This window comes from Paralichthys olivaceus, chromosome 12 (assembly GCF_024713975.1).
Source record: "Paralichthys olivaceus isolate ysfri-2021 chromosome 12, ASM2471397v2, whole genome shotgun sequence".
NCBI classification, from domain to species: Eukaryota; Metazoa; Chordata; class Actinopteri; order Pleuronectiformes; family Paralichthyidae; genus Paralichthys; species Paralichthys olivaceus.
In genome coordinates this window covers 10,281,255-10,351,232 of record NC_091104.1, presented here as the reverse complement: position 1 = coordinate 10,351,232, position 69,978 = coordinate 10,281,255, and the positions used below count along the sequence as shown (strand labels likewise).

The 69,978-nt window shown below is 40.2% G+C and overlaps 5 protein-coding genes across 56 annotated transcripts; 4 read left to right on the top strand and 1 right to left on the bottom strand.

The window, feature by feature from the left end:
• Positions 1-2,565: 2,565 nt before the first annotated feature.
• On the top strand, positions 2,566-7,229 carry col10a1a (collagen, type X, alpha 1a). The gene is made up of 3 exons (XM_020097862.2): positions 2,566-2,696; positions 3,039-3,183; positions 4,754-7,229. The coding sequence occupies exons 2-3, from the start codon at positions 3,054-3,056 to the stop codon at positions 6,586-6,588; spliced, it is 1,965 nt and encodes a 654-aa protein (XP_019953421.1). The 5' UTR covers positions 2,566-2,696; positions 3,039-3,053; the 3' UTR covers positions 6,589-7,229.
• Positions 7,230-10,540: 3,311 nt separating this feature from the next.
• On the bottom strand, positions 10,541-13,244 carry marcksb (myristoylated alanine-rich protein kinase C substrate b). Its single transcript, XM_020098206.2, has 2 exons — positions 13,014-13,244; positions 10,541-12,077 (listed from the first exon to the last, which is right to left on the bottom strand). The coding sequence occupies exons 1-2, from the start codon at positions 13,107-13,109 to the stop codon at positions 11,496-11,498; spliced, it is 678 nt and encodes a 225-aa protein (XP_019953765.1). The 5' UTR covers positions 13,110-13,244; the 3' UTR covers positions 10,541-11,495.
• A 4,208-nt stretch (positions 13,245-17,452) lies between these two features.
• Positions 17,453-37,939, top strand: fyna (FYN proto-oncogene, Src family tyrosine kinase a). 2 transcript variants are annotated; one of them, XM_069535654.1, is made up of 13 exons: positions 17,453-17,643; positions 18,912-19,021; positions 26,683-26,933; positions 29,317-29,413; positions 29,955-30,053; positions 30,293-30,396; positions 31,004-31,153; positions 31,293-31,457; positions 31,964-32,143; positions 32,558-32,634; positions 33,297-33,450; positions 35,113-35,244; positions 36,289-37,939. In XM_069535654.1, exons 3-13 carry the CDS (start codon positions 26,693-26,695, stop codon positions 36,495-36,497), a joined length of 1,608 nt encoding a protein of 535 aa, XP_069391755.1. In that variant the 5' UTR covers positions 17,453-17,643; positions 18,912-19,021; positions 26,683-26,692; the 3' UTR covers positions 36,498-37,939. The 2 variants fall into 2 exon arrangements, with proteins under 2 accessions (XP_069391755.1, XP_019953757.1); XM_020098198.2 differs by lacking the exon at positions 18,912-19,021 and having other exon boundaries at positions 17,454-17,643.
• Positions 37,940-38,091: 152 nt separating this feature from the next.
• Positions 38,092-42,536, top strand: LOC109636262 (E3 ubiquitin ligase TRAF3IP2-like). 2 transcript variants are annotated; one of them, XM_069535656.1, is made up of 10 exons: positions 38,092-38,683; positions 38,927-39,366; positions 39,468-39,601; positions 40,240-40,333; positions 40,529-40,725; positions 41,560-41,648; positions 41,739-41,807; positions 41,898-42,002; positions 42,084-42,158; positions 42,251-42,536. In XM_069535656.1, the coding sequence occupies exons 2-10, from the start codon at positions 38,954-38,956 to the stop codon at positions 42,419-42,421; spliced, it is 1,347 nt and encodes a 448-aa protein (XP_069391757.1). In that variant the 5' UTR covers positions 38,092-38,683; positions 38,927-38,953; the 3' UTR covers positions 42,422-42,536. The 2 variants fall into 2 exon arrangements, with proteins under 2 accessions (XP_069391757.1, XP_069391756.1); XM_069535655.1 differs by having other exon boundaries at positions 40,198-40,333.
• Positions 42,537-43,841: 1,305 nt separating this feature from the next.
• LOC109636263 (axoneme-associated protein mst101(2)) lies at positions 43,842-69,371 on the top strand. 50 transcript variants are annotated; one of them, XM_069536509.1, is made up of 60 exons: positions 43,842-44,297; positions 46,461-46,664; positions 46,763-46,846; positions 46,939-47,043; positions 47,125-47,280; positions 47,424-47,567; positions 47,697-47,840; positions 48,133-48,276; positions 48,404-48,523; positions 48,618-48,737; positions 48,851-48,895; positions 49,031-49,078; positions 49,160-49,186; positions 50,461-50,628; positions 50,707-51,605; positions 52,116-52,524; positions 53,997-54,143; positions 54,449-57,379; positions 57,692-57,787; positions 58,248-58,343; positions 58,868-58,909; positions 59,556-59,597; positions 59,722-59,769; positions 59,853-59,921; positions 60,030-60,077; positions 60,156-60,200; positions 60,278-60,319; positions 60,403-60,471; positions 60,593-60,640; positions 60,911-60,961; positions 61,071-61,103; positions 61,190-61,237; positions 61,324-61,383; positions 61,524-61,568; positions 61,695-61,745; positions 62,182-62,250; positions 62,359-62,406; positions 62,485-62,529; positions 62,607-62,648; positions 62,732-62,800; positions 62,922-62,969; positions 63,149-63,181; positions 63,268-63,315; positions 64,026-64,073; positions 64,164-64,208; positions 64,286-64,327; positions 64,411-64,479; positions 64,601-64,648; positions 64,828-64,860; positions 64,947-64,994; positions 65,081-65,140; positions 65,281-65,325; positions 65,452-65,502; positions 65,939-65,974; positions 66,177-66,212; positions 66,557-66,586; positions 66,704-66,745; positions 66,835-66,879; positions 66,953-66,988; positions 67,097-69,371. In XM_069536509.1, exons 1-60 carry the CDS (start codon positions 44,288-44,290, stop codon positions 67,180-67,182), a joined length of 8,040 nt encoding a protein of 2,679 aa, XP_069392610.1. In that variant the 5' UTR covers positions 43,842-44,287; the 3' UTR covers positions 67,183-69,371. The 50 variants fall into 50 exon arrangements, 38 of the variants coding, with proteins under 38 accessions (XP_069392610.1, XP_069392595.1, XP_069392587.1 ...); XM_069536494.1 differs by having other exon boundaries at positions 50,707-52,524; positions 54,449-55,728; positions 55,789-57,379; XM_069536486.1 differs by having other exon boundaries at positions 50,707-52,524; positions 54,452-57,379.
• Positions 69,372-69,978: the final 607 nt, after the last annotated feature.

Here is a 69,978-nt window from a genome sequence, read left to right as displayed (position 1 = left end):
AATATATAAAACTGGTGGCACCAGCATCGTGTGGTGTGGTGTTTACCAGTAATTCATCAAAACAGGAAGCATTGGCTGCTGGATACTCTGGATAAACATGATTGTATTATTCAACTGATAATGCAAAAGCAAAATGAAAATATGTCTTTAGCATTTATGATTATGACACAAATGTAATCCTTCTCATGTCTGAGTTACATGTTGTGCACATGCAATGTCTAAAGTGCCCATTTATCAAGGCGTTTGTGTGTGTGTGTGTGTGTGTGAAGGCATGCTCCTTGGCCCATTTAAACATTAAGTATAACTTCGCTGTAAAGTAAATTACCTGGCTGTCGTTGGTCAATTTACACATCATGAACTTTTACGTGAAAGAGAAAAACAGGATCATTTTACTTCTGGGGGAAATTCTGTGAATCTAACTTTTGGACTGCCTGAGCAGTGCCTGTTCTTAACAAACAAAAATTGTTAATGTGTTTTATAGTCAGTGTCTTTGCTGTGTGGCTGTCTCTGGTAAAATACAACTAATGAAATTATCAAAGTGTTCTGGCAGCGATTTTGAGTTTGATTCATTTACAGACCGCTGCTGTAGTTTATCTGAGGATGTAGAACAGTTGAACAGTTTTTGAGATATGCGTTCATATATACCGACAGACATTTGTGGAATTAGATATGATGTAGTTGTAAAAGTCCATGTTTCATTCTTTCCAAATATGCAACACTATGTTTCAGCAGTTTATGCCTAAACTGTGTTGGTGAACAGTGTTTTAAAATCTTGTTCTGTGTGCCCCTGCCCCTCGAAATATCTTTGCACGGCCCTGGTTCTCCTAAGTCACGTGTACCACACCTCTGGACCTTCACTGTAAATCATCGCTCCTGTCAGAATTTAAAACAGTTAGAAATTAAGATCACAAACGACATTATGTTTTTATATGACAGGAAGAGAGAAACTTAAACAAAGCTTGCCAAACATGATGAAGAGCTATAAGTAAGAGAAGGTAGCACTTTGGAAAATTACAGATAATTTGCTCTAATTTGAAAAAAAAAAGAAGATGGTGGGGGGGTTCACACACGCCTCATGTTGTAGCATCTTTAATCATACCCCTGGTGAGAGATGGCTGCCACGGTCACGTGTAGAGAAGACGCCTCATATAGAAACTTGGTTGAAGCCCTCAATTGTGCAACTCATCGCTGTCGTTTCTGCAAATATACACATGCTGTCAGCGGGATGCAAAGTATATATATCATACGAACACAGGAAGAGCATGTACCACAAATACTCCCATGTTCAGGATGACTCTGGGATGGGACACTGGGTACCCTACACATCGTTTATGGCCACTCGCGTGTTCGAGAACATGTGATTATTTGGGTGTATGCATTTCCTATGTGGCTGGCCTGAAATTGAGAAATTACAGTTGGAGGATCTCAAAGTAAGCAAGGCAAGGTGGAGGGTGAGGGCGAGGGAGGATAATACTGGAGGATAGAGCTGATTGAGGAAATACAACATTGTGACAGAAACCAGCTGTAATTGTGGAAAAAGGCCTGAAACCTCTGATGATGTATATACACACTGAGGGGGTCAAAAATATCAAGTGACCACAGCAGGCAGGGCCCTCTTCTTCTCAGCAGGAGCAGCAGCTTGTTTGCTCCATGGAGGGGGTGCTGTGCAACAGTAAAACCTGCCCTCTGGTGTCCCAACATGAGTACTGCACACGAGGGCCGTTGGACAGTAGGTTGCATTCACAAGGAGCAAGCAGCAAATGTCCTCTCCAGTGAATCCTTATTTAGTTTTATTAGTTAAATTACACAAACTTCAGAAAGAAGGTTTGTCCTGAAATAGGGAGTGAAATCAAGGCCACTTTGTCCTCTATAGGCCACATTGACACAAATAATAGCCAGGAAATAAATATAAGAAAAACTAAATTTGGCGTCTGCATTGCTTAAGAAATAAACATGATTATTTACTCTTAATCTAAGATGTCTAAAATCTCCGTCTGTCTCGTCATCCATACAACTGTGGACAAACTGTCCCCACCACTTCCCCTGTTTACCTTATCATGGCCAGCATGAAGGAGCCCAGACAGTCAGGACAGGTGAAGGCGAGCCTCCATGTAAATCTGCTCCTGTACATCCTCAATGCAGACTTTGTGTAGCAGCACAGGTTCCTCTACAATTCTGGTGTTCAGACTATTTTCAGAGCTCTCACATAAACATCCATTAATATAAACATGCCCCGAGCATATAAAGTTTTAATGTTCGACACTTGTAAATATAAATGGAACAAGGGTGGGAAAGAAATGTGTCGTCGGTTTTATGCAATCCTCCATTCATTCATTCGTTTATTTATTTTTTTGCCTCAAATGCGACTATTTTCAAAGTTCAGAAAGAAGAGCTGAAATAAGAGGTAATCATGTGTCTGGATATTCAAGACATGGAGGCATCCTGATGTGTCATGCCCTGCTTTGGGCAGATCTGTCTGCTAATTACAGCCTCGCACCGAGGAGGGAGGTACTTGCATGGTGGGGGCTCCTTTTTTTTGTAATGATGCGAGGGGCAGATATGGTATAAATACCCACATCTTTGTACTGGGAGGCAGCATATCCTCAGTTGTGCTCCTACCCTAAGGATATACAGCAGCACCAGAGGCTCACTGGTGCTGAAGACATTGTTTTTTTTCCTGCTTCCTTTGGATGCTGGTGTGTTTGTGTTTTCTCTTCCTCTTCTTCTCTGCTCTATCTCTGGTGGAGCTCAGGCAACATCCAGGCTTTGTGTAGGCCAGCACTGGTTCTTAGGGCTGGCGAGGGGGGAATTGGGGCAGACTTTAGCGTGCTTGAAGCTTTTCGAGGATCCAGGATGCTCTAACAAAATCCAAACTTTAGCTATATGTACTCTAGCTTGTCCTATCTTATTTGCTGCTTGTTGCATTTCTGTCAAGCTGTATAACATGTGCACTTAGCTGCAAAATTGTTTTAAAAAGAGTGAAAACTAAAGCTTCCTGTAGACACTTGTGCTGACTGCTCCTCTTCTTCTCCCTGCAGGTTTGACTTTGCAAGATGGACATGCGTGTAGCAAGCATCCTCCTCCTTGTGGTGACCCTGACGGCCGCCCATGGGGAGCGGTACGTGGTGAAGAAGATGGTGAAGGCCGCCCCTCAGTATCAGCCCTACTCTGTGAAGAGCCAAGGTAAGAAAAGCACAACTTCTTACATTCTACAGGCTCTTTTTATTTTTCACAAACTGAGCCTTGAAAGTCCGATTTCTTTCTTATTTTTCCTTGAGCAACATCTTGTCTTACCTCTGTGAGGGAATAAGCATCTTTGCTGTGGGCAGCAGCATGAGAAGCCAGACGAATGTTAGCCACAGCCAGTAGCACTTTACTCTAAAAACTCAACTCCAGCTGACTCTGAAACCTCCTTGTGCTCTGATTGGCTGCAACAGCATGCCTGCTGCTCCAATCACACAGTTCCTTTAGATCTGGAATCTGAACATCAGGATATTTACTCAGTGCAGAGCTTTGCAGTTGCATTCTGCTGGAAGTCCTAGGATTTGATGAAAACATCATTTCAGGATTTCTTTTTATTCTAATATTTCTTTTTCCTCTTATTCATCCAACACATTTACAACATTTTAAATTAAATAACTTTATTTTTACGATCATGAAGGTTATCACAATAGACACTATTTCTAAATAATGTCAAAGTTTTTTTATATTTTTGATAACTGTCTGTGTAAACTCTGGTACAGCATATCCATTGTGCTGGTTTAGATTATTGAAACTGAATATTTTAAGGAGCACATATGTATAAGACTACCACTACTTTGTATTTAATGCATTTTTATCAAATCTGGTATTTATTTTCTCTTATTTCAATCAGTTTAGTAGTAAATGTTGCCAGTTTTTGCTTCCATACACAGGCACATTTCAGCTATTTTTCTAATCTACATAGGCTTTGCTTTAAAATATCAATTTCTACGATATCCAGAGTCCTGCACAAATTTACTACATTAAAAAAAAAGAGTGTTGACTAAAATGCATCACAAAATATGAAAAGTTGCTGTTTTTCTGAAAAAATAAATTTTACTGCTATTTCTATTTGAGAAAGTAGCTGTTAGTGAATTATTTTTAGGTTGACACTGTCAATTACAGTCCAGTCACCCAGCAGTGTGGTTTGTTTGGGTGTGCCTGCTCCGCACAGAAGTAGAAACATCTGTTTGGCTTTATCCAAACAGCTACAGTTCGCCAAGGACTGAGCTTTTTACACATGTGACCACATTAAGGCAACAAATAAAAAAGACTCCGTCTCATTTAGAACCACTGTTTCACAAACAAGCCCCACGGGTCTCTGTGCAACTCTATGACCAGCACACATCAAATTTTTTTAAATTTTTTAAATAAGGAAATAAAAACACATTTTAAATACATATTACAAAAAGTAGGGACAATTCTTTGCATTTTCTAAGAAGACTTTGAATGTTTACGATTGAAAGCATCAGTGAATCTGTTCCATGTGGCCATTCCTCAAAAGTACAAGATTTGTTTGTTGGAATAAAACTTGATCCACCTCAGTGATAAAATACCACTAAGTTAAGACCAATAATCAAATTATTTTTATACTGCGTACACCATGTTTTTCTCATGAAGCCACAAACAAAAGCATAAACAATTGTATTTAATTTTAGTAACACAGCTGATGACTGCTGTTTTGTTTGTTTGTTTGGTAGTACTGATGATGCTCACACTTTCTTCTTCACAGTTGTGTCAGTGCCTGGTGAGCCTGGTCCTGCAGGTGAGCCCGGCCCTGAGGGACCTGCTGGTCCTCCTGGCCCCCCAGGTGAGAGTGCTGAAGGTCTTCCCGGACCCGAGGGACCTCCAGGGCCTCCTGGAGCTCCTGGCCGCTCAATTGCTGGAAAACCTGGATCCCCTGGTGGACCTGGCAAACCTGGCAGCCCTGGACAACATGGTGAGAAAGGTGACACTGGAGCCCATGGCCCCCAGGGACCTAGGGGAGCACCAGGTTCTCCTGGAAGCCCCGGCCCTGCTGGCCTTTCCGCTACTGGAAAGCCTGGACCTTCAGGTCTTCCTGGATCAATGGGACCTAGAGGAGAGTCTGGTCTGAAAGGACACCCAGGTATTCCTGGACTTCCAGGTGCAAAGGGAGATAGAGGGGTGGGAGCTCCTGGACCTCAGGGTGAGACAGGACCTGAAGGACCTATGGGCCCAACAGGTGAACCAGGTGCTGCTGGAGTTGGAAAGCCAGGAAGGACAGGTGCCCCCGGAGAGCCAGGAAAGTCAGGTAGCCCAGGTAGAGATGGTGCCAGTGGCCCCATGGGACCACAGGGACCAAAGGGACACACTGGTGCCCCAGGTGTAGGTATGGCAGGTAAACCAGGCGATAATGGTGCCCCAGGTATGCCCGGTCCAGTTGGCCCTAAAGGCCATCAAGGACCTGCTGGTGCCACTGGTGCCCCTGGAGTCCCAGGATATGGAAAGCCAGGTGCAAATGGAGAGAAGGGAGAGAGGGGAGCCACAGGTAGCACAGGAGCCACAGGTGCAAAGGGAGAGCAAGGTCATACAGGATATACTGGTGCCACTGGTGCCACTGGTTCTACTGGTCCTGTTGGACCTCAGGGTGAGAGAGGTTTCCCAGGTGAAGCTGGTGCTGGTGGCCCTAAAGGTGACACAGGTGCAACTGGAGCTCAGGGACCTAAGGGAAACAAGGGAGATCAGGGACAACAGGGTTTCCAAGGTAAGCAGGGTTACCCAGGTGCTGCTGGTCCTCCTGGACCCAGAGGAGGCCCTGGAGCGACAGGCAACAAAGGTGATTTAGGTGCCCCAGGTACCCCAGGTTCCCCCGGTATTCCAGGCCCTGCTGGACCCAAAGGTCTTCCTGGCCGTGCAGGTGAGCCAGGTGCTTCTGGTTCTGATGGTGCTCCAGGTGCCAGAGGCTCTGCTGGTCCTCAAGGTCCTGCTGGTGCCCCTGGCCTTAAGGGACACCCAGGTCTCCCTGGTGCCCCTGGCCCTTCTGGGTTGGCTGCTAAGGGTATCCCCGGACCTCAGGGTCCCCCTGGTCTGCCTGGTGATTCTGGTGCTGATGGAGAAGCTGGCCCAGCTGGACCTCCTGGTCCCCCAGGTCCCCCTGGTGAGGTTATGTTTGAGAAGGGCAAAGGCTATAGTGAGGTCATGGTCAAGTCCCCCATGTCTGCTTTCACTGCTTCTCTGGCTACCCCTTACCCTGCTGCTGGAAGCCCCATTAAGTTTGACCAGATAGTGTACAATGCTGAGAATCATTATGACCCTGAGACTGGCATTTTCACTTGCCAAATTCCTGGAGTTTACTATTTCGCCTACAGCATCCATGTCAATGGAGCCAATGCCCTGGTTGCTCTGTACAAGAATGGCCAGCCTGTTATGTTCACTTATGATGAGTACAACAAGGGCTTCCTGGACCAGATGTCCGGCAGTGCCGTCCTCTTGCTCGATGAGCAGGACACAGTTTACATCCAGATCCCCGATGATGAGGCCAATGGTGTCTTTGCGGCCGAAAATGTCCACTGCTCCTTCTCTGGGTTCCTCATTGCTTCAACGTGATACGTTAAAACAGTAGTTCCCAAAAGCCAACCAACTAAATTTGCAATCTATTTCTCAAATTAAAGTAAACTCCCTGTTAATTTTTCCTCAACCAAGCAGACAGGCAGTTCACCCTTCTTTGAGGAGTAGTTGCATCTCGACTTGAAAACTACAAGAAATGGGTGCTAAGAGGAAGGAAATCTAATTTATGAAAACAGGTGATCAGGGATGGGGGAAGCAATCCACAAAGGTACCAGTGAGCTTTTGTAATAGAGACAGCATGTGAAATGGAGGTGTTACAACTGTGTTGTGTCCTGACTTTTTCTTTTCCACTCTGTTTCTTTTATACTGACTTCAACTGGTGAGACTTAATTAAGTGTTTGTCTGTTTTTTTGTTTGTTTTTGTACAACCTTGTTTTTTGTTCGGATGACCAATAATCTTAAAAAGTACACAAATACTGTCTGTGCAACATGTTGTAACTGTTGTCCTTGTACGTGACTTGAATATTGTGAAATGGTAATGGTCAAATTGATCGTTATGATGAAATAAGTCAGTCAAATTCTGTCAGACAAACAGCATTTGTTTAACATCAGCGTTATATCCCTGAACATACATGTCATGTAAAGCATAATGACCAAAATAAAAGATGTCTTAACAAACATTTTGTCTCAGGAGCACTTTTTAAATGGGAAATGGGAAAAGACAAATTACTTGTTGCTACCAGCCTCTCATGCACTGGGTTACAGTGAGTTCCTGTTCCTGAGCACTTCAACAAGTTATAATAGTTTGTGGCCTCACATTATATTTGCAACTAATGACCAGTGACAGTATTTTGTTAAAGTTGCTGCAAAAATATAAATAAGATTATTGTAAACCATTAAGAATAGATGGTGAAATATCATCCCCAGAGCAACATAGGTGTTAGCATCCCTCTTTAATAAACTGATAGAAATAATGCTTCACTTACTCAACATATTCTGCAAATAGTAGAACTTACCTCTTTTCTACAGAAGTAAAAGCTGTCATGCTCAAAGTGAACAACATCTTAGAGCATCAGAATATTGAGATACCCAAAACAAACCAATAAAAATGGTCAAAAACCCCAAATAAACATTAACAGAAAGGGAGAAAAATAAAGTTTCTCATTTAAACCTGGGTATTGTGCAACTTTCAATGTATATTTCCAGAATTATTTGTCACTATTTTTATATTAAAAGTCAAATCACTCATCAGGCAAAAGCCACACACACCTTTCAGGTCATTGTATTATTACATTGTTTTGTCTCTATATATGTTGGCCTTGTGATAGACTGGCAATCTGGTAAACCCTGTCTCTCACTTAATGACAGCATGGGATTGACTCCAGCTCCAACTACAACACTCGAAGGATAAGCATCATAGATGATGAATGGCTGGATAGATATCCTTAACTGTTGTGTTATTGCATTTTAAAGCATTTTACAACGTGTCTCGTGTTTTTTCCTGTATCAAGGCACCGTATTATTGAAGTTCACAATATGTGTCATTGACACCAGGACAGCAGAAAGTCTTCACATTTTCTGCCACAGACTAAAGACACATCTCTTCTGACTATACCTTGGTGAAGAAGAGGATGTCTAATAACAAAAATAAATAAAACTATATATATATTTTGTTGCACTTATATGGTACTTATATAGAATCACTTTGTAGTTTAGCTTTAAGCAAATTGTACTAACTTGGTTCTTGTTGTCCTGGGTTTGTTCACTCATGGTTGATGCACTTATCTAAGTCGCTTTGGATAAAAGTATCAGCGAAATGTAATGTAATGTTTTATCATTCGGGGAACCTCATATTTATCATTTCATATACACCATATGCAACTAGTAGCAAATAATTGTAGTAGAATAAAAATCACAATATTGACCTTGAAAATGTTGTGAAGTAGAAACATAGAGCAGCATATAGTGGAAATACCATGACTAGATTTATTACAAACCTGCATAAAGTTATGAAACACAACTGAACTACAGGATGTGAAATCAGCTCATACTACAGGACCAACCTACGTTCACAGTGCACTTTAATAGTTTAAATTGTTGAACAAATAAATTATCAGTTGACATGGGGCCTTGGGAAATCCAGCACTGGTTCCAGTATGAGATGGACGAGGGTCATAATATCTGAATCTTCGCCCCACATGATGGCCACTGGTTGTTTGGCAGCTGAAGTTTACAAAAACTACTCTACCGTGCAAGTCTGGATGTTGGTGAGCTGAAAATAGTTGGCGTGTGGGAAGAGGGACAGGGATGGTCCTCTCGCTGGGCAGCAGCTGTTTGATCTGCCCTGGAAGGGAGAGGGAGGTGGTGGTTAGGTGAGGGGCCCCGGGGACAGAATGGAGAGGAAGATGGTTGAAGGAAACCACTGGGGACTTGCAGCTGAGGGGACTCAGAGATGTGGTTAGTGCAAAAGGTGGGACGAAGGGAGCACAGACGAGGAGCAGCCTCTGGTCAACTCCACAAGCCACACTCCAAAATTATCTGCTGCACTTAAGAGCATTTCACTTTGGTATATATTTGTTTTTTAGAGGGCTCAATCATCTGTGTTTATTTGAATGCTGAGGAACAAACTGGTATGAAGACACCCTGAGGAGGATGGAGACTGTGGCACGATGAGAGATGTCATGGCTTTTAGCTGCATTTGAGGAGACAGAATGGGAGACAGAATGGGAAGCAAAGGCCTCAACAACCTGACCAAGATGGATGTGACGACCAGGAAGCAGAAATAGAAAGATTATGTGTAAAACACACCCTTCCTGCGGTGTCCGAAGCTGCAGCACACAGGGTAGAACAGAGTGCAAAGGAAATAAATGGGTTTGAAATGTGCTGCAGCTGTGGGCCGCTAAAAACAGCCAAGTCTGCTGCAATCCCTTCTATTCTTAAAAAGATCCCGGTGGTTTCATGGAAGGAATCCCAGCGCGGTGATGGGGAGCGCAGGCACCGGTTGGGTCGTTGGCTGCAGCGGTTTTCTGTAGATTCATCTCCAGAGGGCATAAATATGTTTGTTGTTTCAAACGCTGTCATTTATGGTGTAAAAAGCAGCAGCTCTGTGATTGAATGAGACACAGCTCAAACCCCAGGATCTCATTACATAGTTATGCTGCGGTTACTTTTAGGAGTCATTGCCTCAAAACTACCATGAGGCAGAAAACACATCTCACTTTACATCACTGCAAACATGTTTGTGACAATCACATATTTTAGGTTGTGGTGAAGGTGTTCTGTTGTGCATCGCTGTTGACTATTGACCTACAGGTGTTTAACTTTACATTTTAAACTATGAGGGTTTATTCATTTGGTTTATCTGAACAATTGTTTTAGGATTTATTTTATTTTTTTAGTGCCCAGATCTAACATGTGCATTTCATACTCATGTATTTCCTCCTTGTCTGTGTTTGGGTGAGCTCAAATCCAGATAAGCTCTGGCATTAAGTATTGAATTTTGAATATAAGGAGGCAAAAAACAGGTCGGTCACATACTGTTTTGTCGTATTAGATTAAATAAACATGTGCTAGAGAGCGTTTAAGTCAAATAAAGTCAATCGATATATCAAAAAAGCTACTTTCTTATATGTTTTTTGACACTTTGTAATTTCATTGTTTTAAGCTAATTATTCTAATTCACACATCCCGATGTTTCACACCTAATTAATAAATCAGTTTGAGAAGTTATTGCATTTAATCTGTAAGAGTTGAGACTCCGGAAACTATGAAAAACTGGGTTTTTTTTGTAAAACTGTTTCTGTAACATGCCCTGTATCATTTCAGTATTTTTACCACATGAGGGCGCTACAAGGCAAAGAATCCATGGGTGCATTTCTCCATCACAGCAGAAATCACAGACCAGCTTGAAATCTCAGAGCAACCCAACCTACAGGAATTAACGTGAGGATTTTTTTAATATTTGCTCCACACGATTAACAAAATGAGCCAATTCACACTTCAGTCCTTTATTCTTCAGTGCTCACAGAAAAAACAAACGGAACACTTTGTCGGCAATGTTACATTCCACATCGAATAAAGTGAAGCCTCATTATGTACAAAAAAAGATGCTGTTCAAAGATTAGCGCCCCCTGGCCCCTCGTTTTTGTGCTTTTTGTAGCGTTGAATTGAAGTGGTGTAGTCATCACAGCTTGATGCAAAAAATCTGCTTAAAACATCTCCCAATTTTATTCAATCTTACAAATGGTGAAAAACAAGAAAAAACTTCATTTACAATGGGTAATCTGTTAAAAACTTCAGTCATTTAGGTACATCTCAGTCATAAAACCAGTAATATCAAAGTCTATACAACGTGCATTACTACAGAGTTTTGAAATGGTGGAAATCTAAATGGAAAGTGATGAGCATCTATTGTTTTTGACAGTTAACTAAGTCTAGTTCATTCAGGAATGGTCGTGTCCACAGGAGCGTCGAGCTTTAAGAGTTGTAAACAACTGTGCACTGCAAAGACAACAAGTAAGACTTGGTTTCCCTTTAAAAAAGATCACAATGTGTCACATCTTGCAGACACAGCTTTAGCTGCTACATCCAATTGCCCAGCACCAAATACTTAAGATTAAATATGTCAAATTCAGCAACGTGTCAACACAGTCATGGTTTCATGTAGGAAAAAAAAAACACTCACTCACATTCGCACTTTCACACTCACCCACGCCACAAATGCAAGCACCAATGAGCAGTGAAGAAGCAGCACACTCGCCAGTACACCTCCTGTCCATCACTGCCACGGACATTGCAGTCATTGTGGATGGGATGGTTGCAGAATAGTAAACAGAAACACCAACAAAAAAAATAAACAAAAACAAATCCCTGGTTTTAGACAAGTCCTCGCATTCCTTCAGACGGGCTCCATCATCTCCTTCATTCTGGTGTTTTGCTCAGCAGGATTACTCGGTGGCGGCAGCGGCCTCCGGACTGGCTGCCGTCTCTGGCTCAGCGGTTGAAGCTTCAGCAGGTTTCTCCTCTTCACCTCCTGCGGCTGCTTCTTCTCCCTCTGCCTTCACCTCCTCCTCGGCCTTTGGCTCCTCCGCTGCAGCCTCCTTTGCTCCCTCCTCACTGGCCTCAGCTGGCTTGGCCTCCTCAACAGCTGCCTCCTCCGATGCCGGCTTCTCTCCCTCGACTGGCTCTGCTGCTGCAGCTCCTTCCTCTGCAGCCTCCTCAGACTCCTTCTTGGTCTTCTTGAAAGAGAAGCCGCTGAGCTTGAAGGAGGGTTTCTTGAAGGAGAAGCGCTTTTTCTTCTGCTTGCCATCCTCGCTGGTGGATGGAGTGCCTTCCTCCGGCTTGGCAGAGGCTTCCCCATTTGTGGCTGCGGGCTCCTTCTCTCCGTTGGCCTCAGCACCCTCTACTTTCTCGTCTTCTTCTTTGGGCGCCTCCTCGGTTGGAGTGCTGCCGTTGGCCTGGACGTCAGCTTTGTTGGCCTCCTCTGCAGCCGGAGAGGCATCTCCGTTGGTTTTGGCATGGCCGTTCTCCTGGAAAAGAACAATACACATGTAATTCCTCCACAAATGCATCACCATGCCATTTAAATTTCACAAAGGGAGGGGCAGACTCTTTATTTTGCACATGTGGATACAAGACTAACACCTGCAACATCTGGCGGGCTCACATTTAATTATATGCACCGACTGGTAGTAACCAATCAGAAATTGACCCCAAAACTGCAGCAACATCTGTTACCAGGAGAGTGACGACAGATCTGTGGCTTTCAGCAGTAGGCTACTCGGTTAGACTGCAGTACCGCGGGGATCCTGAGGGTGGCGTTCGATGTGGAGACGATGGGAACAATATGGGAATATGGGAATTTTAAATCTCGTTTTAATGCCCCGTGTTTAACAAAAACGCCTTTAAAATCAAATAATCAAAAATTCTCACGCACTTTTACGTGTGCTTGATATAAATCATTGATTTTGCAGGTTGCGTGTGCACAGAAACGTGGTTTCTTTCTTGGACCTGGCAACAAAGGCGTGGTATCGTTTTTTTAAGGAGAAAAAAATGGCCATGCCTCAGTGAGAGCGAACACCACAAACCAAATCTGCACAAACTGCGACTAAATCCTATGAAAATATTCGAGTGCATACGATGTGAAATGTTGTTAAGAATTTGAAAATCACATTTGAATCAATCTCAGTCAGAAAACAGTGATTAAGATTAGTTATTAATCCTCATATTTCAAAACGCAAACGCATGCACGCAACAATCAAAAGTGTTTGAATTGCGTTGAAATAATTGCGTTGGAAACAACGCAGCGTTGCGCACAGTCTCAAACTGAGACAAAGCGCTCGCCGGTGAAAATGGATCCGACATGTGGCCACTTTCCCTGAACGCCGGTGAGCGTGCGGATGCGCTGCGGGGGAAACATCGACTCCACGCATCGCACAAAAGGAATCAAACATATTTCTACCGACCTGTCCGTTCGTCTTCGCCGCCACGGCCGCACCTTCTGCGGGCTTTTCCACCGCGGCGTCCTCTTTCCCAGCGGTTTTGGAGGTTTGCGCTCCCATGCTTTCTCTCGGTCCAACAAAGGAGCCCGACCGATCAAATGAATGAACAAAGACCGCAAAGCTTCCTGCTTCCCCCCAAAAAAACACGCACGCACACGAGCGACACCTCCTTTCTGCGCAAAACACACAACACGACGCAAGAGGAGACCGCAGCAGAGGAGACGCGGAAAAAAATGTGGCGAAGGGCTCAAAAAAAGAAAAGACAAATTCTTTCCTGATTTTTTTTTTTTTTTTTTTTTTTTGGAACCCGAGCGGAGTTTTGCAGATGGAGAAATCGGCCCCCGCCGCAAATGAGATGCGGGAGAACAACGCCCAAGTCCACTGATGAATGGGCGCCGGGGCTGTGACGTCACGGCCAGCGCGTCTCAGCCAATCCTGGAATCCAACGAGCAAAAGAGGGGGGTTGGGGTGGGGGGTTGTGGGTGAGGGGGTGCATGGTGGTCACGGACAATGGAGGAGACACAACAACATGGCCTACAACTTGTCTTCTATCAATGCTACACTGCAGAAAGTTCCTCTGTAACCGAGCTGTAAAACGACCTGTAGATTTATTGTGACTCTGATTATAAGTGTAGGAAATACTCCCCCCCCCAAACATCTGCTCCTCCAGCACCGAGGTCAACAACGTGGATAGAAATATGTGTTTTTAAAGAATAAAGATGGCCCCCATTTGTTTTTACATGTAGCTGGTGTGGGGCTGGGCTGTATATGAATATGAGTAGTTTTTGCAAAATGGATTTAAATCAATATCAATACAACAAAGGCACAATATGCTGATATGATACTTATGCATTATGTACATACACTGAGGTATTACATATAATATATGTGTTTCACTGTTTGTCATTTTGAAACAACCTCCACTCAAAAGCATAAATAGACCTTAAATCTAAAAGAAATAATAATGTGACGTGTATCGTGGTAATTAGTGCTATTTATTAATATGCTATAATTTTCTTCTTGATACAATATTGGGTCATATCGCCCAGTCCTAAGATGACGTTAAGTTTATGTACTTTTGGTATGTGCTTATTCGGACCACCCTCTCATCTAAAAGTCTAATGGTCTTTATTTGTAAATGTAACACAACATGATACACAGTAACATCCCCTACAACATGGCTCACAATAGCTGTGTTAGTATATTAGCACCAAAACAACAGCATGTTTTGGAGCTGACAAAGCAGAGCTCAGCTGGTCTCATGCTCCATCACCACGCAGCCTCTTGACATATGCTCAGTAAACAGTAACTATAAGCGCCTGTGCCCACATCTTCACTCATCCCTCTTCTTGCATAATAGAGTCTTGTCTGCTCGTTGCAGCTGGAGCATCCCAGTGACCCAGATATAATGAGAGTTTATGGTCGTCCTCTGCTGCTGCTGCTCCCTCCTCCAGCAGCCTGCAGTGCTCTGTCTCCACCACCAGCCACAAGTCTCCCCTCTCTCCCTCTCTCTGCCATTGCTGCATGACCCACATCTCCATGGTTACCAGTCCAAAATGGCCCCGAGGAAGAGGAGGCTCCATGTCGACGGCTCGGCAGTCATGACTCCTGGTTGGGGAGAAGTAGGGTGAGAGTGAGTTCAGAACTGTATGCGGTGCAGACAGCAGTTTGAGGATTAGGGTGGCTTCTTTCACCCACCCTCTCTCCGGCATCATAACTAGGCCATGCTCATTGTTGTGATATTCTGATTACATGCAAAGCTGTGATTGTTATGTTGAGCTGCCGTGAAAGAGTAAAGTGGAGGACAAAGCCAAGCAGGGCATGACATGTTTTCAGAAAGCACCCGGGACCCCGGACATTTTAAACACTTCACCTGTCATGAACATACTGTCTGCTATGCTATGTGTGTTTGTGTGTGTGTGTGTGTCTGCAAGAGCTGCAGACTTCAAATCAACACCACATTCAATAAATTGTAAATAATGTAAAATTGAAGTCAATAGCAACATCCAGAAAACAAGGAACCACAAGTTGCCAATCAGTTGCTTTGTCCATCTATGTTAATGTTCACCTCTAACTCATGGTTAGTGATGTCAGTTTAGAGTGAGAGCTACAGTTTTGACGATCTGTGCATAATTTCCTACATTAAAATGAAATAAAAGCATTTTCTTCTTTTTGGTCATCCCACTGTGTAACAATACTTCCTGCCCACACATATGGAACAAATAGGTTTGCAGATATGACATCAAAAAGTGTCAAGATACTAAAACAAGCTCAAAGCAGCACCCAAGATTCATGTCAATGCCATTTCCTATAATGGCAGTTAATCAATCACATCAAGTTTGAGCATGTATTCGTTATATAAGTTCATTATCAGGTAAAAATCATAAACAGTTGGTTCCAGCTTCTCCTATTTTTTCCCTGTCGTACGTGATTTTAAATTATGTATCTCTGGCTTCTGGACAGAAAAAAAAACATTTGCAACATCACGTTTGACCCTTGTAAATGTGATGAATATTTTTCACTGTTTCTGTGACAGAGCACCTTGTCCTGTAGTCTGATATGTTACAAATCATGGTGTGGCGATGAGAGGCAGTTTGATTCCCATCTTCTCTTGTCCACATGTTATAGCATTGATACTTATGTTGGAGAGAAGCATCTATCTTTATGTGATGCATAAAAGAAATGATTCTATATTCCATTACTGTAGTGTATCTGACTGATTGTGTTTCGGTGGACCTTTTTTCTCTTCAGTCTGATCTGTATTAACATCCAGAAAACTGGAGGAATGAGAAGAGGTCAAAGGTCAACATCGAGTTTCATAAACACAAACCTGAGCAAAGTAAAATATCAAAAAGTAAAATATGTACAATGATGCTTATATTAATTCTCTATGTATATATTGTTTGTCTGTGCAAAAAATAATTTGCAAATTACAAAAATACAATCTGGTTGAAGGCTGTCAAAGGCAGGGGTTGAATGTTGCTGGTGTTTTCCTGTTTCATTTTCTTATTCAGCTTCCATTGAGAGTAGTTAACACCTGAATCTGTGTGTGTGTGTGTGTGTGTGTGTGTGTGTGTGTGTGTGTGTGTGTGTGTGTGTAGTGTTAAACTCTACAAATAAAACCTCAGACCTCAGCAGGGGGATCCCACTTATTAACAACCTAACAGCCCCTCAGGCTAAAAGAAAAGGAAATCACCTGCTGTTGATTTTAGCTGGAACCTCTCATACTCACAGACTTGCAGTGTAACAGCCACTGTTTTAAAAATCCACATTTAAGATACAATCAAAATAAATACATCGAACTCTACTTGAGTTCAACAAAAACAGACAATTTAATCATCTTGTCTTGTATTTTTTTTTCAATCACTCCAGAGAGGAGGCGGTGTCCTGCCACACATTGTAATTTCTGATTGGCGGTAAATGCTGTCAATCAAATCTCTTTGGTCGATGTGGATCTGCATCAGTCGGACGCAACAACATCTGCGTCAAGATAACGTACAGACACCGGAACACTGAAGGTTTGCGTACCAAAATAAAATCCCAAAAGCTGCTATTATATTCGAATTCTTAAATTTGTACTTATTATAACAGTGCGTTTAGGTTTGTTCTGTCTGCTTTATCTCTATTAATTGTCTCTTTCAACTTATTTTTGAAATTTCACACAAATGGATCCTATTTGTCTTTCACTTCCTTTATCTTAAAGGTCCTGTGTGTAAGATTTAGGAAAGAACTCTAATGGCAGAAACTGAATATAAACTAATCCTTGTGATGTTTCCACCAGTGTGTTTCATCTAAATTGTATGAACTGTTATTTTCTTTACCCTAGAAGGAGCCTTTTATATTTAAATGCTTCAACATTAATTAACATCGGGAGCGGGTCCTCTCTACGGAGGCAGCCATGTTTTTTTTACAGTAGTCCAGACTGGACAAACTAAACATCTTTTGAGTTTTTATGAAAACTGAAGGTGATCACAGGTTATCTCTCATGTTTGGAAGGCGAGGGTGAGGTGAGGGGGTGTTCAGCTGCAACACAAACCTTCACAACTAAATCCTACACACTGAGCCTTTAAATAAATACATTTCATGCTATTTCAAATAAATTTGGTTTAAAAAAAAGGCTTGTCATTGTTTTCACTCACCTACATACTTCAACTTTAATATATAGCGTTTTATAGTAAATATCCATCTATATGATAAAAATCCTTTTCTACTGTTTATAATATTTTCCTATTTAATATTCGTGCTTGCACAGACACACCGAAGGAAATTTCTTGTATGTGTTTAAACCCACTGATTCTAATTGTGATTCTCATTTTTCTTCTTCTGTTACTAAAAACACAAATAGTTTTCTTGTGAAGGTGACACCCGGATGTGTTGCGTGTTACGGTGCTCGTGTTGACGCGCGTCGCCCTCGTCATCCTCTGTGCGCACGGCGGCGACAGGAGCTGAGGACTCGGCTGCAGAGACGACTCCTGCTGCCTCCGCTGCTCCGCTGCTCCGACCGAACACTGGCAGGAAAAGTGCGAACACACCAGCGAGGCTCCTCCGCGAACGTCTCCCCCGCACACCGATGGATTAATGTGATTTTTCTGCGGTAAGTTGCGTTTCTTTTTTTGTCCCCCCCCCTCTCTCCTCTTCCTCCTCCTCCTCCTCCGTCTGCGTTGAATTTCAATTGGTGCACCCGCCTGGTCCCCCCGGTTCCACAGCCAGATGGATTCCTGTCGAGAGAGAGAGATAAATAACACAGAGTAGGTTCACTGAGGATGATCTGCACATGTAGCTGTGATGGAGACACACACACACACACACACACACACACACACACACACACACACACAGATGTAGTGGTGGTGTGTGTTTTTGTGCTGTTGTGATTGTGGAGGGGCTCTTGTGTTGCAGCAGCAGAGATGGACGCGCTGCAGAACAGAGCTGACCACTGAGGCCACGCACACACACAGACACACACACAGACACACACACACAGACACACACACACACACACACACACACACACACACACACAGAGGCCTGCAGACAGCCTCCGATTTATTGATTTCCCTCTAAATAATTGTCACACACTCTTGAAGGGAATCACATCAACATACTGTTAAATATCAAATTAAAGCGGTGTCATAATCTGGTTATATGAAGTGTGGAGGTGCAGCCATCCATCTTGGGTTGATATTGTGTGTGTGTGTGTGTGTGTGTGTGTGTGTGTGTTGTGACGTCCTGAATGTGTTTACATAGTCACCTTATGGCCACAAAAAACAAGTCGCCATAACATAGATCATTATAGCCTGAGAGGAAATCATGTTTTAAGGTTAGGTTCAGGTTTATGTTGAAGTCATGTTTAGATTTACATTAAGGTCAGGGTTAGGTTTATGTTTCGGTTAGATTTAGGTTTACGTTAAGGTTAGATTTATGTTAAGGTTGGGTTTACATCAAGGTTAGGTTATGGGGAGGTTTACGTTAAGGTTAGTTTTAGGTTAAGGTTATGCTAGGTTTATGTAAGGTTAGTTTTAGGTGAAGGTTATTTTAGGTTTATGTAAGGTTAGGGTTGGGTTTACGTTAAGGTTAGGTTATGGGGAGTTTTACGTTAAGGTTAGTTTTAGGTTAAGGTTATGTTAGGTTTATGTAAGGTTAGGGTTAAGGTTAGACAAGTTGTAACTATTCTCAATTTAAAAGTCAATGCTGTGTGTGTGTGTGTGTGTTTGTGTACATGTGAAGTAACTCAAAGTAGCAGTTGTGTGTTGGTTTACAAACAGCAGCATCATGCAGTCTCTGCTCTGTGACACAATTGTTGTGCGTGATGTGTGTCACCTTTGAATGAAAGGACTAACACACTGTGGTTCATTCCCTCAGGCCCTCTGTGTCCATACAGACCAACCGTTACTCTACTGAAGCTGGCACACGAGCTGTGAATCCTGGGATTTCAGGATGTCACGTTCCCATGGAATGTGTCATCATTAAAGGTGTAGAGCTCAATAAAGGTTCAGTTGGTCAATTTATTTACAAGATATCTAGTAGTTGTTTTTGTGCCTCTCAAGAAATGTCACAGGGAAACCATTTAGAGTTCCAGATTGGAGGAATAGTGGATTGACATTGGGTACTACTTATATCTATAATTGTTCCAGTCATTTCTGAGGCAAAAATGCTTAACATTAGATCTAAAATGACGATTTTCTGCTCTACAGTGTCTTAACATGATTGTGACCTCACTTTTGGCTTTGGTCTGTTGGTCAAACATAATTCGACCCGTGAAGACACCTCAGGGGTGGGAAATTGTGATTGGCTTGTTTTGCTGTTTTCTTCTGTTTTGTTGACTCAACAATTAATCACCGGAATGGCCCACAGTTGAGAGCATACCTCCACCAAGGCCAAACAACCCTACACATAATTGTGTTGTTCTTATGGTATAAAAAAGGACATGGTCTGATAACCTCAATTATATATTTATCATGAAACATAGTCAAAGACACCTGCAAACACTTAATCTGCGTCAGCATCAAAGTTGAATGGATTCTTCTAATCCTGAAAACAAATAAAACAACAAACAGACATTGGTGAAAATATAACTTTTCTAAAAATACTCCATAGATAATGTTTTCAGTATGGATTTATCTGCTGTTGGCCGGCAGTGGCACGGTGGTGCAGTGGTTAGCACTGGTCTGGCAATACACTGTGGCGATCTGTTCAGGATTTACCAATATCAACTGGGAGGGGCTCCAGCCCTCCCCATGGCCCTCAAAGGATAAGCAGTGTAGATAATGGATGGATGGATGGATTTATCTGCTGATTATTTACTGGATGATGTAAATGTCCGTCCCGGTTTCCAGATTGAAGTCGACATGTTCAGATGTCTCGTTTTGTGCAACTCAAAGATAATTTATGATACAAAGTGGAGAAAAGCAACACATGCTCACATTGTGTTTAAAATGATTTCATTCCTCCGATAGGTGTTGGATTTTTTTCTGTCAACTGACTAATCCATTAATCAACTAAGAGCTCAGCTCTACATGCAGCAGCTGTATGGCTGTTTCCACTCGATCTGTGCACTGACCATTGCCCTCCACTGGCATGAGAATTGGAAAGAATGATTACAAATCCCTCAGTGCAGACTGACAGGCACAAGCAGCGAGAATCTGCTCCTGCTTCTGGAAAAAAAATGAAAAAGAAACATTAGTTCAGGTTTCTCTAATTTGGCCTTTTATGCCATTCGGAAAATGTCTGCGTACGAGGCACAAATCTCGCTGACTGACTGAATGGATGTTTACAATGGGCTCAGTGATTTAACAAGATGACTCAACTTCGAACATTGTGACACCAAAAGCAAAGTGAGGCTTAAACCCACACATACATACTGTATGAAGCTCAGCTGTGGGTTTTATAACTAGCTTTGAAAGCCTTAACACTGCTTCTCATTGTGCAGATAATCATGCAGCGCAGTGAAATGTGGCCATTGTCTTGTTGTTGATACACTGAATGAACTCAGTTGTCCGACACAAGCAAATATTGTAACTATTCAGAGAATGGCAGCCATAAGGACGAGACTGTCAGAGAGTTGTTCTTGAGTGTAGTAAACAGCAGCAGGTTTGAAATGAATTCAAATGGAACACAACTGATAACTGGTCCCCATTGGGTCATTTCTTTAATGACGTATAACAGGTTTTATTGTGGTTGAATGAGGTCGTTATGAGTGGGAGGGCTGTGGGTGGTTTGACCTTGTATTGTGGCATGTCAATGATCTGAGTGTACAGGGACCCCACACTTCAAACTGAACAGGCCCGTCTTGTGTAGAATTGCAGAATGAGTGTGTTCTCTAAGTTCTGTGTGGTTAAATAATGACGTTTGTTAGGAGATGTGATAATCAGCTGAGCGCATTATTACAGTTTGAGTCAAACTTCAAAGGCTCAGTGCTGCCATTTTCTATTTCACTGTGATTTTTGTTAAATACGCCGAGAACCAACAGTTCCTTTAAATCCAGTCCGGCTGCACTGGATCCACACCAACATTTTAAATTTGAAGGGTTTCTTTTTTGGCCCATGTCCGATCCAAGTTTCAGTATTTTTTCAGTAATCCTGCTGACAAATAAACAAACCAACAGATGGAGGTGAAAACATCACCTCCCTGGTGGAGGTAATAAAGAGCAGAATAATAGGGGTCTGCTGGTTTCCAGTGTGTCTCCATTAGAGCAAATGCAATGACAAAGACAGATTAATCAATTTCTAAAATAAATCTTCATCTCAGCCTATACTTTATATAAACAATAACCGTATAATGAAGTAAAGGGAATGGATGAAGAACTATTAGTATAATCAAAAATAAATCTATAACCACTTACACTCCGCCCTATGATTTGTGCTTAATGCAAATAGCTGTTAAAATATACATGTGCAGCTTGTATTGACTCCTCAGGCCTTATCAGACATATGGTAATGAAGTAGGGCTCCAGCTAATGACTATGTTAATCAGTTACATTAATATATATATGTGTCATTTATATTTCCAATGATCCATCAGTTGCTATATAAAATAAAGAATCATTGATAAATACCATCATGATGCCAGAGCTAGATGTGATGTCTTCAGATGCCGTTTTTTTCAATCAATATTCAATCAATAATCCAAAAGCCAAAGATCTTTAATGTACAATGTTGTAAAGAGAGAGACTGTGTTCTGTGTATAAACTATTAAACGATTAATCTTTTTAAAAATTTTCTGTTGATCGATTTAATCCATTAATAATCAGATAATTTAATCTCTACAGTCACACACATCCAGATCTTTTATTCCCTGTCACACAACATCACGCTGCACATATGTCTGTTTCTCAGGCCTCATTGACCGTCTCCTGTTTAATCCATCAGTTCTGCTGTGTGACCCTGACATGTCTGTCTATTTCATTTAGTTAGTTAGTTAGCTTCACTACAAATGGACGAGGATCTCATTATGGCTGCCAGCTCCGTGTGTGTGTGTGTAGATTAACACTTGTGCCTGTACAGCATCAATATAAAAGCCTTAATTTAATGAATGAATTTCTAGTTGAGCCCAGCAGTTGTGAGTAATGTGGAGGCATTGACCTCATCCTGTTCATCATCTACTTCATAGTTTCTTTTATCTTCTTCTTCATCTTCTTCTACATCATCTGTTTCTTAATCTTCATCTCCTTGCACATGTTCTTCATCCTTTAGTGGTCTTTGTCTTTGCTTATTTCTTGGTCATCTTTTTGTCTTCATCTTTGTCTTCTTTTTCTCCTTCCTCAGCTTCTTCTTCTTATTCATCTTCTTCTGCTTCATCCTCTTATTCTTCTTCCTCTTCTTTATCTTTGTCTTCTATGTTTTCATAGTCTTCACTTCCTGATGTGAACGAATCCTTCTTCAGCAGATATGGCCTGACATCATTTCAGACTGCATCTTGAGCCAACCAAGATGAGGAGCATCAGTGGGATATCTCTGTCCGCGTGTGTGTTTTTCGTGTGTCCACCCTCACTTTCCTCTCTTATCTCCTCCTCGTGCTATTAACCGTTACAAGACATTACGTGTCTCCGATCCCCGTCCCCTTCGGACCTCGCTTATCACGCCAGTGTGGTCCTCTCGGAGGCAGGCTGTACATCTGGGCCTGAGCATAGCGTGATGAGCGTTCGCATAGGCTGAAGTGGTCATGCGATATGCAGGCTGTGCGGAACTAGCCCTGTGGTCGTGATGCCTTCATGTGCTCAAATGTTGCGAGGAGAAAAACGCCGTGCCACAGGTTTGGAGGGACGGAGCAGGCGAGCACGTCTCTGTATGTGTTAAATGATGAAATGCAGGGAAAACACCCACCTCAGACCCAGAGCTCCATCTTGACACATTGATATAATCCATCGTGTTGAATCATACGTGTAATTGAATCACAGAGACGAGTTGTCCCTTGGATCTGAAAGCCACTGATGAATGCCTCCGACGCTCTTATTGTATGGAAAATGTGGAGAATCTGCCTGTAACTGTCGAACGCACTTCATGTTTCTTATCTCCAAAGATGGCGGATTTTTTTGCACCTATGCAGCAACGTCAGTCACAACTCAGACATGATTCATATACAAATATTAACCAAGCAAAAACTGTACAATAAAAACAATACCTGAAGGGACCATGTGTATATAAACAAAACAAGATGGCCTACTTCTGCGCAGCAGATACGTTACATGCTGGTGTATTAAAGCGATGCTAGTCACAGGCCTTCTTACTTGAAGAGCAGGAAGATTTTTATAATCCCCACAGGCAGCACGACGACATGAGATCTCCCCTCATTTACTCTGATCCCTCCAGGAGTGGAGCCTGTGCTATTTCAATCACTGCAGTCAGAGTGCCCCAGTTCATGTTTGTATGCATGTGCATGTGTTTTTGTTTTAGACTCATGCTTCCTGTTTTCCAAAGCTCAGGAAAGTTGCTGTGTCCTAAAGATGATTGCCTCCACTTAGTCTCTTAGTTAGCAGCATCGCAAAAAAACTACTGGACTGATCTCCATGAAACTTGGTCAGAGACCAACACATTTAATTTTGTTGCACATCCGGATCAGGGGCGGATCCTGGGATTCTTTTCTCTATCATTGCAGGACAAGGCGTTTTTTTCCCCAGGGAATAATTAACATGGATCTGGATGAAAAAAAGTGTCATATTTAGGGGAGTGATCTCCATGAGTGTGTATGTTACTGCCTTGCCTGAGGTATGTACTCTACTGAGTGACATTCTCATTTTTCCCCATCAAACAATCTATTGATTCTTTTTTTATTAATTGTATAATCTATAAAGTGTCTGCAATTATAAACGCTCTTCATAATAATAATGTCCAGACCCCATGGTGCTGCCTTTATGGTCCAACCAACAGAGAGAATCTGCAATTTAGGGGCAAAATCTTTCATCTCTAATCAATTGTCCGACTGTTACATTGTCATGTTGACAGTATAAGTTTCATTTCTGCAGGTTTGGAGAAGCATGAGCTTTTCTACCTGAAATTGAAACAATAGGCTAAACGTGTGTATTTGTGCTGCAGTGAAGAGGCTGCTGCAAGATGTGAGACGGTATTAAAGTCAAAGATGTATTTTCGAGACGCTTTCGTCGCACTCCTCCTCCGTCTTGTGTTTCAGTCTGTGGGCTCAGCTTTGGTTGGAGCTCATACTGCAAAGCTACTGCCGGGCTCGTCTCTACTTCTGGGTATTTTATGGGGTTTTATTGGCAGTAATGAATTACAGTGTACTCCCTCTCTCTGCAGTGGCTCCCATCTTTGAGTTAGTTAGGTGTAAATACTGTAGAGGACTGAAAATGTGCACAGGTGGTGAATTCTGTATTTTCTGGGCATGTATTTCATCTTTTGGATTTCATAAGCCCTCTTTAACACATTAGTGAGTTTTACTATACTGTAAAAAAGTTATATCATTGAGAGTCCCCTTAAATTCAATCAAGTTGTACCAAATTATACACACTCATAGGTTTGTATATATAAAGCTTTCATCAAGATCCACAAATCATTCCCTGGAAATCTGTAAATCCAAATCCAGCATCAAGTCCACAAATGAAGACGTTATAAAGAATTATGACATTTCCTGCTTATATTTTTTGCCGTTCTCTGCAATAATAGTCACAGACCAAGAGCTGGTTGATCATTAATGCCAGAGATGTTGTTCAGTCCCTGAACAGATCTTTCAAGTTCTTGTCTTCGACTACATGCTGTACTTGACTTGTTTGTACCCTGTTGGTTGTGCTTGTGTAGCAGTGTGCAACAAGTGAACCATCTGTTTCTGATGCTTCAGCCTTTTCTGGCTTGTAAATGTAAAACAGGCTCATTCACTCTGTGTAGCTTTCCTTGTTACCAATTTAGCTCTTGGAGACATGTCCTTCAAGACATGTCTCTGTCTCCAAGAGAAAAGACTTCAAAAACCTGACACGTCAGCATTTTTGGGTAGTCCCTTAACCTGAAAATTTGAAATATAGGGCTTCAGTTATTATTTTTATTTCATCTATTACTTTCCTCATTGACAATTTGTTCTATAATTTTGGCAAATATTAATAAAACCACTTTACAAAGAACAATTCACATTTAAAAAGCTGGAATCGGATTTTGGCAGTGAAACACATTTCATGTTCGTCTTGTTCCATTATTCACCCGTGACAGAAAAGAGGCACCACCTGTGAGTCAGCCGACTGCGCTGTTATCGTGGGTGTAAGTGAGTCTTTAGCTGGGTCAAGAGTTTCTCCCTCTCCTCCTCCATCTGCTGCAGCGCTGGCGTTTGCCCCGAGCACCACTTCTGTAAACAAGTGTGTTTCCAATTAGCCGTTTCCGACGTTAGCTGGCCGCTAATGTTGAAGAAAGACGCTGCTGCTGTCGGCGGCCTCCTCCCCGGCCATGTTGCAACCGGATTCATGAACTTTAAGATATAATATGTAACAATTCTTCATCAAAATGTATTGAAACAACTAGATCTATGTTATGTATTTAGTTGACTTATGTACTTAAATTATCCAAAATGTTCATAACAATGTTCAAACCCAGAGGAATCCCCAATTGTATTCAATTTTTTTCGTTATTGCTTTGATTTACAGACCCTGTAGTGGCTGAATTTACTTTTCACATATGGAGAACACAGCTGGAGATTGTCCGGGTCAGATTCTTTTCCCAGGAGCTAGGTCCCGGCATCGGCCCTTATCACCAAAACTCACGATATCTCGTTGTCTTTGCAAGTTGAAATCTTCGTTAGCATCTCCTACGTGTGTGACGCCTCTTTTCATCCTGAGATATTTGGATTCTTGTTGTTTTCAGTTTTGTGTCCGTCGCGTCATCAACACACCAAGTTGCTCGAATTCCCTGCTGTATTCTCACACAGGCTCACTCGGACATTATCCAGAGTTTCTGTTCAGTTTGTTTGCAGCAACCGACTCTGACATTTGCATTCACACACACAGCTTCTATTGAGTTCAGTGCAGGTTTGAGAGCTGTTCTATTGCACGTTTAAAGTGGGGTGGGCACAGTGAACTGAAATGTGCATAACTGGGTCTATAAAGATAGTCAGGCTCTTTTTAATTGGTAAAGCAGGCTGCCTCACTTATGACAGAAACTGATTTAGCTTTGCTTCAGTCTCCCTCATGAGACTCAATGAGACGTTTGCAGTGCGTTTTATTTCCGTGCATTTAAACTCTGCTGTGAATCCATAGATGGGCGTCTGGCTCCTCGTAAACCAAACAAAAATAACGCGCATGCCAACTTGTAAATACAATGGCCGGGTGTAAAGTGTGGTCGTGCGGTAAGAGGGAAAAGCAAACTATGATAATTAGTGCAGTTAAATTCTTTTATGGCAACTTAAGCTAAATATTCTCAGCACAGTGTCTCACGTCAGCATCAGTTTGTACACAAACAAACACATTATCTATACACTCCAGCTCTGTCACATTATGCTCCTCTGTTTAATTAGTAATGGACATTAAAGTATTGTGTTTAATTTCAGCCTAATTGAAAGATTCTTCATGAAGGCTCAGTCGCTCTCAGAGGAAGCTTTGAAATAATGGAATAGTGAATCATAATTTCCCCAATGGAGACGGTATTTGGAGCTATTACTTTACCTTGGTGCTAATTCCGTCTCTTCTTTCTCTCTTCGCCCACAGAGAGTAGAGGATGGGCTGCGTCCAATGTAAGGATAAAGAAGCAGCGAAACTCACCGATGACCGGGAGACCAGCGTCTCGCACAACTCGGGATACCGCTATGGGTCCGACCCCACGCCGCAGCACTACCCCAGCTTCTCCACCATCCCTAACTACAACAACTTCCACAGCGGCGCCTCACAGGGGGTGACCGTGTTCGGAGGGGTCCACACATCCTCGCAGTCTGGGACGCTGCGGTCTCGGGGAGGAACAGGTGAGGATTATATGTCCCTTTTTATCTTGCTCTTGGCAAGAGAGTGTTTTTCTCTAAGTAAAACGTCAAAGTGGGCTTTTAAGACAAGGTGACACTAACTGAGATATGTTGCTGTCATTAAACGGGGTCGAATTACAAATGGAGCAATTAGAACGGAGAAATAAAATGTCTAAGCTGCAAAGTTGTCTCAGAACAGCACTCACTGGCTGGCTCTCAGCCAGTTTTCAATAAGTATTAATTTCAGGTGAATGAAGATGTTTTCAGACATTAACTCAGGCAAACTGAGTTTGCTTTTCACATATAAAGGATGATTGTTTGGGTCAGGCACCAAAAGGAAAATGTCCAGAGCGTTCAGGTGAGGGGTTGTGTCTGGATAAAGCAACAAATGACGTATAAATTCTGCTGTGGGAATCACATTTTCGGGCATTGGCCCTTATCACTAAAAGCTCTCACATTTTTTTGTGTCTTTCCAAGTTAACATCTTCTTTTGCATCCCCTTCGTGTATGACACATCTATTTCATCCTGAAACATTTGTATTCTTTCAGTTTCGTGTTTTTAAAGCATCAACAGTCACTTTTCAATAGGGGCTGATGGGAAAAGTTCCAGGAAAAGGTCTGGCTTACTCAGACATTTGCGTTCTCACATACAGCCCCTGTGGAAAATGTCCAGACTTCAGTGCAGCCTAATATCAGCGCTGTGATTAACTTCCGACCTTATGATGCCACCTTTTTGTGTTTTTACTTCTGCCCAGGTTTGGTTGCTGATTGTTAATCTTTACGTGCTTAACTTCTGTGTTCGAAACATTAATACTCACACCAGCTGTATTCTCACATGGACTCACTCATTTTACTTTAGAGCAACATTTTCGTTCTCTCGTATAGCCCCTCGTCCAGACTTCATTTCATGTCTGAAAACACCTTATTTTGTCTCCTGGAGAGTTCTAACTTAAAATTTCTGAGACAGTGGATGATCTTAAATGAACTCCACATTGTCATCTTCTTTGTGTGTGATGTGTGTTTGTGTGTGTATACCAAAGTTAAGATGTGATTTTTCTCCTGTGTGTGCTGATATTGTGGCACTGCCATTAATTCATCGTTGAAGATGAATGTCCACCGGCTGCAAGTTAATGGAAAACAGAGTGACCTAAATTATCACCAGTGTTCTGCGAGGCACATCTGACGACCAGAGAGATCAGACATTGTGCTGAATAGTGAAAAGTGTCTCTGGGCTGGAGTAACGTGCATCACAGTGTCTTACTTAAGATTTCAAACATGCATACGATGTGTGATGTATAAATTAACAGCATCTCAGCTACTTTGGGCCTGTTTTTTTTCTGAAGGTTGATCCCAGCTCAGATAAACACTCAGCAACTGCGGAGTCAGCACAGTCAGTGTGTGTATGAATAAGAGATTACTCCAGGAGGGCAGCACAAAGAAACATGGAGGAGTTAAATTTAGAAAGCCTCTCAAATAAAAGTAAAGTGGAACAGAAGTTAGCAGAGGCCTTGTCTGACCTCTGAAGACTGCAGCATGTCGGCCTAAGACACTGAGTGCACTTTTGCTCATTGTAAAGCCTGTTTTCAGTTGGTGCTGCGTTAACAGAGAAATGTGCTGGGCCTCCTTGCAGCAGTTGTGGCTCAGAGTGTCCAGGGACGAATCAGATCACATCAGAAAATGAAATCACTTCACAGTTTCAGGCTTATTAGGAGATACGGGGACTCCAGGGCTGTTCCAGATCACATCAGATAAATTTGATTGCCCCCTAATCTGGACCATGGCAGCGTTAACTGTTCACCCGCCGGTCATGGATGATGCTTCGTCTGATAAAGAGGAGTCAGGTTTTATGTGGTTGTTAACAAAAAAGGGAGATTTTATTTACTAGCATGTTAAACATGCAATGATTATGTTTTCTGCCACTTGGGGGCAGCTTGTTCCAAATCATTCCAATCATCAGTGTCAGCTGTCAATCATTCTGTTTCTATAGCATCAAATAATTAACTGAAACCAAATTTAATGGAATAATTAGCAAGCACATATATGAGGTTGATAAGAACTACTCAAAATGACAGAAACAGAAAAATGTATTTGACTTGTATTTGAACTTTTTAATTTGGTCCATGTCTCATCTACTAACATGGTGGAGTCAGGTTTTATAACCTATACGGCAGCCAGCCACCAGGGGGTGATCAAGACGTTTGGCTTCACTTTTTAAACTGAAATAAAGCAGTAGATGTGATATAAAGAATAAATGAAGTGATTGTTATTGGTGTTTTATAACACGCAGCCCATGTGTTAGACATGAACAAACCACAATGAAAATCCCCTCTATACAATTCATCTGTGCTGCTCTCACCACAACACGTAACGCTTTGTCTCCCTGCAGGGGTGACTCTGTTTGTGGCTCTGTACGACTATGAAGCCAGGACCGAGGATGACCTCAGCTTCAGAAAGGGGGAGAGGTTCCAGATCCTCAACAGCACGTAAGTGTGAAAATATCTGCGTGACACCATTAGAAGGGTGGCGGTCGTGTTTTCCTGCTCTGTGGCGAAATGTTGTTTTCATCGACACAGGCGGAGGAAACTAGTCTGTAATCTGTTGAAGACTCGACCTGGTTTATGCAGGTTGTTACAATTAAAATCTGACAAATTTCTCACATTTTAATGATGGCTGTCTCACTGTTTGCGTCACAGGAATAAAAAACATCTTGTTAGAATCGTGAGTAAGAATCAGAGACAGGCTGCGTCTGCTTTTATACAATAAAAAAAATGTTTTTGTAGTCTGTTTTTATGTGATTTCTAATGAGGTGACGGACAAAGCCAATAAATATGTGCATCCACTTGATTCAAATGGTTATTTGTCGATGACCAGGGTTTCTGCTGGGTCTTATAAAATCTAAAAATGTCAAATAAATACATAAAAATGTTATGTACTAGGTTTAAACACTGATTAAGTGTTCAACTTCATCTGTCTCTGTTTCTCACTCCATCCTCCATCACTCTCTGTCCTCCTCCTCCTCCTCAGTGAGGGAGACTGGTGGGAGGCTCGTTCTCTCACTACAGGTGGAACTGGTTACATTCCCAGCAATTACGTAGCTCCGGTGGACTCCATCCAAGCTGAGGAGTGAGTAATACTTTTTTTTATTTATCTTTTAACATGAGCACACGCTCTCTCGCACAGTCTCAGCTTCAGCAGCAGAGATCATATCATAAATATTTCAGAGCTCATCTTGCTGCCTTTTTGTTAAATGTGGCATAGCAGCACGAACAGAAAGAAAGAGTTCAGAATATTGGTAAAAAAAAAACTATGTTCAGACCAGATGTTATGCTTCGTAGTTTGATCCCATGTTTTTCCCCCTGCAGCTGGTATTTTGGTAAATTAGGTCGAAAGGATGCAGAGAGGCAACTTCTCTCCAATGGCAACGCTAGAGGCACTTTCCTCATCCGTGAGAGTGAAACGACTAAAGGTACTTTCTGACTTGGCTGCTTCCAGCACGCTGACATGTTGAACACTTTTAAACTTCAGGCAACAGACAGACGTGTGAATAAATAAAGATTTAGCAAAGTGCAAATTAGAAGCTGTTTATTTATAGAAGAACTTGAAAAGAAATCATCAGACATTACAACTTAAAATTCAATTAATTTATCATTAGTTTGTCAGTTGCTCCACATTCATTGTCCTAAATTTTTGCACATTGTGCTAAATATACACTCATTAAAAAACTGACACACATCACATGTTCTATGATCCCTTATGAAAACCAGCATGTTTCAGTGTTATCAGATATTTTCCTCCATTCTACTTGAATTGGTCAGTTTAGTTTTTTATGTTTCGTGTTGACTGTCTGTCCTTCCCATTCTTGTGAACACGATATCTCAATGTTCACTTGGACTCAAAGATGAACTGATTAGAATTAGAACATTTATATCTCATGTCTGCCTTATAGAGAATAAGATAAACGCAAAGATGAACTGATGAGTGGAGTTCAGTGGTCAAATGTAAAAGATCAAGGTGACCTCCACATGAAACTGCGCTGGGTCGGTAATCCTACTTTATCGCTGTGTCTGTTCCAGGGGCCTACTCCCTCTCCATCCAGGACTGGGACGACATCAAGGGAGATCATGTCAAACACTACAAAATTCGAAAGCTGGACAGTGGAGGCTACTACATCACCACCAGGGCCCAGTTTGAGACGCTGCAGCAGCTCGTACAGCACTACTCTGGTGAGAGTTATGGGGGGGGGTGTAGAGGAACTTCTTGACCTGACAGATCTACTGCACGTCTGCTTTTCCTCTTGTATAAATTCCAATGTCAAATGGTTTAATACGTCTAATATACTTATAAATTGCGTGCTCGATCTAGCCAGGGCTGCAGGACTGTGCTGCCGCCTGATTGTGCCGTGCCACAAAGGCATGCCCCGTCTCACCGACCTGTCCGTCAAAACCAAAGACGTGTGGGAGATCCCGCGAGAGTCTCTGCAGCTCATCAAACGTCTCGGAAATGGCCAGTTTGGAGAGGTCTGGATGGGTGTGTACCGTTTTATTGTCAAGCTCTTTTGGCACAAATGGAAAGAATTGTACAGCTGTAAGCGATGTTGCAAAACATTCTGCGTGTGTTGGATCATTTCAAAACGAACACCCAGCTAATGTTACCCGCAGGGAGGAGTGTTTGCTCTCAGTGATTTCATTTAAGACTTTGACTCTGCATGATCTCAGTCTATACTAACTGGATCAAGATTGTTCCATGATTTCTGATGGGACTCAGGATCTGAACCAGCCTTTTAGACCAGTTCAAACATGTCACCTCTTATGTAGATATAATAGAGATTACCCTTTGTATCAAGTTTTCCAGATATTACAATCTCAAGGTAACTGAAAACTGCAGCAGATTTCATTTCATTCCATATTTCATTCACTGAATCATATTTTTTTAATTTGCTGAAAATCTCACTTTGGCATTTCTGCTGGATTTTATTTGCCAATCTCTCTGGTAAATGAAACTTTAACAACCTCTTTAATTTTCTTTCTCGTCAGGCACGTGGAACGGCACCACCAAAGTGGCAGTGAAGACCCTGAAGCCCGGAACCATGTCCCCCGAGTCCTTCCTGGAGGAGGCTCAGATCATGAAGAAGCTCCGACACGACAAACTGGTGCAGCTGTACGCCGTGGTGTCCGAAGAACCCATCTATATCGTCACAGAGTACATGAGCAAAGGTAGAAGCTGAGTTCAAAGTGACATTATGAATATTACATATCCATATGTGCACACACCCACACAGTGTGTGCATAATTTACACATCTGCATGGACAGTGCAGTACGTGTTCTTCTTCACAGCGTGCTGCTCATTCCCATGTCCACGTTACTGGACTGTAGAAAACACAGTATAATACAGTAGTTCAAACAGGTGTGGTTTTTAACTGCAAAGATTTAGCTCAGAAACCCTGAGATCCTCAGTAACCACAGTAATGACTAACAAATAAATATCTGAACCAAGTGTAACGTGTGGCAGGAATCCCAGAAACGATGTCACAGTAACAACAAAATGTTTTGATCCAAATCTGAGTTCAAGCAGCTGAAACAGCAGAATCCATTTGTTTCATCTGTTTTCTTTTTTTTTTCTTTTTTAGGGAGTTTGCTTGAATTTCTTAAGGACGGAGAAGGGCGGAGTCTGAAGCTGCCAAATCTGGTGGACATGGCAGCTCAGGTACGAAGCTGAATGTGATCAGACATCTACAGGGGAAAAGAATATTTTAAGAGCGTTATCGTCTTTTAACCTATCCAGCTGTTAGCAGTGAGTTTCATTAGGGCACTTCTCACGTTCGTGGAACTAAATGACAGAAAAATATTAAGTTGCATACAGCGCACTGTTGTTTTTCATTCTGGCTGCTCGGTGATCACTTTATACGAAGACCACATGGACAACACGTTATGTACAATTAGTGCAGTTTGTATTTCATCACTTCCTGTTGGTTGATAAGAAATCGTACCTCATAAAATGGATGTGACGGTCTGGGTCCATATCTTGTGGTGGTTATTTTATTTAAAGAAATTAACCAAACACTCAGTGCTGGACTTTCCCACATGTCCGTCTTTATCAACATAAGCATGAACCTGGTTGAAAGGCGACAATCTTATCGTACATGAACAGAATAGATTTGATAGAGTTGAGTTCGTAGGAGGAGCACGATTTAACTAACCTGAGAGAAACATGACGCCAACAGATGAGGCTGTTGTATCCAGGCAACAGAGTATGTCTTAAAGGAGCAGTCCATAATTCCAACTGACACAAAATCTACATAAATTTCAGATTTGATGACATTGGAAGTCTTTGTTGATATTAATGTAAAATAAAAACTTGTTTCCCAGGTGGCTGCAGGCATGGCGTATATTGAGAGGATGAACTACATCCACCGAGACCTGCGCTCTGCCAACATCCTGGTCGGAGAAAGTCTAGTGTGCAAGATCGCTGACTTCGGATTAGCAAGACTCATCGAGGACAATGAGTACACAGCCAGACAAGGTAGACTGGTTTATTCTGTATAATACAAGTTTTCATTTATTGTAGTGCTATTAAGCAGCATTTTAATCAAAAGTCAAATCAGATGTGTGGACTATATGATGTTTTACTCAAATATTAACAATCTACTAGTTCATACTAGTTTTGCAGGTTCGCTCCCACTGTAACATTAAATATTTGTGTATTATGTGTAGCATTTAAATTCAGTGTTTTAATTATTACTCAGCACTTAAACACTTTCAAATCACTTATTAAACACATGTTATATCTCGGAGCTTACAATAAAGCTGCAGTCAGTGAAACACTTTTAGTTCATTGATCCCACTCTGGAAATGTTTTTTTGTTTTTTCTAATAGCATGTTGATGGAATAGAGATTAACTTGTGACTCGTTCATTTGCTTTATCCGTCGTCTGATTTTCAAATTTCTGCAGTGGCCTCTTCGTCTCTAACCGCAGCATCTTCTAAAAACCTCATCGTCAGAGGAAAAAGTCGGCGAGCTGGCAGATGACTTATTCCATGCAGTCAATTCCAAGACACATGTTGCACACACACACACACACACACACACACACTCATAAGAACACATGCTAATGCTCAGAATAATTACAGTAAGGGGGCAGGAATATGTCCTGGTGACACCAGTGGAAAACAGCAGTGTGTGTGGTTACACTGTGGCACAGAGACAACAGAATATCACATTCACAAAGGGCACAGTGCAGACTTAAGACAGAGCCCATGTTAAATACACAAATCAATCTGTCACTGTGTATCTTGTTGGAAAGAATCACACAGACGTCGCACCAGGGGGACTTCCAGACCCTGTTAGTCACTATGTCAACACGCTCGCTCACTCGTTTGTTAGAGTTTTAAGTGTTTACCTCGATCTGCGCCAAATGCAAACTGAGACGAGTAGAGATAATCGAATCTTTCCTTTTTATTCCCTGGTGTTCTCACGTCTCTGCACTAATAAAATCACAGATGAAGGAATAAATCCTTCCAGACAGGCTGACCTACTTCCTCCTCAGGTTGTTGCTTTAATTATCTCTGACACGGAGGTTATGTTTTCACCCGTCTATTTCCTTGTTTGTTTCTTTGTTCTTGTGACATAGGTCAAGAACAAATCCAGTAAAATTTGTGGTGGATCTGGGCAAAGGGGCGAGTCCAGGAATTTTTGGGAATTTAATAGTTTTTATATTCTCACCAATTTCTCAGAAAATAATTAATGTGATTGTTCAATGTGTCCGAATTGTATATTAACAAATTCTGTACTGTACATCCTTTGAGGGTTGTGGGGTACACTCTGGACAAACGATCAGTCTGAGGACAATTAGGAGTCCTCATTTAACCCAACTACAATCTGCATGTCTATGGACTGAAAGCAGGAGAACCTGGAGAAACAAGGACACCATGCAAACTCCACTCAGACAGACCTTAGCTGAACCAGGTTTAAAATGTGCAAACTACTGCACCACCACACCGCCCTGCATGGACCTCAATGAAAGAAATCAGGCATATTCAGAGAACTATGGTTAGGGTTGAGTGTGTGTAGTTAGGTGCAGCTTGATTAATTTAAGGGGACTGTTGGGCCTCTGTGGAGGCATGAACTCTACTGACTTTCTGCGGAAATCACAACATGTCAAGCATCTTTTCTGAATTTCTTTCAGGTGCCAAGTTTCCCATCAAGTGGACGGCTCCGGAGGCCGCTCTTTACGGGAAATTCACCATCAAGTCTGACGTGTGGTCGTTCGGCATCCTGCTGACGGAGCTGGTGACAAAGGGCAGAGTGCCCTATCCAGGTGAGTGTGTTCAGCTCAGTGGATTATGTGATCTCTTCAATTCGCTGGTGTTTGATTAACACAGTGTGCGGGTGAGTCTTCAGCCATGCTTCTGAATGCTAAAAAAAACCCAGCACGTTGCATAATTCACATTACGTTGTGCATAATGCAGAGAATTGTTCCAGATGACTGTGACAACATGTGAAATGAGTCTGTGTTCATCTGCTCCTGTGGTTGTTCCTTTTTAGCTGCATTATAACGCATCATACTTAAGTCTCCTACGTGAGGTGCAGAATAACAGAAGAGAAGAAAGCTACATTTTTGAAATTAAAGAATTATAATAAACCCATTAGCACGAGTGGTGAATGACCACCGGCTTTTTCATGTGTATGTTCTGGTATAATCATCGTTTAAGCTTCGCGATACAACCTTTAATTGCTAGCCCGGTAGCTAGTGGGCTGTTCGATCACTCGTAATGAATCATGATTATTAATTTCCATTTGCTGTGTAACATGAATAAAACTTTAATTCATCACCTCATCTGAAAACACGATTTCCACCACAACTCCCATAATTCCACGCTGCTTCACACTGTCATCACACTAGATGTTTTTTTTATTGTTTTGATTAAGAGACCCCTAGTGGCCAACGTTAGATATTGTACGTTTCCTTGTGACCTCGTTTAAATATATAGATTGAAACTGCACTGGCTTGCAGAGACATATAAAAACAGTATAGAAGCACTTATTCTAGTCTTAGTTAGTATTGAGCTGATATATATTTTTATCAGTTTTATTTTTTACTTAAATATATATTTGTGCACAATGTGATCAAAATAATATGTAATTGTAAGTAAATTAAAGGTGCATCAACAAGCTTTAGAGCTTTCTATCAGTCAATCACACCTTTAACTTTACTTACTTTAACTCAGATCTTTAAAATATCCAAACAATGTTCATGTGAAATTTCCAGAAAAACAAGACAGTTGCATCAGGGTGAGGTAGTTGTTTGAAGGCTGCGTTGTCAGTGATGTTTATCTGCATTTCTCCCTGATCCTTCCTCCAGGCATGAACAACCGCGAGGTGCTGGAGCAGGTGGAACGAGGCTACCGGATGCCGTGCCCGCAGGACTGCCCCGTGTCGCTGCACGAGCTGATGGTGCAGTGCTGGAAGAAGGACCCGGAGGAGAGGCCGACCTTTGAGTATCTGCAGGCGTTTTTGGAGGACTACTTCACTGCCACTGAGCCCCAGTACCAGCCCGGGGATAATCTCTGAGCACCGCCGGCCTCAACTCATGTCATTTCACGGGCTCTCCACTAGAGAGAGCCAGACTCCACATTATTCTCTCTCTCTCTCTCTCATCCTGTGGCTCTAACCATTTTAAAGGCTCATTGACTGACTTCTTGACTTCCAAGCTTCACACATGCACACACACACGCGCACGTACACACACACACACATGCACACACAGGGACGGACGGCTGCTCTGTCAGCAAAATGACCATCACTTCAGTGGATGTTTGTGAGGTGGGAGGGGCGTTTGAGATGAAATGACTGCCATGGATGAACCAGATAAGTTGTGTAACTTGTATGTAGTGTAAATACAAAATGCTTGTTTACTTATCTTTTTTTTTTCTTTCCTTTTATATTACTTTTGATATTTTGGAAATATGTGGGTTTTGTTTTTTAATCCGAGGTTAAAAGTTATTTCAGATTTACGGCTCGTAGAGAAATCGCGTGCGGCTCACAGTTGGTAACAAATGGTGACACATGATAATTGTAGGAATGCTAATAGTTAGACGTCATGGACCGAGATCTCTCAGAGGTTTTTCTGGGAGTCCACTGACCTTTTTTACGGGGTTAATCTTGACAGTACTCCTCTCTCCTCTTCTCAAGGAACTTAGATGTACTTATAACACCTGTTCTTGCCTTTTCATGTTTAGTAATATCTCTTCTAATGTAAGGGAATGCCTTCATGCTTTCTACACAGTAACGTAGTGCATCATGGACTCTTCCACCCAAACTTGTGCGGCATCTTGCACTGATCTCGAGTGCATTCATCGCATTTCAGCTTCGGCCAAATGATTTTTAAGAATCGGCTTAAAGTAACTTTTAGTTTAGCTTAATCCACGGGGGCTGGCGTCCGCTCTCGACTGCAACCATTGTTCGCCTGACTGCTTATTATACTGACAATGTTTTAAAATGTATGTTTCATTAGGGAATGGCAGCAGGCTGTGTAAGAACTCGCCGTCTCGCTTCAGTGGCCAAACAAACAGCCACTTCACGAGACGGGAATGAAGGATGTGTTCCTTGTGTTTGTCCCTCCATAATGTGTTCCTGGAAATAACATGTTGTTTACGAGACCAAACGTGTTGACTTTTTTTGTGTTATTTTGCTCAGCATCACGGCCAGTCTCATGTGTCCTTTAAGCAACACGATTATGTGATTTGCCGGAGAAATGTGCAGCTCCGGACCACGTTTTTATCATCCTCAACTGTCCAACTTCTCTCCCCCGCGTGAGAAGGAGCATTCCAGGAAAATACACCTTGTCTGTGTGTATTCATTTTGCTTTTCATGAGCAAAAACTAGATTTTGTACAACATATTAACCCTAATTCAGTAGAACACCAACTGTTTTTGGTCTCTCTGCATTATTTATTGTCTCTGTCTGTTACTTGTACACAGCTGGTTTTGAAATAAACAATCTTGCCATCATCAGCCTGTGACTTGGAAACAATGAACACTTGTCAGTAACTGTTCTTTTAAACTTTCTCCAGAGAACATTTAGCACCATAGGGCCAATTTTCTCCACCAGCTCTGTGTAAATACATGCAGCTCACGACTGCGGTGTCCAGGAGAGTGATTAAGTTTTTCTGGTTTTCCTTCAGTCTGGACATGACAAAGATAACATGACTGAACTCACTATATATGCAAATCACTTTGCAAGTGCCTAACTGACATCTGCGGTGCATTGACTGATTTAGTGCTTCTTTAATTTACTCCACAAAGGAGGTTAGGTTTAAGTCTTGATAGTGAGTTAGAATTATGCAAAAACTACTCAACAGATTTTTAAGAAATGTTGTAAAAGGGGGGAACATGACCCGAGAAAGAACCTAAAACAGTTTGGTGTGGATACGCATCAAGGGGGGGGATCCAGGAGTTGTTTGTTTTTTTCACTTTCTTGTTATATTAAGAATATATAACACGTTTAACCTCTTTTTCACATTTTCATATCCTCCTAATCTGCTTCCAATTGCTGAGGAGAATATTTTGTGTTAGGTCACAGCTCCCAAAGACTCAACTTTCCTGGCTGGTCTGGCTGAGCAACACAAACACTACATTCTTGGCTCTGATTGGCTGCAGCTCAAGCAATGGAGAATTTGCATATAGCAGACTTTAACACAGACACACACACACAAGCCTCTGCACTGACAGGAGTGTGAAGAATCCAGCAGAGAACAGGTAGGCCATTGTTACTCTCTCCATTCACAATGAATTGTTCAATGACAGTAAGAATAAGAATGTGTTTCACATACCACGTGTGTACTATTCTCTGCATGCATGTGACATTATTTCTTGAGAGTCTTTGTCTGTATCTATAATTTAAAACATTTCTTAGTTCAACTATTATTTAATCATACAACTAACTTTACTAAATTATAGGTCAGGCTGTAAAAGTAAAAGTTCTTCCTCCTCCACCCACAGAAGTGCTGCTGGCGTTTCCTGGTTAAGATGAAGAAATCTGAAAAAGTATCAGAAATGAAAGTCTCCTCCACCACAGCCGACTCCAAAAGTTCTGTGCAACTCATGAGGCCTGTTGTCGCTGTAAACCAGATTTTTTACGCTAAACCACATCATGAAAAAGTTCCACCGGACGCAGCTTATTTCTGCCACAGCCACTTCAGAGGTGGACAAGTGAGCCATGCGTCAGGGAGCTGGCCTCCTCATGTGGGGCAGCAAGTCCAGCTGATGGACCACAGGCAGCTACGAGAGACTGGAGCAAGTTTTCCCAGGATAAATCTCCATCATCCCCCTCATCGAGGCTGGGACCCACGACCTGCAGACACCAGACAGAGAGGTAGCTGCTGGGACTGTGGACCAAACATGTGTGGAGCAGCAGAGCCTGCAAACAGAGACACACCTGGGTAACTCTCTTGTATGATGGTGTCTAGAAATTCATCATGTATAATTCGTATTTGGCTCGAGGATGAAAAAGGATGAGATAAATGTTTTTTCTGACTCTCAGAGGGGAGTACGAAGACAGTTCTCAGCCTCAGAGTGATGAAGAAGAGCTTGAGCCTCCGTTGCCGCTGAGATCTGATGACGAGTTGCAACACTACAGTCCCTTTTTACCTCCTCACCACTATACACACAACTATGGTAAGTATTTTTTTTCCTGTTTTGCTTGTTTCTATTTTATTTATAAAAAATAGAAGAAGTATTCACTTCTTTTTTGAAATCATTTTTACTTACTCACTTATTATATTTATTTATAGTTTAGTTTGTTTCAGTCGAATCCAGAACAAGACCAAATAATTCACCTATACACTCATGAACAAGAAGAAAAGTTAAATTCACCACCTCCCTTCCCCTAAATAACATAACATATATAAACACAACATAACATAAATATAGGTCACTTTTTAAATGGATTTTTAATAGAAAGAACAACATAGAAATTAAAATATATATATCCTCTCTAATACGTGACTCATTGTCTGAATTACCTGAATGATTTATTTATTTTTATTAAGTCATTATAACACATTGTACAGTATAAGTATGAATAATATACAAGTCTGATTGTAAAAATGTAGGTTTGAGTGGATTTTTACTTTTTATTTATTATTACAATTATTGTTTTTTTCAAATGTTTTAAGAGAAACTACACTAAAAATGTTTTTACCAGTATATATGGATAAAAAAATGTTCATACACGTGCCGTCATCCAGAAATGTTTAACCCTGTATTGACAGGCCTTCATCACACTATGGATGTCCGGTATTATCACTCTGCAGGGGAAGGGCAGTATGACCTCAGATACCAACCTCAGCCTGGCCCCCCCTCTGCTTCCATCCAGCACAGAAGACCCTGTGATTACTCCCCAACGTGGTAAAAACAAAACCACTTCTAAATGCAAATACAAAAATATGTTCCCTATAAACACAAATGCATAAAGTCCCCCCAAGGTCACGGCTCATGTGTTTGATGCTGCAGCAGCCTCTACTTTGCATATTGCAGACATATCCCATGTCTCAACAGTTCTGCAGAAAATCCTTTGTTTGTTTTTCCTTCTGGCTGCTTCAGGCACCAACGTCATGATAACTGTTTGAGTGACAGTGTGGCACAGGCAGGCGTCTCGGTTAACGTGCCGCAGTTCTCCATCCCCCCTGTCGAGGGCGTGTCACAGGTCAGTGTGATGAACCTGAGCTCTGCTGGAGCTGAGGCACCTGTGACACATCCACATGAGAGAAGAAGAACCATCAGTCTGCCTGATGAGTGCCGTGAGTCGCTTTATCCCAGTGTGTCAGTTGACTCTGCTTTTTGGAGTGAGGCCTGTTTGAACTGCTCCTTTTATATTTGAGCACAGAAAAAAATGATCACAGGAAAGAAGAAACGAAACTATCCATGTGAGAATTTGACACACAAACAGTTTTCCATTTTCACAAAAACATCAGCTGGGCATGTTGGGTGTGTCGTTGATTTCTTCGCTATGAACCTGCCAAGCCTGTTTAGGGGCTTACTAAAATAAACCAAAATACAATTAAAATTAAAGATGAACACGGGACATTTATCTTGACTTCCACAGGACAATAATAATTTGTCAAGAATAATATATTAAAATGAAAGCAAATCTTTGGCTGGCAATGTTTATAATCATAATTGAAAAGGTAATCATAATCCAGCAGTAGAGTCAGCGGAGTGTAACCAGCTAAACACAAAAAAAACGATTTGTATCCGGGGTGACAATTCATAAACACATACACATAAGACTGTAGTTTGGACAGATGTATTGTGGTAAACACTTTACTTTAGGGTTTTACACTACATGATTATGCAAACAAATTATTAAAAATGTTTTCAGTGAAATGCCGTCCAATACAAAAACACCTTCAAAATGTCTCAGTGTAATCTCTAAAAACTAAAAGTTTCGATTTCACTAAAATTCAGATTCACTCCAATATTTAAATGGAAAAACAGGAAAAGTTTGCCCTCAAGGTTTTCTTGCCAGGTACATTTGCATATGATTAATATGCAAACGGTTAGTTTGTATATATATATATTCATATATTTTATGTATAAAACATATGTTTTTTTTACTTTTTTTCCCTTCTTAGGAAACATTTTTATAACGTATTCTTCAGACGTGCGCTCAGAAATGGTTCCTTTCGTAGACTTCCTCACAAAGCAAGGTTTTCGTCCAGCTGTAAGTTACAACCTACAGGTTTGATTGAAAAAACTTTTGAAGATAATCTGAGTCTTAAACATTCAACAAGTCCTGATTTCAATTTCACAGATCGACCTATTTGAAGACCCTATAAGAAGCCTGGACATCAACAAGTTGAAAGACATTTACTTAAAAGACGTAAGAATCTGATTTGAGCAGCACTAGTGTATATATTTTTCTTTTAAGATTCTGAATACGTCTAAAATGTGTGTATATTTGATTTTACAGCCATCCTACCTGATTATCATCGCCATCAGTCCAAAGTATAAAGCGGACATCGAAGGGTTGGTAGTGGACGATCTCGGCCTTCACACTAAATATATTCACTCCATGGTGAGACAGCATTAGCTCTTAATTTAAATGAGATGTAATCATGTGGAGACATTTATTTAAATTTAAATCCTAATCTTGCAGATGCAGAATGAATTCATCCAACAAGGCAGCTTGAATTTTAGATTCATACCAGTTCTCTTCCTCAGTGCCTCCCAGGTCAGAGCTCTGCTTGATAACAGTTACTTGATAAATTCCTCTATCTTCTCTTCTTGAATTAATACATTTAATGCATGAATGTCTTTTTACAGAAGCACGTCCCCTGTTGGCTTCAGAACACACGTGTTTACCGCTGGCCACACGACACTGAGGATTTGTTACTGCGACTGCTGAGGGAGGAGAGATACGTTCCTCCGCCTGTTCCGATGGAGCTCACCCTCATCGTCAGGCCTGTGGCCCTGAGTGCCGCAGCGACACTGTGAAAAACAATTACAATCGAAATGGATCCAGAACAAATCAATGACAGTTCATGTTTTATGTTTTATTGATTCAAATGTATAGTTGTTTAAATGTTTCAATAAAGTTTCTTTTCGTGTGTGTTAATATGCACTGTATTTATATTTTCTATATGTTAACGGGGGGTTTACCTGAACCTTTGAGCAGGCATTTCTAAGAAGAATTGTCATAAAACTAGGTTCAAACATTCATGTTCCTCTAAGGGTGAGTTTCAACATCAGTGATCCCAATACATTTCATATCTCGCCACCGTTTGGTAAAAAATATAACTTGCACTTTGAACTTTAGACTTTGATGTGACAAGCATTAGCTAATGTTAACAATCTGAGGTGCACAACTAAGATGGTTAAAATGGTAAACATTACACCCTATTAGCAACACATTATTATCATTGTGTGTATGTTAGCATATCATTTTAGCATTTACCTGAGAGCACTTCAGTTCCTGACAGAGCTGCTAACATCCCTGTCAACTTTCAAATATTTAAACCTCATAGTATTTACTCTCAACTCATTTACCCTCTGGATAAAATTGTATGAAGACTCCAACACTAGTACAGCCCATATGGACTGTATGTAAAGATGAAAAAAACATGTCTCAGAGGGTCAATACACACGCTTGACCAATAACAAGTCTCAGCTGTCATGAGGTGTCATCTCCGTTTTCACAGCATCAAATAACGAACACCAAACCTACCCTTAAAGTTAACACTTGGACAAACATCAATGTGATAAGAAATATAGGCTACAGAAACATCTTAGAAAAAAATTCTGTTGTGTACTTTTAAGTGTGGTCCATGCCCCATCCGTTAACATGGAGGAGGCTGGATTTATGACCTAAACTTTAGCCAGCCACGGGGGAGCGATCAAGGCGTCATGTCGTCCATCTTTATACACAGTCTATGTGTTGCAGGGTTTTAAAGAAACACAAGATGGAGCTGTTATACTGCACATGTTGAATCTTTCTTACAGTCATTTTATAATAAGTCATTTCTACTCTTGGATATGTGTTTATTTTTGAAGCTGCTGCCTGAAACCAAATACAAGAACATAAAAACAAAGTGATGTGTAATGATGGACCCTGCACCAGGAGCAAAAGCAGGTAGAGGCCATGTTGTACAGGCGTAACATGTGTGCACTGTTTTCATCTGTCTTGTTGTTCATTACTTATCCTGGTCACCTGCTGTATTCCAGTTTAAAGGGCAGATTACAGTGCCCCACCAGTAGGGGTGCCCAGTTCTGCCAACTGATCCTGCACACACCCCTCAAACCGCCAAAAAAGGCCTGCCAGAGCGGCTGGTGTGCGCTGAGCTCAAGCTAAGAATAACCTTCCTTCTGGGGGGATAATGTTACCCTGAAGCCTCCATGTACTCTGCTCTGACCTATACCCATGTGAGGCACCAATAACACGGGGTGGGATATTCTGTCTGCCCCCCGTCACTCTCCCCAGCCCTGTGCTTAGCTTGGCTCTTTCCTCTCCTGCGTCGCTTTCCTTATCCCCACCATCCCGACCCCCCGTCTGCAATGCTGCCACACTGGCAGCTCCAAATTCTCAAAATACGACTGTAAACTTACATTTTATATTTGGAGTTTCCAACTCTTTCTTTTTTTTTCTCCTTGGAGAAGTTCCACCTGTGGATTACATGGAGCTAGAAACAGGACTGTGATCACCAATGGGAATGGAGTAATTTACTAAAAATACGTTTTTTATGTTACTGACGAAGTGGAAGCTGATTGGATTTACACTGAAGCTGTGATTTTTTTGTCACTTCTGCATGAGGAGGCTTTGCCCCCAACTCAAAGGATTACACCTGAAATAGTCTCCATATCATCATGGCTGAAGGTAGGACTGCTCCCCCTTCTACTCTTACATGTTATGACATAATGCCTTGATAATATATGCTCGGTCTGTAATAAATAAATGTCAATGTTTTGATAGGGTGCGCCCTCCTTGGAAAATGTGTTGAAAGTCGGTTGCTATAAATACAGGATATCATGTAGCCACAGTATTAGCGTCGCTCTCTTGTGACAGACCGCTGACCTCTGGGTTTTCAGACAACTTATGTCCAAGTACAGAATTAGAAGTATTGGGAAAATATACTCAAAGTTAAATGTACTGGTTCTGCAGTAAAACGTTCCATGTGACTGATAGATTATTATGTACGACTTTATTAGATTGTTCATATTGATTCAGCAATGTTTATGTGACATTTTGCTGTTGTAGCTGATTGAGGTGGTGTTGTTTTTAAGTATTTTATCGTCCCCTCCAAAGGTTTAGAAGATAAATCTTAGCGGTTGTGAAATTATTAAAGAGAGAGTAAATTTGTGGTCTACAGATCTGTTTGTAGTTTTTGGACTTTGTTATGTGGTGAAATATTGAATTAATTTGACCGTTTTGGGCTTGAAACTGTCATTTAAATCAGACCATGTGAAAAGTTTGGAGGAAATTGCTTTCAACGCATTGACATTTGTTTTCTTGTGAGGTGACACAAGCCAATGGATGGAAACAATTGGTTTAATTTAACTCTGCATTGTATTTTATGCTGTATACTATCATTATTTACCTAATTTCCCTTTGGGGATGAATAAAGTAATCTATCTATCTATATCTATCTTATAATTGTGAATTTAAATCTGTAGAGTAAGTAAATATTATAGCTGTGAGAATAGAGCAACAATTCACCCTTAAATTCAACTAAATAGAAGAACAAAGAAACTTTAAATGTATAAAGTTAATAGTTCTGATTCAGTATTGTTTAGTTGAGTGAAAATGTTATTTTTTAAGGATTTATATATGAGGAAGTGACTAACGAGGGAGGTATGCTTTGAGCTCATTCACAGTTGGAAGGTGTCTCTAACACCCTGGCACCAGTGCAGCCCCAGTACAGCAGTTTATTAATGATGATGAGGCTGTCAGGAAATGTCATCACTGGCTTAATCCACCGTTACAGGCAGTAATCAGATGCAAATATCTACATGAAACTGATTTGAGCATTTTCTGATCTGAAATGTAACAAAATGTTGAAATCTCCGATAAATCCATGTTGATTTGGACACAAAACTCTAATTCACATGTTAGAAAACAAGTGCACATGTATTTGGAAAACACATGAATATGATGCTATTCTATAATGTAAAAGTTAGACACTGTCTTCTCCATGTTATGTGCAAATCCTTTGACCCAACATGAAGTATCCTTCACCTGTCAGGGTTTAGCTGCAGTGTGAAAATGATCAGAATGGAAATGTGGCTTCATTAAGTCATTAAAGTTTTTTTCTTACTGATGCACAGCCTCATAAAGAATTAGCTCATTAAGTAATGAAGAAAGTACCAGTGGATACATTTAGTCTCTAAATGCATTAGATTATATCCAATTCCCAGGATAGAAACATTATATCAGTAACTTCTGTTCATAAGTTTTTCAACATGGTTATAAATCCCTCTTGTTGAAGATGATTTACAATTTACAGTTTTTAGTAGGAACATTATTTTTGTGGTAAAAGTAAACAGATTTCAATATTTAGGAGTTTAAAACACCTCATGAGGATAAGCTGGTAGCTACAGAAGAATCAATTGTGACCAAAATATACTGTATATAAAAAATTGTACTGTCGTGGGGCATTTAATAGTTAAGAAATAAACTTGTGATGCACAAACTGTAACATTTGCCATTTCTCTGATATCAAATACGCTCCTCCTGATATGAGCTACAGTATATCAGGTGATATATTGGCACTGCACTTTTCCAGTGCACTTATGCAAGAACCAGTCCTCTGTGAAATGATGCTCAGTATCAACGTACATACTATTATACACTTTATTGTTTAGTATTTGGTTTTTACTACGAAATATCACAACAAGAATTGGGCTGAATATGCTGATCAGTCCAAGTTAATAAACTTCCAGTGTTGCACGTTTGCATAGAAAGCAACATTATAAAGAGCACATCTTAAAAATGCTAATGTTGTTCAGAGTTCTTAAAGACACTTTGTTTTTTCACAAACAGGAAGCAAACCGGCCTCCTCCACTCCAGCCAGTGGGTCTGGTGGAGCAGTGGCGCCACAGACGAACTCTCTCAAGTCTAAAGGTCTGGGCCTCCTCAGGAAGGTGAAAGTGTCTGTGGAGCTGCTGATCGCACTGGCCGCTCTGCTGTCCTGGGTGGTTGTAGGGGTGGTGATGTTTGATTTCGTGGAATACAAGACTGTCCCAGGTAAGTCACACACACACACACACACACACACACAAATCTCTCTCTTTATTGGTTTCTGGCCATCGGATATGCAGGATTATCTGTGTTTGTGTTTTAAGACATTCAGCAAATCATTACGGACCCTATGCAAGCTGTGAACGACGCTGTAGATGAAGTATCCAGTCTGCTCAACAAGTTTCAAGGTACATGTGAAAAACTGGATGCAGGGTGCTCATTGTTTTCTATGTTTGAAAGCAAGCATAGTAATACATAACTCTCCTTTCTGGGCCTCCAGAATGTGCACCTGATTTAAGTGACCCCGCATCTACTGCCGCTTATGTAGCTGAAGAAATATCGGAAGCAAAAGATGGATTCGTTCGACATTTTTCAGATGAGGATGGTATGGCAACTTGCTTGTACTCAAAGAATCTAAAACATTTTAAGTCGAATGCAACATAACCATATCCCTCCAAACCCGCAGGAAACTTCTACCTCAGCTACGTCGACCCTGTGGTCATCGGACGACGAGCTTTCCATTCAACCAACGACTTCATGGGTGGAATGGTGGGCAACGTCAGGGACTCACTGTGTGCTTTTGTGGACACTTTATTAGATATTATATCGGGTAAATCTAAAGGTATGTATTCCATGTTTTAATACTTCCAAACTGTTTGCCTTCCCTTTTTCATGTACACGTAAATAACATACAAAATATGCTAATGTATTAAAAATTTCATCTTTAAATTGTTAATTACTTAACAATCTCTATCTTTTTATCAGGAAAAATTGACCTTGGCTACATTGACCCTGTGGTCACAGGCAGAGGCGTCTTCAGTGTTATTAATGAGTTCATATGTGGAGTGGAGGGCTACATCAAGAAAGTGCTCTGTGCCGTTTGGGACACTATTCTGGACGTGGTGAAAGGTATTTACTCTCCTTGTTTAACAGCTGCAATCACTTAGCATCTTAAAATGATTAATAACGTATTAAACAGCATGGATTTTACACATCAGTACTTAGTTTTTGTTTTTTTTAATTTGTTTTCCTTCACAGGAACCACTGACATCAGCTTCATGGATCCTGTGTCAGTTGGCAGAAATGTCTTCAGCGCGACTAACGACACTTTGAGTGGAATAGCGACCTACATCCAGGACGTACTCTGTTCTATCATAGACAGTACACTGGATATTGTAAAAGGTATCTGCTTCATATTTAACCTTTGTATTGTTTGCATGTCATATTATCATGTTTGTATAATTGAATCATTATTTCTTACCTGTACTTATTCATTACTTAATCAGCATTGTTACTAAATATAACTGATAGCTTGTGTTTTGGGTGAGTAACAATGCATATTAGACTGTATATAAATATGGACAAAATCACGCTTCTTTTGTAATGTTCCTGTATAAAAAAAAAATTAAATAACAGAGGATGTTTAATCAAGTAACTCACTGGCGTTTTGGCCTGAATGTTTGTTGTTCTGCAGGAACCACTGACATTACGTTCGTTGACCCTGTGGTCATTGGCCGGAATGCTTTCAGTTTTATTAATGACATTGTGAGTGGAGTCGCAGGATACATCCAGGGTGCTCTCTGTACATTCATGGATGTAATACTGGACACATTAGAAGGTATCCATATAGATTTTTAACCTTTCCCTAATCTGTTACCCATCTCAATGTATTCTTTGCTTTAGCATTCTAGTTGCTGTATTCACAAACTTCACAAGCCTAAACTGTTTTGTTCTCTATTGGTCAGATTTCCAGCAGGCTGTGGGATTCAGTCCCATGTCAGTTCTGAAGACGACAGCAGAAATCACCAAAGAACAGATTAACATGCTCGTGAGCTACGTCTCCTCAATGCTGCTCGGTGATGAAGGTCTGTACCAACTACATCTGATGTGGTGGCAACCTTTCTAGAAAGACATAGATAAGTATGATATCTCTGACTGTGTGGTATGCTGGTTTTTCAGGGATTGTGTCTGAAGTGTCCATCGACCCCATGAAAGTTGTCGAAGACGCTGTGTTGGAGTTCACAGACAAGAAAGATTTGTTCGTGGCTTACATGTCAAGCATGCTTGTTGGTGATCAAGGTACGCTTTTTCATTTAGCTGTATACTATAATATTCTATTTATAGGAAAAGATAAATAAAGTCAGAATATTAAAATGTATACTGACTCCTCTTGTGCATACCTCTTGTTCCAGGTGAACCTGTAGCCACGCCCGTTGTAAATGTAGTACCTGAAGAAGGTTTCACTTTTCTTTTTATTACAGCATTAATACATCTACAAACATAGTATTAACCTCTTACTGTTTTGCATTATTCTCATTAACACTAATTCACCATTAACAGTCACTAACACAAGTCTGTTTGTCTTTGTTTAGATGAAACTGTAGCTTCTCCATCTGATATAACTTTGGTGAGAAGAAAAGGTAAGTACTGGACATTATTGAATTATTAAATCAAATCATATTTTAATATTCAAGCCAGTTAATTATATTTTTGACATGTAGGAGAATTCCTGCCACCTATGAAAAAAGGTAAGAAAATATTGGAAACTTTAAGATGTGTTTTTGTACAATGTACAATGTGCAGCAGATAGTGTGCATAGACCTGCTGTGTCTTCCCTCCGTCTTATTGTGTGGCCTTTCATGCATGATGATTTTTGTTTTTCTTACCACTTTACAAGACCTGGATTCAAGTCTGTCTTACAATATGTCATGTTCTTTATAACTTCCATTCAAACTCCATGTGTGCTCATTATATTATGGCATGAACAAACATGCATCATAACCTCTATACATTTTTATCTCAATAAATCTCTGTATGCAACCGAGTTGTTATGCGGCATCTGTGTCTCTCCCTCAGTTTGTCTCACTGACTGTTTCATGGAACTGAATTTATGTGTTTTGCCATTAAGTTGTTTTCTTTCATATCATCGTGTTTTGTGTCCTACGCCTAAAAAACTGGAAATAATTTGTAATATTGCACATGTATATTTGTCTAATATGTGTGTTTTGAAGTTGCATTCCTCTGCTGCCCTCCCCTGCATTGTCCACGCATCTTCTGTACAACTGAACGACTGACATCTGTATTTCAACTGTTTAAACCTCTGTAACACACAGGGTGTGCGTGTATCTTGATTGTTTGTACTGGATGTAATCTGTGTGTGAAATATTTTTACCTTTGCATGAACTCGTACAGGTTTACACCACATCTCACTTCATCTGGTGTTAGAATTTTCAGAGGTTGTATTTGGACGGAAAATGTCAAAAGTGATCAAAAAATATATTTGTGTAAATATTCTAAATCCCATGAAAAGACTCAAACGAACAAGTCTTAAAAACCACTCAAAGTGCCTTATACTACAAATTCACACATCCGCTATATGGGACATGCTGAATTTAAGGTTCAGGGTCTTAGGATTCATCCAAATGAGAAATGGGGAACCAGGAATCAAACCACTGAATGACTAGACTGGTGGACGAGGGGTTCTACCTCCTGAACCACAGCTGCCCACATGATTTCCTTCACTATGAGGAACATTGGCATTCTTGTTAAGGTCGAGGACTTACAACATAAAGACACCCAACAGGTCCCATCAAGCACTTGGTGACTGTGGAGAGAAAGAACTCTCTTTGTGCATGTGGTGTACACTGTACGATGTTATGAATGGTTACTGTCATCGTTGTTCCCATTTCACCCCATCAAATTCTGTTTGTACCTTAAAATTAGTTTGGATCTGCATTTCCAAGATAAATGCCAAAGATATAACTTTCAGATAAGAGAGAGATGACACAGGTTGATCATACAGTTGCAGAGATAATGCACGCTGCCAAAGATGAAGCTGCTCCTGCACAGTTAGGTGGAGACTCAAAGACTGAGGAGGAGGAGGAGGAGGAGGAGGAGGAGGAGGAGGAGGCTGAAGTTCCCACTGATGCAGCCACTGAGACAGATGTGCACGAGGAAGAGGACGATGATGGTATTTCACATGGTCTTTTTAAATAGTCGCATTCAATAACAGGCATAGGCACTAAATTTCTTACTGTCACATCACTAGTGAAACATGACGACCTTGAAGAAACAGAACATGAAGTACCACTGGAAGATGAGTCCATCATTGATAATGATGACAAGGACGAAGAGACAGAGGAGAAGGACGCACAGGAGGAGGAGGAGATTGTTGAGGCGGAAGGTGGAGAAAAGGAGCAGGACTTACAGGCAGGGGAAGATGAAGGAGAGCAAGAGGACATTAATAAAATGATTGCTGACACCAAAGAGGAGAAGCAGGAGGAACCAAAAACAGATGAAGTTGTAGAGGATGACGATGAGGAGAAGGAAGAGGAAGTCAAAACTGAAGCTTTGGAAGAAAAGGAGGAGGCCAAAACTATGGACTTGGACGATGATCAGGAGGAGGAGGCCAAAACTGAAGATCTAGAAGATGAGGAGGAGGAGGAGGCCAAAACTGAAGATTTAGAAGATGAGGAGGAGGAGGAGGCCAAAACTAAACTTCTGGAAGAAAAGGATGAAGCCAAAACTGAGGATTTGGATGATGATCAGGCGGAGGAGGCCAAAACTGAAGATCTAGAAGATGAGGAGGAGGAGGAGGAGGCCAAAACTGAAGATTTAGAAGATGAGGAGGAGGAGGAGGCCAAAACTAAACTTCTGGAAAAAAAGGAGGAAGCCAAAACTGAGGATTTGGATGATGATCAGGTGGAGGAGGCCAAAACTGAAGACCTAGAAGATGAGGAGGAGGAGGCCAAAACTGAACATCTGGATGATGATCAGGCGGAGGAGGCCAAAACTGAAGATCTAGAAGATGAGGAGGAGGAGGAGGCCAAAACTGAAGTTGTGGAAGAAGAGGAGGAGGTGGAGGAAGAGGAGGAGCCCACAACCTTAGTATTGGAGGAGGAGGGGGAGGAGGAGGAGAAGGCCAAAACTGACATTTTGGAGGAAGAGGTGGAGGCCAAATCTGAAGATTTGAAAGAAGACGAGGAAGAGGAGGCCAAAACTAAAGTTGTGGAGGAAAAGGAGGAAGCCAAAACTGAGGATTTGGACGATGATCAGGAGGAGGAGGCCATAACTGAAGATCTAGAAGATGATGAGGAGGAGGAGGAGGCCAAAACTGAAGATCTAGATGATGAGGAGGAGGTGGAGGCCAAAACTAAACATCTTGAAGAAAAGGAGGAAGCCAAAACTGAGGATTTGGACAATGATCAGGCAGAGGAGGCCAAAACTGAAGATCTAGGAGAAGAGGAGGAAGCCAAAACTGAACATCTGGATGAGGAGGAGGAGGAGGCCAAAGATGAACATTTGGAAGAAGATGAGGAGGAGGAGAAGGCCAAAACTGAACATCTGGATGAGGAGGAGGTGGAGGAAAAGGAGGAGCCCACAACTTTAATATTGGAGGAGGAGGGGGAGGAGGGGGAGGAGGAAGAGAAGGCCAAAACTGACATTTTGGAGGAAGAGGTGGAGGCCAAAACTGAAGATTTGGTAGATGAGGAGGCAGAAATAGAAAAAGAGACTGAAAAGGAGGAAACTGAAAATAAAGATCTTCATTTGGATGAAGAAAGAAATGAAGAAAACATTGAAATAACGAACACGAAGCCAGATATAGAAGGTGATGAAGCTTCAGAGGAGGAAGGAGAAGAACATGACAAAGTAGAAGCTGAGGACGAAGGTCCTAAAACTCTGTCGGATGAAGGAGAGACGACCACTTTTCTTCCTGGTTATGACCAAAACGTCATTGACGAAGAAAACAGTGAGAGCAGGAAAGGTAAAGGACAGAGAAAACATCTCGTTCTCTTTGAGAGGATCAGAAGAGTCGGATCCAGAGCAGCTCACAAAGATGAAGAGCGACTCCACAAACATGACAAAGGTACAAAACTCACTGTCATCATCATCATCATCACACATCTGTCAACATTGTTTTCATTATCAGGAAATGATAATGTTTCTGAATGACGAGTGTGTTAAATGTGTAGTAATGTGGGCGGTCAACAAACTGAATGTCGTTTCATCTACTTTTTCAATTATTTGTGTAACATGTTTCGTAGTCATTTCATTTCAGTGCATTTGTTTTGCTAAAGTTTGAATTTTCTTGTGACTGTTTTAATCACTACAGGTGAAAAATTTGTTCCGACATTAAAGTTGAAATCCGTTTAAAACCTGTCTTTTCAGTAGCCATAGATCGGTGGTTAGCCTAGCTTAGTGCAAACTGGAAAAGCAGGGTAGCTAGCTAAACCATCACACAGCAGATCAGAAATACTGTCTTCAAATGATGATTTCAGCCCTTCACATCATCAGAACTCTGAGTTAACATATGGAGAAGAGAATATAATACAATAGACATGTTTCAGTTGTTTGAAGGCTTCTATTTGATGAATGGTTAGCTTCCTGTGTTAGATTCGTCAAGTTAGCGTTAGCTGTAACATTAGCCAGCAAACCGTAGTGGGTGCCTGTCTCTTCATCTCTGTATGATTTGAGGTGTAAGTGCAAAAAAAGTGCTTCTTTATGAATCCTCTATCGTTTATGTGTAACTGTACAGCCTGAGTTTCTCTCCTGCTTTGTGTGCCTGACATCTTGGACACAGCAATAGAAAATATTGGTGTGTTTTTTTAATTACACACCAAACTGATAAGGAAATAAATATGGACCTAATAAGGTCAAGTAAGTTTTATTTATATCAGAAACTCTTTTTGAGTTGGGTGCTAACAGCTGTGAGGAAAGAGGAGCTGAGTACAGCCCCGGTGAGTTCAAGCCCCTTCAACGTTTTCTTTTCGATGACTCAGTAAAGACAAATCTATTTCCTGAGGTGCTAATTATGTACTTAAGTGTTCCTCCTCTAAACAGTCATTGCTGTTTGTCAATGCAGGGAGATCGCACAGCTCTAGAGCAGCTAGATGGAGCCAACAGGCTGGATGAAGAGATAACTCAATGTGCACTGTCTATCCGCCCTGTTGATAGTAGGCCTACAGTACATCAGTGTAATAACTGTATAATATTACCTGACGTACATCCCTGCAGTATAGATTTTAAAAAAGTGTAATTGTTTGAAAAATCTGACAAAGCGTGTGGTGTGTTTTAATGCTGTAGAGCTTCTAGTGCTTATTCAAGCATGATTCTTTGTTATTAGTCATGAAGATAATACTGGTTTGACTATCAAAATTTCACTGTAACATTATATATAAACATTATATTTTCTACATATGTTTGCATGACATACTTCAGTTCTTTGCGCTTTCTGCCCTACACTTCCTTCCCAAATGAATTTTATACATCCAACATTTTGTGATTCGGTATAATTCAGTTTGTAGTCCTGCTTAAATGGGAATTTATTGCTGTTTATAGACCTTAAATCCACAGAACCTGAGGAGGAGAAAAAAGCAAAGGAAGCCAAACTTGAGGAAACCATTGACAAACTAAAAGAAGAAAAGCCAAAGAAGGAGATCAAATCTGAAGCAAAAATAACTAAGAAGAAACCAGAGAAGCCTGAAGGTAATCACAACTGAAATTATCAAAAGTATGAAAAATACTGTTCTTTTTTTTGTATTTCGAAATACTTTCTTTGAGTTAAGCTTAAAGCTTGAAGCTTTGAAATATACCGCCAACATACAAAATGTAACCACACTGTATACAGAACATGATTATACTGTTAACCATACACTCCATACACAAAACTGTTTCAGGATATAATTTACCAATGGGCACAGATGACTTTGTCCAGTTATAGGTCTGCCCTACCTTTAAATCTGTTTCTTACATTTTACAATACATGAAAACTGACACTTGATTGCTTTTAGAAGAAGGGGTTGAAATGAAGATCCCTAAAAAAGAGAAGGAAGTCAAGAAACCACCTAAGGAAGGTAAGAAACCATCCAAAGAAGATAAAGTGAAGAAACCTTCCAAAGAAAAGAAAGAACTGAGAAAACCTTCAAAAGAAGAGGAAGAAGTAAAGAAACCACCCCAAAAAGAGAAAGAGGCCAAGAAACTACACAAAAAAGAAAAGGAAATCAAGACACCAGCTAAAAGGGAGAAGGGAGTTAAGAAACCCTCTAAAGAAGAGAAAGAGATTAAAAAGCTTCACAAAGAAGTGAAAGAGGAGACAAAGCCTCTCAAGGAAGAGGTGAAGAAGCCTCCCAAAGAAGGGAAAGAAATCAAGACACCACCTAAAGAAGAGAAGGAGGGGAAGAAACCACCTAAATTAGAGAAGGAGGTGAAGAAACCATCTAAAAAAGAGAAAGAGGTGAAGATACCACCCAAGGAGGAGAAAGAATTCAAGAAACCATCTAAAGAAGGGAAAGAGATTAAAAAGCTTCATAAAGAAGAGAAAGAGGTGAAGAAACCCCGTAAAGAAGAGAAGGAGGTGAAGAAACCATCTAAAGAAGAGAAAGAGGTGAAAAAACCCTGTAAAGAAGAGAAGAAGGTAAAGAAACCATCTAAAGAAGAGAAAGAAATCAAGAAACCACCTAAAGAAGAGAAGGAGGTGAAAAAACCATCTAAAGAAGAGAAAGAGATTAAAAAGCTTCATAAAGAAGAGAAAGAGGTAGAGAAACCACCTAAAGAAGAGAAGGAGGTGAAGATACCACCCAAAGAGGAGAAAGAATTCAAGAAACCATCTAAAGAAGAAAGGGAGGTAAAGAAATCCCCTAAAGAAGAGAAGGAGGTGAAAAAACCAACTAAAGAAGAGAAAGAAGTCAAGAAATCACAAAAAGAAGAGGAGGTGAAGAAACCATCTAAAGAAGAGAAGGAGGTGAAGAAATCCCCCAAAGAAGAGAAGGAGGTGAAAAAAACAACAAAAGAAGAGAAAGATGTAAAGAAACCATCTAAAGAAGATCAAGAAGTAAAGAAACCATCTAAAGAAGAGAAGGAGGTGAAGAAATCCCCTAAAGAAGAGAAGGAGGTGAAGAAACCATCTATAGAAGAGAAAGAAGTCAAGAAACCACCTAAAGAAGAGAAGGAGGTGAAGAAATCCCCTAAAGAAGAGAAGGAGGTGAAAAAAACAATTAAAGAAGAGACAGAGGTAAAGAAACCATCTAAAGAAGAGAAAGAAGTCAAGAAACTACCTAAAGAAGAGAAGGAGGTGAAGAAACCACCTAAAGAAGAGAAAGAAGTCAAGAAACTACCTAAAGAAGAGAAGGAGGTGAAGAAACCATCCATAACAGAGAAAGAGGTGAAGAAACCACGTAAAGAAGAGAAAGAGGTGAAGATGCCTTCTAAAGACGAGAGGGAAATGAAGAAACCACCTAAAGAAGAGAAAGAGGTGAAGACGCCTCCTAAAGAAGAGAAAGAGGTAAAGAAACCACCTAAAGAAGAGAAGGAGGTGAAGAAACCACACAAAGTAGAGAAAGAGGTGAAGAAACCATCCAAAGAAGAGAAGGAGTTAAAGAAAACACCTAAAGAAGAGAAAGAGGTGAAGACGCCTCCTAAAGAAGAGAAAGAGGTCAAGAAACCACCTAAAGAAGAGAAGGAGGTGAAGAAACCACCCAAAGAAGAGAAAGAGGTGAAGACGCCTCCTAAAGAAGAGAAAGAGGTAAAGAAACCACCTAAAGAAGAGAAGGAGGTGAAGAAACCACACAAAGAAGAGAAAGAGGTGAAGAAACCATCCAAAGAAGAGAAGGAGTTAAAGAAAACACCTAAAGAAGAGAAAGAGGTGAAGACGCCTCCTAAAGAAGAGAAAGAGGTCAAGAAACCACCTAAAGAAGAGAAGGAGGTGAAGAAACCACCCAAAGAAGAGAAAGAGGTGAAGACGCCTCCTAAAGAAGAGAAAGAGGTAAAGAAACCACCTAAAGAAGAGAAGGAGGTGAAGAAACCACACAAAGAAGAGAAAGAGGTGAAGAAACCATCTAAAGAAGATCTAGAAGTAAAGAAACCATCTAAAGAAGAGAAAGAGGTGAAAAAGCCTCCAAAAGAAGAGAAAGAGGTGAAGATGCCTTCTAAAGACGAGAGGGAAATGAAGAAACCACCTAAAGAAGAGAAAGAGGTAAATAAACCATCTAAAGAAGAGAGAGAGGTGAAGAAACCTCCTAAAGAAGAGAAAGAGATAAAGAAACCATCTAAAGATGAGAAAGAGGTGAAGAAACCACCTAAAGAAGAGAAGGAGGCAAAAAAACCTCCTAAAGAAGAGAGAGAAGTGAAGATGCCTCCTAAAGAAGAGAAAGAAGTTAAGAAACCACCTAAAGAAGAGAAGGAGGCAAAGAAGCCCCCTAAAGAAGAGAAAGAGGTGAAGATGCCTCCTAAAGAAGAGAAAGAAGTTAAGAAACCACCTAAAGAAGAGAAGGAGGCAAAGAAGCCTCCCAAAGAAGAGAAAGAGGTGAAGAAACCACCTAAAGAAGAGAAAGAGGTGAAGATGCCTCCTAAAGAAGATAAAGAGGTAAAGAAACCATCTAAAGAAGAGAAAGAGGTGAAGACGTCTCCTAAAGAAGAGAAAGAGATAAAGAAACCATCCAAAGAAGAGAAGGGGGTGAAGAAGCCTCCTAAAGAAGAGAAAGAAGTTGAGAAACCATCTAAAAAAGAGAAAGAGTTGAAGACGCCTCTTAAAAAAGAGATAGAGGTGGAAAAGCCTCCCAAAGAGAAAGAGGTTAAGTCTTCAATGCAAAGGAAAGAAGCGAAGAAACCCTCTAGGGAGGAGAAGGAAGAGATTAAGCCATCAGAGGAGGCACAGGAGATCAAGAAATCTACAAAAGCGAAAAAAGAAGACAAAGACCTTGTCAAGAAAAGAGACACAGAGACAGGTACATACTGTAAAGGAATTCTGTGTGAAGTGGTTAGGCTGTACCTCACAGTGGTAGTTTAAGTGAAGTACTCACATCATCATTAGGACATGGTGACATTTAACAGGTATAACGTTCACCATTTTAGTTTAGTATGTTAGTAGTATGAGTGCTGGCTAATTACCACAAAACCTAAAGTACAATATGAAATGGTGACCTGCTAATGGCACCAGGCACATTTTGGGGCATCACAGAAATACAAATTCATGCCTTGGCCCTAAATAATGCTAAAAAAACTGAAACTTATAAATCAACTTTTCCTTTTTCTTTCAGACACCAGACGCAAAAAGGCTGCAAGTAGAATCAAAGTAGTCAAGAAAGAAGTTGCATCTGTGCTGAAGAAGGAACATCTTAATGTTACAAGAGCAGGTGAGAAAATATGATAAGTCAGTTTGCTGAGTGTATTCATGGCCCTTCAAAGTCACGCAGTGGTTACCTTGTCAGTTTGAACTGCTCTAAAGGACTTCAAATTACATTCCCTGATAAAGATTATTACTTACAATCAGTGTTACCTTCAGATGGCGTCGTTCCCTTCCCTAAATCAAGTTTTAGTTTGAGCACTGCATCTTCATTCCACTGATGGGGGCCCCAAATCAGTAAAATACCTCCACATGGTCTGTTTCGTCATCTGTGTATGACTTGTCTCTATTAGCGCCAAGAGCTCATCAGAATGGAAGGTTTCCAAGGTTAAGTCAGAATTTGTAGATAAGAATTTGGAGACATTATTGAATGTTACAACATCAAGATCAAATTCCAGAAATAGTTTGCACTGAACAACATCTAGGTGTGATACTGTAGCTTAAGAATTAACTCCATGTTTTCTTTTCAGCTGCAGAGCCCAAGAAGACTACAAAGGTGCTGAAAGCTGCTAAAAGGCAGGTCGTTCCAATTCTGAAGAACGAGCATATGAATGTCACACAATCAGGTCAGTAACAGTCCATTCAGTGTGCAACCACAGTGTGTATTAACTGAAGCTACTGTTTGTACAGTCATATAAAACTTCTCACTGAACACACATCAAATTTTAGTTTGAAGTCTGAGTGGATGTGGAGCTTATCACCACCACCAGGTGTTTGTGTTGCTCAGTGAGCATGTCTCAGCACGCCATCATAAAGCTGTCATAAAGCTAATCATGAAATGCAGACAGTTATCTTAGCCAAAAGGCTGGTGTCTCATCTCAAGGCCCTGGCATGTTTTTTTGGACTGGGAATCAATAATTTAATTAAGATGTTCAGAGCACATGATCTGACACTTTTCTTTCAAGCTTTAGGAGACAGTTTGCACCAGTTCACACCACCTGAATCCTGCAGCCAATTGTTTTGAAAGCATGTAAACCACTTGCTTCTGCATCCATTGACACAATGTTACATTTACAGCAGACGCATGTCTGAGAAGAAGAAGAAGATATAATATATATTTTATTAATTTTTTTATTTTCCCCAACAAAAGAGGTTCCAAAGGGGAAAGCCAAACCAGAGTCTGCAAAGAAAGGTACAAACATTATTTTCACATTTTTATATTTTTTTCAAATTCTGGTATACATGCTCTATAATTATATTTCCCCTGTTTAATTTACCAATGTATAAAATTATATTTAACCATATTGTAGTTGGACATTATGCAGGACTTTTAATCTTATGACACTTATTTTGAGCACACTATACATTATTATTATTATTATTAGTAGTAGTAGTATTATACACTGAATTCAAAACATTTTTATGACAAATTTTCCACCAGTGGCAGCTCCCAAGGAGCCCAAGAAGGAACCAAAGCAAAAAATCAAAACTACACCTGTGCAAATACTGTATTCACTGATGCTGCAATCTGACCCATACGATGAGACTGTATGTTGAGGAATATACACAAAGACTGAAACACTGGACATCAACATGTCATTCTAAAATCCAGTGTAATTCTTCTATAGCCAGTAGTTATAATATTTCTCAAGGTAATATTAACAACTGATAATATTGTTCAGCTGTGATTGTAAACAAAAGTAATTCTTTTGCCAATCCACAGTTATTAATGCAGTGAAAGAAATACATTTTTGTTTAAAAAGCAGTTTGATTTAAACAAGTTAAATGTCACTGATCAAACTACAAAGCTGAGACTAACTTTGTGTTTTGTGACACAGAAGTTCCAAAGGAAAAAGCCAAAGCAGCTCCTGTCAAAAAAGGTAATGTTCACATTAGTCTCTTGTTCACTTCTTGGTGATTTTCTGATCATGAAATAGCAAAATTATGAATTGCTGTCATAAGAACAATATTAGCTCATTGTAACTTTGTGTATTTGACACACAGATGTTGCTGCTCCAAAAGAAAAGGCCAAATCAGTCATCATGAAAAAAGGTAAGACTGATAAGAAATCTAATTAACTACACCTTGAACTACAATTACATTTAGTGTAATTTATTCTCAATGTTTTATGGCAGAACAAGAAGCTGTTTCCAGAAATGCCTCCCTGGTAAGAGACAGAGTCAAGATAGTGCCTATGAAGAGAGGTGAATTCCTTTTATTTCATGTTTTATTTTTATTTTTTTCCACACAATATTTGAATGACTTCAACGTACTAAATATGTGTGTGTTTCTTGTTCTCTTTGTGTTTTCAGGAGTCAAGTTACCAAAAGAGATCATCAGAGGAATCTCTGCAAAGACAGGTACAGCACATTACATTTTTCAGGTGACTTTGAGGCATTTGGGTTTTGCATACACATCATTCAATGTTTTCTCTGCAGCTGAGGTTTCAAAACAGAAACCCAAACCAGCTGTAACAAAGAGAGGTAAGACTGAATTATTTCACTGGACAGTTTCAGTGTCACTGTGATTTTTAATGACAAACCTGAAATCTCTTCAATAGAACCTGCTCCTCTCAAGACAAAACCAGCCCCAGTGGTCAAAGGTAAAACAACACTCATTGTTTTTATGTTCACGATTAAATAAGAAATACATTTATTTTCACACTCATCCATTATTTTTTTACAGAGGCAGAAGCACCACACAAAAATGTCTCTCTAACAAAGGAGAAGGTGAAGGTGGTGCCACTGAAGAAAGGTACATCATCTGTTTGTTTTCACAAACATTAATGAAAATAATGTTTTATTCAAACCAGTATGAGTTTGTGACTTTTGAATATAAAATCTATTATGATGTTCTGTTATCTTCTCTGTGTTAGTGCCTGTAACTCCAAAAGAAAAAGTCAAACCAGCACCAACAAAAAAAGGTAGTTACAGTGATTTAACATCTTTAGCGCTCAATATTAATTAGAGTATGTCCAAGATGGTTCAGACAAGTTTCTCATCTTAATAATGTCTCAGTCATGTCAGTCTCAGAAAATGTTTGTTGCATGTATTTTAGTGAATGTTTTTCTGTTGTCACATCTTTACAGATATTTGATTTATGCAGTGCATCATTGTGAAGGGAATAAAAATCAATTGTAATTGTAATAACATACATTATATTACCATGTGCTGATTATTGTAATTTTCTTTAGAAGCTGCAGTTGTAAAGGAGAAGAAGGCCGAGCCAGTGACTCCCAAAAAAGGTTCAATCTAGTTTCACTTTCTTTTTTTACTGCATCTCAATCATTTGTTACATCCATCACAAAAAGCATGAATCATCACAACATTATTTTTTTCTTTCTTTCTCTTAAGAACCTGAGGCTAAGCCAGTTCTTGCCAAAAAAGGTAATGAGGATACAAGCCTTTGTTATTAGGCAAAGAAAAACCCTTAACCTCACAATTACAACAGTAATTTCTTTCTTGTCTCACAGAAGCAGAAGTTGTGAAGGACAAGCCTAAAGCAGTTCATGAGAAAAAAGGTAAATCTAATAACAAAACACTCAAAGGAAAAATTTGTACTAATTTCAGTGTTGTGATGCTGTTATTGTCTTTACGTTTGAATCAGCTCCTAAAACTGATGCTGAAGCACCAAAGAAAAAAGTCAAATCCCTGGAAAAGAAGAAAGGTAGCACTGCTCCCTCCCTGCTGATGATTGTCGGGGGTTGTACCTCACACAATCTAATTATGTATAATTAGATGATGAGTATGTGTTAAAGAAGTATTACTTTAGCTACTTGCTGAGAGTATTTATATTCTAATTTCTAGAGCCCAAAGCACCAGAGGAGAAAGTCAAACCAGCTGTTAAAAAAGGTACACAAGAATATTTACTTCTCACATTGTCGTCATGTGTGGTGACAAATACAATTAGGGTGCATTGATGTGCTGTGATTACAAACTAAGGATAATTATAACTTTATTGAATGTTTTCTCTTCCTGATGGCTCAGCCGGGCTGAAGGACAAGGTCAAACCGGTCCGTGTGAAGAAAGGTAGTGATTCATAGAACTAACGCTGGACTGAGATCAAACTGATCTAGTCACAAAATGTAGGTCACTGCATTTTGTCAAAGCGCTGATTGGATCGCTCAGCAGGGGAACAGTGTTTTGCTGTAGAGAAATAATGCACAGGAAGGTGAGAACTAGGTCAAATCAATATCCTCTGAAATAATAGGGGTCCTCACTCTCTGGCACAGTTATTTTGGGGTTCAGGGCCTGAAAAGTTTGGGAAACACTGGATTAGACAACAGAGGACTCAGAGGAAAAGGCCCAACTAACATTATGTGTTGCTGATATGTATGTATTGTGTGTATTACAGTAAGATAACATCATCAGTTTGTATTGAAAAATATTTCTATAAAGAAAGGTCATTTCCTTTTATATAAAATTTTTTTGGGTTTTAGATTTATTCTCAATGTTTTATTGACAGAACAAGAAGCTGCTTCCAGAAATGCCTCCCTGGTAAGAGAGAGAGTCAAGATAGTGCCTATGAAGAGAGGTGAATTCCTTTTATTTCATGTTTTATTTTTATTTTTTTCCACACAATATTTGAATGACTTCAACGTACTAAATATGTGTGTGTTTCTTGTTCTCTTTGTGTTTTCAGGAGTCAAGTTACCAAAAGAGATCATCAGAGGAATCTCTGCAAAGACAGGTACAGCACATTACATTTTTCAGGTGACTTTGAGGCATTTGGGTTTTGCATACACATCATTCAATGTTTTCTCTGCAGCTGAGGTTTCAAAACAGAAACCCAAACCAGCTGTAACAAAGAGAGGTAAGACTGAATTATTTCATTGGACAGTTTCAGTGTCACTGTGATTTTTAATGACAAACCTGAAATCTCTTCAATAGAACCTGCTCCTCTCAAGACAAAACCAGCCCCAGTGGTCAAAGGTAAAACAACACTTACTGTTTTTATGTTCATGATTAAATAATAAATGAATTTATTTTCACACTCATCCATTATTTTTTTACAGAGGCAGAAGCACCACACAAAAATGTCTCTCTAACAAAGGAGAAGGTGAAGGTGGTGCCACTGAAGAAAGGTACATCATCTGTTTGTTTTCACAAACATTAATGAAAATAATGTTTTATTCAAACCAGTATGAGTTTGTGACTTTTGAATATAAAATCTATTATGATGTTCTGTTATCTTCTCTGTGTTAGTGCCAGTAACTCCAAAAGAAAAAGTCAAACCAGCACCAACAAAAAAAGGTAGTTACAGTGATTTAACATCTTTAGCGCTCAATATTAATTAGAGTATGTCCAAGATGGTTCAGACAAGTTTCTCATCTTAATAATGTCTCAGTCACGTCTCAGTCATTTGTTACATCCATCACTTTTCAAAAAGCATGAATCATCACAACATTCATTTTTTCCTTCTCTCTCTTTAGAACCTGAGGCTAAGCCGGTTCTTGCCAAAAAAGGTAATGAGGATACAAGCCTTTGTTATTAGGCAAAGAAAAACCCTTAACCTCACAATTACAACATTCATTTCTTTCTTGTCTCACAGAAGCAGAAGTTGTGAAGGAGAAGCCTAAAGCAGTTCATGAGAAAAAAGGTAAATCTCCTGTGAAGAAAGGTAGTTATTCATAGAACCATAGTGGATTGAGATCACACTGATCTAGTCACAAAATGTAGGTCACTGCATTTTATCAAAGTGCTGATTGGATTGATGTGGTTCTGAGAAGCTCTGCAGGCACAGATTTGTCTAGTTGGCGTTTACAATCCACCTCTCGAAGCTTTCCAGTGGTTCCCAAACTACGGGTCGGGTTCATGCAAATTTAAGTATTTCATCAACCTTGTCATTTTCTTTGACCCCACATTACCCCTGAAGTGATTATCTATTATTAGACAGAGCATCAGCAGCAGCAGGTTAATTTACAGTTCTGTTGGATTAAATACAACCTGTGCACAAAGGAGAATGTTTTGAGAACTAGGTCAAATCAATATCCTCTGAAATAATGGGGGTCCTCACTCTCTAGCACAATTATTTTGGGGTTCAGGGCCTGAAAAGTTTGGGAACCACTGGATTAGACAACAGAGGACTCAGAGGAAAAGGCCCAACTAACATTATGTGTTGCTGATATGTGTGTATTGTGTGTATTACAGTCAGATAACATCATCAGTTTGTATTTTAAAAGATTTCTATAAAGAAAGGTGATTTCCTTTGATTTAACATTTTATTTGTTTCAGAACTTTTCACGCCATATTTTGATGATTTTAAAATACTAAATATGTGTGTGTTTCTTGTTCTCTTTGTGTTTTCAGGGGTCAAGTTACCAAAAGAGATGATCAGAGGAATCTCTGCAAAGACAGGTACAGCACATTAACTGTTTCACATCAAAATATTCATGACTTTGAGGCATTTGGGTTTTGCTTACGCAACATTTAATGTTTTCTCTGCAGCTGAGGTTTCAAAACAGAAACCCAAACCAGCTGTAACAAAGAGAGGTAAGACTGAATTATCTCATTTGACAGTTTCAGTGTCACTGTGATTTTTAATGACAAACCTGAAATCTCTTCAATAGAACCTGCTCCTCTCAAGACAAAACCAGCCCCAGTGGTCAAAGGTAAAACAACACTCATTGTTTTTATGTTCATGATTAAATAAGAAATACATTTATTTTCACACTCATCCATTATTTTTTTACAGAGGCAGAAGCACCACACAAAAATGTCTCTCTAACAAAGGAGAAGGTGAAGGTGGTGCCACTGAAGAAAGGTACATCATCTGTTTGTTTTCACAAACATTAATGAAAATAATGTTTTATTCAAACCAGTATGAGTTTGTGACTTTTGAATATGAAATCTATTATGATGTTCTGTTATCTTCTCTGTGTTAGTGCCAGTAACTCCAAAAGAAAAAGTCAAACCAGCACCAACAAAAAAAGGTAGTTACAGTGATTTAACATCTTTAGCGCTCAATATTAATTAGAGTATGTCCAAGATGGTTCAGACAAGTTTCTCATCTTAATAATGTCTCAGTCACGTCTCAGTCATTTGTTACATCCATCACTTTTCAAAAAGCATGAATCATCACAACATTAATTTTTTCTTTCTTTCTCTTAAGAACCTGAGGCTAAGCCGGTTCTTGCCAAAAAAGGTAATGAGGATACAAGCCTTTGTTATTAGGCAAAGAAAAACCCTTAACCTCACAATTACAACATTCATTTCTTTCTTGTCTCACAGAAGCAGAAGTTGTGAAGGAGAAGCCTAAAGCAGTTCATGAGAAGAAAGGTAAATCTAATAACAAAACACTCAAAAGAAAAATTTGTACTAATTTCAGTGTTGTGATGCTGTTATTGTCTTTACGTTTGAATCAGCTCCTAAAACTGATGCTGAAGCACCAAAGAAAAAAGTCAAATCCCTGGAAAAGAAGAAAGGTAGCACTGCTCCCTCCCTGCTGATGATTGTCGGGGGTTGTACCTCAGACAATCTAATTATGTATAATTAGATGATAAGTATGTGTTAAAGAAGTATTACTTTAGCTACTTGCTGAGAGTATTTATATTCTAATTTCTAGAGCCCAAAGCACCAGAGGAGAAAGTCAAACCAGCTGTTAAAAAAGGTACACAAGAATATTTACTTCTCACATTGTCGTCATGTGTGGTGACAAATACATGTAGGGTGCATTGATGTGCTGTGATTACAAACCAAGGATAATTATAACTTTAATAAATGCTTTCTCTTCCTGATGGCTCAGCCGGGCTGAAGGACAAGGTCAAACCGGTCCGTGTGAAGAAAGGTAGTGATTCATAGAACTAACGCTGGACTGAGATCAAACTGATCTAGTCACAAAATGTAGGTCACTGCATTTTGTCAAAGCGCTGATTGGATCGCTCAGCAGGGGAACAGTGTTTTGCTGTCGAGAAATAATGCACAGGAAAGTGAGAGGGCTTCAATCGTCAGATGCGTCATTTAATTGTTTTGCACAGTGAAATCTCACGTTTCTTTTTTGCAGGAAATTAAAAATGGTGTAAATGAAAAGGTTTTTTTCTGCTCAACAAGTGATGAAGCTTCTAATTCTGATTTCAGCTTTCTGGTTGTACGTGCTTCAGGCTCTGCGAGCTGCTTTCTGCTTAAATAAACTCTTCTTTGTTGTGGTGATGCTGTGGTTTATTCTGCAGTGTACGTCTCCATCTCTTGACTGTTCATGTCTGATGTGAGTTTCCCTTTTGCAGAACAAGAGAAGAAGAAACCTGCTGCAGTAAAGAAAGGTACAGTGCCCGCTGCACATCTTCACATTTATTTATATCAGTGATCACGCTGAGTGTTAACTAGTACAAGTTCAATTTCAGGTTGTCAGGAGTAAGTTTGTCAAGAATATTATTAATATTTCAAAGACATTTTATGTCTGTTACATGATGTTGATATTTCCCAATCCAAAAAATCTATTTCATTTTCTCCCTGATGGATCAGCCGTGTTGAAGGAAAAGATCACACCTGTAAAGAAAGGTTAGTGATGTGTCGGTAGAGAGAGGATTTAAAATCCAGTTAAAGGACGTTATTTTCTTAAAGTACTTAAACTACGTAAAAAGAACTTTAAGGAATTTGTATTGTGTATTCAATTGAGGTGGAATAATTTATTTTGTTGGGTCGTTAACTCTGTAACAATGCATCATATTTTCTATATAATGTGCAAGTAAAAACAATTCCCCTCTGAATTGTAGTTAAGGAGAAGTAGAAATTAGAAAAAATGTAATCACAAAAGTAAAATAAAAGTAAATATGTACAACAGACAAGTAGTTTACAGTACATCTACTTCTATAGACCTAAATTCTTTATTTTCTTTTTGGTAGGAAAACCAGTTGAGAAGAAGGCACCCAAAGGTGTGTGGTCAGCTTTGAACATTAAATCAAGATTTAAAATTAAAAACAACATCTGTGTGATTAAACACTGTAAGGAAATGGTTTGAATAGTTATTAATCTTGTGTTTCTCTTTTCAGAGGAGCGAGTTCTGAAAGAGATACAGACGCCTGCAAAGAAAGGTACTTATCAAGTTATTAAATTGTTTGTTTGAGAGTTTGAAATCCATCAATTAAACTTGATTTGCTTTGTTTACATGTTTTTCTTCTAGAGAAACCTGTGGAGAAGAAAGCAGCCAAAGAAGAGGCCGTTAAAGGTGCTGCACAGTTTTAATTTAATACCACATATCATTCTATTGTTTAGTTAACATCATGTTGTGTTTTCAACAGCTGAGCCTGGTGTATCAGACAGCTTTCTCATGGAAGGTACAAATTCCCCTCTCATATCCCAAATATCATACTCGTGTCAGATTGAGAGGCCAGAGAAAGGTGAGGCACATGCCACACTCATAAGTCCTGTTTCTCCCTCCGCAGACGAGATGCCGTACTTCCAGTGTTTCTTTGTGGACGAGGACGAGGCCCAGTTTCCGTTCTACGCCTTCTCACCACTGCAGGTCTGAAGCTTCAGACTCCATTCTGAGGTTTACAGTGTTTTCTGATAACGACAAGGTCACATCACACCCTGCGCTGCTGAAACCCGGCTGCCGTTCGATGTTAGATCTCCAGGGAAAGAGCCTGGGCAGCAGAGGATGATGGGTGATGGACCATTTTTTTTTATTTCCAGATTTGGTTGAGCTCTCGTACCAAATACATACAGCTAATGTCATTCCTCTCCATTTATTTCTTTTTGTGTTTAATATTTTTGAGAGGTGGAATCAAATGAATCTTTTCCATGGAACAACATCATGAATCAACTTCTGTGGATCATTCGTTTAAATCCTCAAATACTTTTAATACACTTACACTGAGTCAAGTTGCATATTTTAATGAGCAGTAACATGGTGCTGAGTATGTTTCAGTGTAAACAGGGTACAAACATGGCCACAATCACTGATCCAGGCTGACAGGGCTTCAGTTCTGGTGTTTATGTGAAAAGTGGTTTGTACATTAACATTTATGCTCATTCATGATTGTAGATGTAGGTTTTTCTTTTGCCTAACTGCAGAGATATGCCAAACCTTTTCATACCCTGCTTTGTAAGCCCTTTAAGTAATTTATAGTGTTTGTGCATAATTCCAAGGATTTTTAAAAGGATTTTTTTTTCACACACTTCCCGTCTGGGCACAAAAGAGGAATTGAAGCATTGAAAACAAATTGATCTTCTTTGCATTTTAAAAGATACAGCACCAATGTGTTTTTTCTTTGTTTGTACTTGTCTAAAGGAATGACTATGCACTGTATAAGAGAGCTCCCAATCTTACTGACGAGACACTACCTATATGAAGTCTTATTAAACTGTACCATCGGCACATCGGCACCAGTCCCTCATTTTGACGTCGGTGCTCCTGCACTCTCAGGATGAGGTTTTTTTTTATATCATCAAGAATCAGATTCACTCTGTTTTTACTTTGATAGACCAAAAACCCAGTGTGACGGACTTATGTCGGTGCTTGTTTGTCCGTGAGCACGATGTAGAAACTTGACATGTGGAAAACATTTAAGAAATGAGCAGAAATCTCAAATGCAATATTTCCAGGTTCAAAGTGGTTGAAAGCAGCTATTTCTGCTGCCGGGCATAAAACAATATGAATACATATCTTATTATGATAACTGTGCTGTAATGCAGATATAAACAGGATTTATATTATGAGGACAACCTGTACGTGAGATGTACAGGCAGGGCTACCAGTTGTCAGATTGAGTTTGAATCACTTATTTGAAATCTCTGACAAATGATGTTGGCATTAATGTTGTTATTTTGTTTAAATTGAGCCTAATGTTGAAACGCTGACATACTCAACGCTCTAAGTTGTAGCAGCGGGCGTCACACATTCAGATGAATGCTTACGTCGGCTGGTACATTAACGCTCAGTCAGCTTGTGCCAGCTGTTGTTCACATATGGCTCTTTACATTTAGCTCCATATGCTGCATAGAAGACAGTTAGTAAAGCTTGTGAGTCCTAATCTAATCTGAGTCCACTGACAGGAACACACTCGTTGTGAGTCCATAGATGATGCAGGTGCACTACATCCCTCTGCAGCTGCACAGACAGGAACTGTCGTGTAACAGCTGGAGTTTTGTGGCGACGCCCATCTGTCACCGATGAACTTTTAGGTGTTTTGTTCATAAAATGACAGAACGATGTCTCGTCTCTGTTGGATATTTATTAAAGAGGACGTTACTGTTAATATAAGAGTCATCATTTTATTAAAAGTCTCACTTTTACCAAGTGAACATGTGCAATACATGAATATCTGATCATCTTAGCGATGATAGAAGTGTATGTTTGTATGATGGTCCTTGAATGAAATGTGCATGATGTGTGTGTGTGATTATTTTATGCTCTCAAATGTTTGTGTAACGTTTCACCACAACCAGAACCCTGAGAATGGTAACGTGAAATACTTGAACCTGTGAATCAGGGTATTTTAACCCAATAACCGACAATAACGTCATTCTATGATGTTGCTAACGACAGAAATTCACAGCTCAGTAACTGTAATTAATCAGTAATCTCATTGTAAATAGCTAAATAAATTAAAAATAGATTGTGGTTTATCTCTAAACTATTGTTGTCATGTCAGTTACACCCTCATTGTGCCTGTGAATAGAAGCGATTTGACATTAAAACATAGCAATGCAAGTGTGTCTCTGGTAAATCTTGTCTTCTTGTCTCTGCAAAAAAAATCACATTTATGCCATAATTTATTTTTATCAATTTGTTTTATTTTTATTGAATTTGTAAAGCAGCCTTGAAAGTTACTTTGTAAAGCCAGTTATTATTATTATAATAATTATTATTATTATTACAAAAAGTTGAAATCCTTCTATAATTTCTTTGATTGAAAAAAATCCTAAAATCAAGTCCAAATTCCTTCAATAGAACCACACCCCAAAAATTATGAACTCTGTAAAATGTACTTTACAAACTCACAAAATTCAATTCTCTGAATGTCCTCCGTGCTGCTACACTCTGAGAATAAAAATCTCTGTTTATTTATAATGAACCTAAAATCGATTTATTTTTAATTTTTTTTATTAACTGAGGTGGTAAAGTCAGTGCTGGACTTTAACGTAGTTAAATTCAGAACCTGAAGATGAACACACGTTACCTGAGATATGAGCAAAATGAAGAAGGAGCATCAGTGATTTAAACCCATTGGCCTGCTCACACAGTGTGAAACGCTGAGTCATACATCGTCAACACTGAGTACAGAGCAGAGTTTCTAAAGCATGGTGTGTACAGAGGTTCAGG

Excerpts from the sequence above, each read along its gene's own strand:
- col10a1a (XM_020097862.2), top strand. The coding sequence starts at position 3,054 with ATGGACATGCGTGTAGCAAGCATCCTCCTCCTTGTGGTGACCCTGACG. Across the intron at positions 3,184-4,753 it reads CTACTCTGTGAAGAGCCAAG|TTGTGTCAGTGCCTGGTGAG; the intron begins GTAAGAAAAGCA and ends TCTTCTTCACAG.
- marcksb (XM_020098206.2), bottom strand. The coding sequence starts at position 13,109 with ATGGGAGCGCAAACCTCCAAAACCGCTGGGAAAGAGGACGCCGCGGTG. Across the intron at positions 12,078-13,013 it reads CGGCGAAGACGAACGGACAG|GAGAACGGCCATGCCAAAAC; the intron begins GTCGGTAGAAAT and ends GTTCTTTTCCAG.
- fyna (XM_069535654.1), top strand. The coding sequence starts at position 26,693 with ATGGGCTGCGTCCAATGTAAGGATAAAGAAGCAGCGAAACTCACCGAT. Across the intron at positions 31,458-31,963 it reads GTTTGGAGAGGTCTGGATGG|GCACGTGGAACGGCACCACC; the intron begins GTGTGTACCGTT and ends CTTTCTCGTCAG. Across the intron at positions 33,451-35,112 it reads TGAGTACACAGCCAGACAAG|GTGCCAAGTTTCCCATCAAG; the intron begins GTAGACTGGTTT and ends AATTTCTTTCAG.
- LOC109636262 (XM_069535655.1), top strand. The coding sequence starts at position 38,954 with ATGAAGAAATCTGAAAAAGTATCAGAAATGAAAGTCTCCTCCACCACA. Across the intron at positions 39,367-39,467 it reads GCAAACAGAGACACACCTGG|AGGGGAGTACGAAGACAGTT; the intron begins GTAACTCTCTTG and ends TCTGACTCTCAG. Across the intron at positions 40,334-40,528 it reads TGTGATTACTCCCCAACGTG|GCACCAACGTCATGATAACT; the intron begins GTAAAAACAAAA and ends TGGCTGCTTCAG.
- LOC109636263 (XM_069536485.1), top strand. Across the intron at positions 47,841-48,132 it reads TACACTGGATATTGTAAAAG|GAACCACTGACATTACGTTC; the intron begins GTATCTGCTTCA and ends GTTGTTCTGCAG. Across the intron at positions 49,187-50,460 it reads CCTGCCACCTATGAAAAAAG|TTGCAGAGATAATGCACGCT; the intron begins GTAAGAAAATAT and ends TTGATCATACAG.